General features: G+C 35.1%; 2 long non-coding RNA genes across 2 annotated transcripts; both read left to right on the forward strand.

The window, feature by feature from the left end:
- The first annotated feature begins 18,786 nt into the window (after positions 1 to 18,786).
- LOC131064485 (uncharacterized) lies at positions 18,787 to 19,947 on the forward strand. Its single transcript, XR_009111278.2, has 2 exons — positions 18,787 to 18,900; positions 19,667 to 19,947. It is a non-coding gene; the product is annotated as an uncharacterized LOC131064485 (long non-coding RNA).
- Positions 19,948 to 26,361: 6,414 nt separating this feature from the next.
- LOC131064487 (uncharacterized) lies at positions 26,362 to 28,562 on the forward strand. The gene is made up of 2 exons (XR_009111279.2): positions 26,362 to 26,424; positions 27,909 to 28,562. It is a non-coding gene; the product is annotated as an uncharacterized LOC131064487 (long non-coding RNA).
- Positions 28,563 to 72,089: the final 43,527 nt, after the last annotated feature.

Genomic DNA, 72,089 nt, shown 5'->3' on the forward strand with positions numbered 1-72,089 from the left:
TCGGCGCAGCATGAAGGAAACTCACCAAAAGAAGTGTTCTTATCGAAATAATGATATCGATCAAACAAAAGGAAGCTATATTGATAAAAGATATCGATAAGGATATGAGTTTTGAGGATACTAAAAGGCATGTCTTCGATATGCATTGTTTCACCAATACAACTTTATTGGTGGAAGATGACAAGAGAGGACAAGGAAAGGCTTCGATAAAACAATATACCCATTCATCGAAGGAGTGTAGTGATATCAATAAAAAAGGTGTTTCGATGGAAAGATAAAGGAAGTCACCGAAGCCCAGGGTTTCTTTGACATGAAACCCGATGGACTTTAGCTGTATATTGATGAGGAGGTGGCAATAATGACCGAATGCAGCATTTCGATGAAGGGAGAAAATACCTAGTCGAAGTAATGTTCGAAACAAAAGTGTCATCGATAGAAGCAAAAGGGGTTGATGGACTAAATGGTTGAAAGTCATATTTTCATCGAAATGATTATTGAGTGTCGTGAAAATCAGAGATGAATCCAGGTGAGAGAATTGAAGCCAAGGCTTACTTGAAATCCCATGATGAATTTGTGAATCAATTAAGGAAAGAGTTTCAGATTCTGGATGATGGGAATACCCCTAGGGTGCCCTCTTTTTATAATGATGGTGCGTTGGCATCGTTAGACCAATGGAAACAAGAGTTAGTTGAGGTGAAGAATCAAGCAATGGCAGAGTTGTATCAGGACAAAGACTTATTACATGATGTGAATCACATTCTGTCCGATTATTTCCTGATGGAGAACGACATGAGGATGCTAAAAAGTGATATTGTGATGTATAAAGATGACAAGTACATCGAACACATAGGGGTTTTGAATTTGTTTATCTTCTAGTTTGTTAACAAAAGTGTTAGTTAGCAGTTATATATTGAAAAGCCACAATGCTTGGTGATAATGTATAATCTCATATAAAGGGGGAAACTTTTGTATTATGGAGAGAATTAGAGAAAGAAGTAGGTTATAGCCTCAGGCTTATCACTGTACTATTTTGGCAAATATATAATATAGTCAGTTATTTTTCCTTTGTATATGTGTTGCGGATTACTCCATTTTTCTACAGGCAGTTGCTTATAATATTATCTAAAGGAGATAAGGTTATTTGTGTTCTTCCAGTAAAATTTTATGTTTCATATTGTAGATTTGGATCAAAAAGATTTACTTACAAATTGTAATTGTTCCTTGTATTTCTTCCTTGGATGGTCTCTTAAGGTTAGAGTTAAATTCATTCAAGCGGTTTACAATATAGACATTGAAGTAGAGCTCATAAGAAACAGTAACTGATAGACTCATCGAGAGGGGGTGGGTTTAAAAATTGTCTCATAAGTTTACACAATAAGTCCTAAAGAAATATAAAGACTCTGTAGCCCAAACATAAAAGAAAGGCACTGGTCATCTATAATATACAACTCATCAATTCATACTTTCACATTAAAAGTAATAGGATTAGCTGTGTAGGAATTTTAATAGGTAATTTAGCCAAAGTGTGACATATATACTTTTGTAAGATACATAGATAAATACACACATCTGAAATCAGTCTGTTTAAGAAATTTATGCCATTTTGAGGCTAGGAGATATCAAATTAAGACACTAAATCTTCTATAAAAAGCATTAGTTGAAGCAACAACTAGTGAGTAGGTATAATCACCTAGGTCCTGTAGAGCCTAAAGTGAGAGAGTTAGTAACCAAATAGGTCCCCTCTATAAGTTGACCAAGTCAATTGGAGGGTTTGATCATAGGAGTTGGCATTTTCTTAGAACCTATCCAATCTGTTGATTTGAGACCTAACAGATTGGCGACTCTGCTGGGGAACATTCAAAATAAAAAAGAGCACTCTACTATGGGAAAGAATTCATATACAAAATATATTTTTCCTTTCAAGAAGAAAGGTGGTGACTCTGAAATAAGAAATTTTATGTACAGAAGAAGGTCAATAACACAAGGCCACCCCATAGTCCAATTAAACTTTGATCGGAAGATAAGTGAAAGAAATCCAAAGAAGAAATCAATAGATAGTCCGATGGAACCTAAAAATGACTTTATGAATGGGAATTATAATCAACACTATTCTGAAAACCATTCACATCCAACCTTGAGTAAACAGAATTATACAATCCCCTACATACCCCAAGGATGAGGATTTGGCAGTTGTGGATAGAGCGCAGAAAGGGAAATACCCTCTTGGTTTTGAGAATCACCATCCAAATTGAAGGGAAGGAGCTTCAAGTTCCTCAGGCTCAAGCCAGGTGGATGCATTAGATCATGTGGTAGACTTGATGAGACAAATGATCAAAGCAGCCATTGAAATGAAAGATGAGGGAAGAGTACAAGAATGTATAGAATCATGTGCTAGATTGGGTATAAATATCAATGAAGATGATATTGATCATGACTTAGAGAGATACAAGGTGAGGTATGAATAGGCAGCCCAAGGATCAAATAGAGGGAGAAGAAATACAGATAAAACCAATGCAAAGAACAATACTTACAAGGTGTCTGAAAACCCTCTATACAATCCTAGGCCAAATGACTTTCCATATAATAATATACCTCCTGAGCACCAACACAATCACTTCAACAACTTCCCATACCCCAATCTACCCCCTGAGTATTAGCATAACCAATTCAATGCCTTTACATATCAGAACCACGTTCAGCCACAAAACCAATTTCCTCCTGGTAATAACAATGTGAGACCAAACTATGGAAACTTTTTCCAAGGTGGATACAGGTTGATGAATATAGAACGCATCAGGCAGTTTGACTTTTCAGGGATGATGGTGTATCCTCATCCTATCCCTAATGAAATTAGGATTGCAATAGAAAAGTTCATTGGGAGTAATGCCATCTCAGGGGAAGCACATTGCAAAGCTTTTGACATAGTTATGGAGGACTTTTGTCTCCCATTTGAGGATGTCAAGATGAAGTTGTTCATGCACTCATTGATAGAGGATGCTCGAGATTGGTTCAGAGCACTACCAGATTTTTCAGTAAACAGCCTTACAGAATTCAAAAGACTTTTTCTTGAACAATATGTAGACCACAATAGCCTAGAGTTTACCTTACATGAGATCATAAGCATTAAGAAGGATACAAATGAAGCAGTGGCCGATTTCAATAAGAGATTTAATAGAGTTATGAATAAAATCCCTAATAGAATAAAACCGGTTCTTGAAGTCAGCATCTTGTACTACATGAATGCTTTTGATAGTAAAATGAACTATGAGCTCAGGACAAAGAATCATACAACCCTTCAAGGAGTCATGAAAGTGGCCATAACTATAGAGAATAATAGGAAAGCAGCTGGAACTATAGGAAGAAGGGAGGATTCAAGGTTGTTCAATCCAAAGGCCCCTAAACAAACAAAGGATGATGACAAGTTGGACAAGGTGTTGAATGTTCTCAAAGATTTGTCTATCAGAGTGAATAAAATAGAGAAACAATAGTTTTATCACCATGATAGGCCCAGATTGCATGATATGCCTTATAATACCGCAATGAAAGATGGAAAACCAGTGGACAAAAACTCGAAAGAAGGTAACCAAATACTAGATCCTTTGAGAAAAGTGGTGAACCAGGTTGTTGATGGAGATATGTGGTACTTAGCATGTGATATGCCTCATTCTCCTTACCAGTGTGCGGTGGCAATGAAGTTGCAGGGAAGAGAGGAAGAATATGAAGAATATGTAGATGATCATGCGATAAACTTACTATCCTTCACGGACTATGACTCATCTGAGGGGAGTGAAGGAAATGATGTAAATTCTAGGTGAATTAATCAGCAGTGCTATATGCAACAAGTATTCTCAAATGAGGAAGATGAAGTCAGATTGAGGATCCCTTCTAAAGAAGAACAAGAGAGGATTACTACAGCTATTGTTGAACAAGCCAAAAGGACTTATATGCTAAGAAACAAAACTATAAACCCTGAACAAGGCAAATGATTAGGCATGTCCATGAAGGAGATTAATAAAACTTCTAAACCAATAACTAAGCCGAGTAGAACCCAGGGAGAAAACACAAAGTTAATTAAGGAAAAGGAGTTGCAAGTTTCTAGGATGCAAAAGGGTGATAAGGATGGGACGATGGATACTTCAGTACTACCTACTACAACATCATTTGATATTGCCAACACCTTGACACAGATGAAGGTCTCTGTCGCACTACTTGAGATGATGAAGTTCCCAGAGTATCGAGAAAAAACCTTGAAGGTTATCAATGGTGTATCTAAGGAAGAGACCAAAGAACATAAACAAAATAGCCAAAAAAAAGATAACCATGTTCCAACCATATATTTGGGGTCAACAATAACAAAAAATCCCTCTCAAGTAGACCCATTTTATGTAACCCTGATGATCAATAACAACATGATAAAAATTGCATGATTGACTCAGGAGCTGATATAAATGTTATGCCAGTAGGATTCATGAGAGAACTTGGAATGTCAGTGGACACAAATTTTGGTAAATGCTACGCCATGGATAATCGTTCCATCTCAGTAGTTGGTGTCATGAATGATGTTGAATTCAAATTGGCAGCATGTCCAGAAGCATCTTATAAAACAAACATCATTGTGGTTGATGTCCCTCCTAGCTATGGTATGTTATTGTCAAGACAATGGTCAAATCTGATAGGAGGCCTTCTCCAACTAGACTTATCATATGCTACTATACTAGTAAATGGACAAGAGGTAAGGATTGAGAGAGAACCCCGCTCTGAATACATCATCGAGGAGGCAGAACCTATTGATTCAGTATGTTTCATCGAGTCAGATATGGACAACTTCAAAGTGGAGTTGACAAAAATAGAATTGAGAGGATCAACCCCAATAGAGTCTACAGTCAAGGAGAGTAAAGATCAAGTATGGAAGATGTACTTTGATGGATCATGCAATAAGGAAGGAAGTGGGGCTGGGATCGTATTTATTTCACCAGATGGAGAGACATTCAAATATTCTTTTAAACTGATGTTTGAGTGTACAAATAATATTTCAGAATATGAAGCTTTACTCATTGGACTAAATGTGGCTACCAAGCATGGAATAAAATTGCTCAGTGTCTTTAGAGACTCAGAACTTGTAATATGTCAAATCAAACAAAAATCTGCCTCCAAATATCTCAGGTTGAAACAATACAGGGATGTTGTATGGGATACCATAGAACTATTTGATGCTTTCCAAATAAAATGGATTAACAGATCAAAGAACATCATGGCTCACTTCTTGGCCAATGTTGCTTTGAAGGAGAATGATATAACACTGAATGGAGTCTCAGCAATGGAAATAAAAGTCAGGCCTTCTATTCCGGATAATTTGTACAACTGGGAAGTTTTGCATGATGACAACGATTTGTTAAAGTTTTTGCAATGTGTGGATCACTACCAAGCACAAGCTATCAATTTTAATAACTTTGTAGAGATGACAAATGGGAAGGAGACTTTGTTGGGATAGGAAGTCATAAAGCTAAAGTCTAATAAAATACCCAGAGGACTAGTCGCACTAGAAAGAACTTTCAACATACAAGACAAAGTCAAGATCAAAGGAGCCTCGGTCAAAGAAACTGATGTTGAGCAGATTAATTTTGGAAGCAAAGAATCACCAAGGCATGTTTTTATTGGTAATAAATTGACTCCTAAACTAAAACAATAGTTAGTAATGTTACTCAGAAAATATAAGCATGTGTTTGCATGGTCTTATGATGACCTCAAAGCATACAAGGAAGATCTTTTCCAACATGAGATACCTCTTAAGCTTGATGCTAAACCATTCAGACAAAAGTAGAGGCCTATAAATCCAACTTTACTCCCTAAGATGAAAGAGGAAATAATAAAAATGAAAGATGCAGGGATAATTAAACCTTGTAGGTATTCTACTTGGGTTTCAAATTTGGTACCTGTCAGGAAGAAAAATGGGGACATAAGACAATGCGTAGATTTCAAGAATCTAAACATATCATCATTAAAAGATAATTACCCTTTGCCAAAAATGGATAATATGCTGCAGAAAGTAACCGGATGTGATTTATTATCCATGATGGATGGATTCTCAGGGTATAATCAGGTGAAAGTTAAAGAACCTGAACAATATAAGACAACTTTCACAACACCATGGGGCACATATGTGTATGCAAGAATTCCATTTGGATTAACAAATGCAAGAGCAACATTTTAGAGGGCAATGGATGTAGCATTCAAAGAGCTGATTGATGTAATAATGGTGGTGTATCAGGATGACTTAACAGCATATTCAAAAAGGGCTGAAGACCATTTTGAACACCTCGAGAAAGTATTTAAGAAAGCTTTGGAATATAGAATTTCCCTCAATCCGAAGAAATGTCATTTCGTAGTTGAAGAAGGAAAGCTCCTGGGACATATAGTCTCCAAGGAAGGGGTGAAGATTGATCCTGAAAGAGTAGCTGCAATAAATGAAATACCTATCCCTAAAACTATCAATGTTGTTCAATCATTTTTGGGACAAATCAATTTTGTCAGAAGATTCATCCTTAATTTTGCAAATATCATAAAACCTATAGTAAGGATGCTAAAAAAGGAAGCTAAAATTGATTGGGATGTAGAGGCATTGGATGCATTTATAGATATAAAGAGGGAAATATTTGAGGCACCAGTATTGATATCCCCAGATTTTAATAAACCCTTTTTGATTTTTCCATTTGCATCTTGTCATATGGTAGCAGCAGTGTTGTTACAAAAGAACCGGGATAATTGTGAACAACCTATTGCATATTTCAGTAAGTCACTAAATTCATCTGAAATTAAATATGACCTAAATGAAAAGAAAGCTTATGCCCTAGTAAAAGCAGTAAAATAATTCAGACCATATTTGGTAGGTGCAGAAGTCATAGTATATGTTCCCAATGCAGCAGTAAAAGACATATTCAGGCAAACTAAGGTCATAGGGAAAAGGTGCAAATGGATCAATCAGATTCAAGAATTCAATATTGAGCTCAAAATTTCCCAAGTTATCAAATGCCAGGGACTAGCTAAACTTATGGCAGGAGCAGAGGTTGAAGAATTTTAGGTAAATGAGGTTGGCATGGATGAAGCCAGTTTTAGTATTCAAAATACAGCCTGGTATGCAGATATCATGTATTATCTCAAGCACATGAGATGTCTAGATGATATGACTGATAATCAAAAGAGAACATTAAAACTGAAATCTACGAAATATGTGATCATGAATGGAGACTTGTATTGGAAAAATAGAGATGGGATATTGTTGTTGTGCTTAGATGAACACCAAGCGGAGAAGATTCTTCTTTTCTCCAAAATACTACAGGAGAAATTCAGGAATTGGCAGTACATGGACAGTTCTTTAAAAAATTCTTTTTTTAAAAGGGGTCTTCTTCATGTACAATAGTTTAGGTTTCACTGCCATTGTAAAAACCACATTTCCTTTAAATATTCTTTCCTTATACACAAACGAAAGAGTCTATATTCTTGAAGGCATCCATAGCATACCCCCATCCCCAGTCAAAGCCACTATTGAGCATCAAATCTGAATTAAGTAAAATATCTTGATTTGAGAAATTAAATCTTAGAAGCCATCTATCTTTGGAGGAAATCATAATTTTCATTAATACTGTAAAAACCCATAAGTTATCGAACAAATCTGATAGCATTCTATCGAAATGTCCAAAATCCAAATAATATCGATGAGACCCAGTGATGTCTCATCGATATAAAAAGGGCATCGAAGGAAAGGGAACATCAATGAACTTTGAAAAGGACTCATTGAAAGCAATGATTTTATCGAGAGAAGATATTGAAGAAAGCAGAGACGTTTTCATCGACAAGAGAAAGCTTTCGAGGAAATAATACCATCGGCGTAGCATGAAGGAAACTCACCGAAAGAAGCATTCTTATCGAAAGAATGATATCAATCAAATAGAAGGAAGCTACATCGATAAAAGATATTGATAAGGATATGAGTTTCGAGGAGGCTAAAATGCATGTCTCTGATTTGCATTGTTTCACCGATACAACTTTATTGGTGGAAGACGACAAGAGAGGATAAGGAAAGGCTTCGATAAAACAATATACTCATTCATCAAAGGAATGTAGTGATATTGATAGAAAAGGTGTTTCAATGGAAAGATAATGGAAGTCACCGAAGCCCAAGGTTTCTTCGACATGAAACCCAATGGACGTCAGATGTATATCGATGAGGAGGCGGCAATAATGGCTGAATGCAGCATTTCAATGAAGGGAGAAAATACCTAGTTGAAGTAATTTTTGAAACAAAAGTGTCATCGATAGAAGCAAAAGGGGTCGATGGACTAAATGATCGAGAGACATATTTTCATCGAAATGATTATTGACTGCCATGAAAATCAAAGAAGAATCCAGGTGAGAGAATTGAAGCTAAGGCTTACTTGAAATCCCATGACAAATTTGCGAATCAATTAAGGAAAGAGTTTCAGAGTCTGGATGATGGGAATACCCCTAGGGTGCCCTCTTTTTATAATTATGGTGAGTTGGCATCGTTAGAACAATGGAAACAGGAGTTACTTGAGGTGAAGAATCGAGCAGTGGTAGAGTTGGATTGGGACAAAGACTTATTACATGATGTGAATCACATTTTGTCTGATTATTTCCTAACGAAGAATGACATAAGGATGTTAAATAGTGATATTATGATGTATAAAGATTACAAGTACATCGAACACATAGGGGTGCTGAATTTGTTTATCTTCCTGTTTTTTAACAAAAGTGTTAGTTAGCAGTTATATATCGAAAAGCCACAACGCTTGGTGATAATGTATACTCTCATATAAAGGGGGAAACTTTTGTAATATGGAGAGAATAAGAGAAAGAAGTAGATTACAGCCTCAGATTTACCACTGTACTATTTTGGCAAATATATAATATAGTCACTTGTTTTTCCTTTGCATATGTGTTGCGGATTACTGCATTTTTTTGTAGGTAGTTGCTTATGATATTATCTAAAGGAGATAAGGTTATTTGTGTTCTTCCAATAAAATTTTGTGTTTCATATTGTAGATTTGGATCAAAAAGATTTACTTGCAAATTGTAATTGTTCCTTGTATTTCTTCCTTGGATGGTCTCTTAAGGTTAGAGTTAAATTCATTCAGGTGGTTTACAATATAGACATTGAAGTAGAGCTCATAAGAAACAGTAAATGACAAACTCATCGAGAGGGGGTGGGTTTAACAATTATCTCATAAGTTTATACAATAAGTCCTAAAGAAACATAAAGACTCTGTAGCCCAAATAGCAAAGAAAGGCACTGGTCATCTATAATATACAACTCATCAATTCATACTTTCACATTAAAAGTAATAGGATTAGCTGAGTAGGAATTCTAGTAGGTAATTTAGCCAAAGTGTAACATATATACTTTTGTAAGATATATAGATAAATACACACATCTGAAATCAATCTGTTTAAGAAACTTATGCCATTATGAGGCTAGGAGATATCAGATTACGACACTAATTCTTCTATAAAAAGCATTAGTTGAAGCAACAACTAGTGAGTAGGTATAATCGCCTAGGTCCTACAGAGCCTAAAGTGAGAGAGTTAGTAACCAAATAGGTCCCCTCTATAAGTTGACCAAGTCAATTGGAGGGTTTGATCATAGGAGTTGGCATTTCCTTAGAACCTATCCAATCTATTGATTTGAGACCCAACACATACAACACAAAGTGAATTATTTGAAGCATTCAAACAAGAATTTTTAGATGTAAAGATTTGCCAAATGATGTTTGAGAGATTTCATCCTTGTTTTGTATGCATAAATAAGGTATGTGAAACTTGTTGTTGTCGAAATCATGTTGAATTTTATCTACACTTGCAATCATATAAGAAGTTCATGGCAACAATTAATCCAAATCTAGTCATTCCTACAAGTACAACACAATTTGTGAAGTCTATTTTATGTGATAAATTAGAAGATTTAGATGAGTTCAAAATACAATGTATAAAAGGTGAATTCAATGATTGTGGATTTTTGTGTAAGTTTGTGTTGCAAACTGAGAATATTGATATTCATGCACTAGTTATAAGGAAGAGATTTGAATATGAGATATACCAAAGTAAGTCAGGAACTGAATCCAAAAAAATTATGTTGAAAGAGAGTGAATTGCCCTACATTCAGTTTATAGATAGATTTCGTAATATGATATATCCACATATCCAACATTGTCATGGTGAAAGATGGCATGCTAAACAGTTTCATGATTTAAAGAATTGTTTTCCACCAGTTTGTATTCTTTCAATTGTAGATTTCTTCGAGAACTATACATTTAGTCCTCACACAGAAATTCAAAGTCAATATTATCACTATGATCAAGTTGCAATATTTGTACAAGTTTTCTATAGACATGCACAATTTCATGTGGATGGTATAGAGAGTACTGGAAATAAACGCATTATCATCAAGGAGGTCCATTTCTATATCAGTGATGATATGTGTCATGATAGGAGCTATGTAGCACATTGTTTTGGAATGTTTTTTGAAGATATTAAAGATCATGGGATAGAATGTACACAAAGTTGGACTTGGTCAAATGGATGTGCCGGTAAGTACATTAGATTTTAAATTGATTATTTAAGTTGTTTTTTTTATTATGTATATGATTTGATTGTATATAATAGGTCAAAATTTTTAATATATATAATATATATGTTATTCATGTCAGGGCAATTTAAGTCTACCAAAGCTTTTAACTAGTTATCCCTACAACATGCTTGACATAGCATAAAGTTTTTGTGGAACTTCTTTGAGAGTGGACATGGAATAGGAGAACATGTTGGAGCAGGAGCATGTGTGAAGCATGCACTTCACCAACATGAACTTGTAGTTAAATTATCTTTATATATATATATATATATATATATGCATACATGTGGGTCATCCAATTTTCTACAGAAAGAGCTTCTGTATAGGTAACACCATACATAATTCTAATGATATTATTGAATTGTGCAAAAATCATTTTTTTGGTCATGATACAACTTACAACAAGCGTTATGTTTGGGAAGTTAAAGGTATATATATATATATATATATATATATATATATATATATATATATATATATATATATATATATATATATATATATATATATATATATATATATATATATATATATATATATATATATATATATATATATATATATATATATATATATATATATTTTCTTAAACATTCTTGGTGTTCTTGAATTATTTTAAAAATTTGTGTATATATATATGTGTGTGTGAAATGAACTAAAATTGACTAAATATTTTTTGTATTATCAAATATTGATCGATCAAATCCTTATAATTTTCAATCAATTAATGGTATTAGAAGTTTTCATCAAGTCATGACTATGAAATTTAGCAAGCCTCGTGTTATTCTTGCAAGAGGAAAATCATGCTTTTGTGTTGATTGCATTGCGAACAACAGAGATACTCATTGTCAAAATATTGCTAATGGATATGTTTTGCAATGGGAAATGAAATAATTTTACACAATACCTCCTTACGAAGATAGTGACATTATTGATATTCACGATCCTCTATTTTCAACTGATTATGAACGTGTTTCTGATTTACTTGTTATAGGTGCATGCATGCATATTTTGTAAATTACATATATGTACATGTACAAATTTTTAAATTCTTCATTAATTTAAAAATGTGTAAAGAACTAATATTTCTTGTAATATATATACATGCACAATCTATTTTCACAGGTGATATTTTTGTAGTGATTGTTGATCCTAACAATACTAAAAGTGTAGATTATTATCTATTGAGATGCACACAACCAAAAAGCAAGTTATTGGAATCAGACAGTGATGATGATGGGCAACAATATCCCACTGGTTCAGTTGTTGTTGAAGGTACCTATTACCAACAAATAAATATAGATACAAATGGTGTAACATTCATTGATTATATGCCTGGCCAAAAAGTTCTACACTACAGTCACTTAGTAATAGCCACAAGATTATAGTTGGAGACATTGCCAAAAATAGGACGTGGCAACCAAAAGTGGAGGTTGCCTATTGAAGATCATGAAAAAATATTAGAAATTATAAAAGATAGGAAAGATCCATATTATATGTACCACGAGCTTTAAGTTCACTTGTCATGTTTGAACAAGTAAATTATATTAGATAGGTCTTATTTTGATAAACTCATATATATATTTAGATATTTCTAAACATGTGTAGCAATTTGGATAACTTGTGGAAATTTAGTTTTGTTGATGCATTTATTTTACTTTTTATATGTTGATTTTACATGTTTTATTCATCTATGTATTCATTTAATTTTGATTTACACATGTATAGTTTCATTTAATTATGTTGTATATATAGTTACACGTGTATATATACTTTCACTAAAATGAGCAACTAATTATGTTGTCTTAAGGTGTTTCAAGTGGTCTTAAGGGGATTTAAAGGGATATTTGCATCATTGATTCTTTTATATTTTTACACATGCATGGACTCATTTTATTCATCTATGTACATTAATTTCATTTATATTTACACATATATTGTTTCATTTAATAATGTTGTTTGTATTCATCTAATTATGTTGTCCTAAGGTGTTTTAAGTGATCTTAAGGACATTTAAGGGAATATTTGCATCTTTGATTCTTTTATATTTTTACACATGCATGGATTCTCTTTATTCATCTATGTACATTCATTTCATTTATATTTACACATATATTCTCATTTAATTATGTTATTTGGACTCATCTAATTATGTTGTCTTAAGGTGTTTTAAATGGTCTCAAGGGGATTTAAGGGGATATTTGCCTCATTGATTTTTTTATATTTTTAGACATGCATGTATTCATTTTATTCATCTATGTACATTAATTTAATTTATATTTACACATATATTATCTCACTTAATTATTTTGTTTGGATTCATCTAATTATGTTGTCCTAAGGTGTTTTAAGTTGTCTTAAGGGGATTTAAGGGGACATTTGCATCATTGATTCTTTTATATTTTACACATGCATGGATTCATTTTATTCATTTATGTACATTCATTTCATTTATATTTACACATATATTGTTTCATTTAATTATGTTTCTTGGATTCATCTAATTATGTTGTCCTAATGTGTTTTAAGTGCTCTTAAGGGAATTTAAGGGTATATTTACATCATTGATTCTTTTATATTTTTACACATGGATGGATTTGTTTTATTCATCTATGTACATTCATTTCATTTATATTTACACATATATTGTTTCATTTAATTTTGTTGTTTGGATTCATCTAATTATGTTATCCTAAGGCATTTTAAGCAGTCTTAAGGGGATTTAAGGGGATATTTGCATCATGGATATAAGTTCATTAAATTTTTGAAGTAAGTTGATTAAACATGTACATAAACACTTAACTAAAATTAACAACTAAATTAAATTTTAATGACTAAATTTGTTTAACAATGAACAACTAAAATATACATACACACTTAAATTTCACATACACATGTACAATTAACTAGAAGAATTAACTAAATTCAAATGACTTAGAGATTCTATCATTTAAACACTTAACATTCAAAAACGTAATCTGTCTATATATAAACGTGCAAAGTAGTATGAAGTGTAGATCTATCTAACACATACACATATATGTCTATGAAGTGTATATCTATCTAACACACACACACAAACACACACACATGAAATATGGAAAATAAATGTCTAGTACACATACACATATGAAATGTGTACAATACACATGTATGAAATGTCTAGTACATATGTACAAATATATGAAATGTCTATAAAATGTGCACACACACACACACACACACACACACACACACACACACACACACACACACATATAAATAATGGGTCACTTGGGGCCCTGTCATGAAGCATGTCCCGATCCATGCACTTGCAATAGAGTATGCATGCATAAAATCATACATTAAACATTTAATTTGAATGTACTAGATTAAAAAATTTGAAGTAACATAGATTATGAGCATTTGTACGTAGAAAAACATACCTTTGAAGAGTCTATAACATCACCACCATGTGCATGCAAGATTCTAACACATGCATGACCCCTTAGGACCACATAAGACCCCTTGTGACACCATTTGGTCTTATGTGGTCTTAATAGGTCCTAAGGGGTGCACATGTGTCACAAGGGGCCTTTAGTGGTAATAAGGGGTCACACATTTGTTCTAACACATGCGTGACCCCTTAGGACCACATAAGACCCCTTGTGACACCATTTGGTCTTATGTGGTCCTAATAGGTCCTAAGGGGTGTACATGTGTTCTAAGGGGTCACACATGTGTTCTAACACATGTGTGATCCCTTATGACCACATAAGAATGCTTGCGACACCATTTGGTCTTATGTACTCCTAATAGGTCCTAAAGGGTGCACATGTGTCGCAAAGGGCCTTAAGTGGTCCTAAGGGGCCATATAAAATAATTATATACTCCTTAGGATGTATACATAGACATACATACATACATACATACACCTCAAGACATGCTATTAGGGGTCATGTGTGGTTTTGAGGGGTACGTGTGTGACCCCTCAAGACCACACACGACCCTTGATAGCATGCCCTGAGGTGTATGTATGTCCTAAGGTGTATATAATTATTTTATGTGTATTTATGTATGTATGCATGTATGTATTTATGTATGTGTATGTACATGTATGTGTGTATGTATGTATGTAGGCCTAGGTATGTATGTGTATGTCCTAAGGTGTACATATAATTATTTTATGTATGTGTACGTATGTATGTAGGTTTCTATATATGTATGTGTATGCTTATGTATGTATTTGTATGTATGTGTGTATTTATTTTATAATATTCTAAACTAATATGATAGGATATATACAAAAATATATATTTTTTAAAAGCTCAAAAAAAAAATTCTATAAATTTTTTTATTTTCTATTAAAAACTATTTAAAATAAAAAACAATATAAATTAGTATGTTAAAATAATTACATTTAAAAAAAAAAGGGTACTTACCACCGAAACGCTTCTGGCCAGATCTCTATGATTTTTTTCTCCCTCCTGCTCAATGCAAAATGAGGGGCTTGGGTGGATTTTGGCTTTTATATAGGGCAAGGGTTTTCTGGCCGAAACCGTTCCAGTCAAAATGCTTATGACCGGAACATCCTTTCCACGTGAGCACAACATGGATGCCAAATTGGTCTGACTGGAAGCGTTCTGGCTGGAACCCTTCTGGTCGGAACAAGCATTGTTAGCCTAAAGTGCAACACATATCCGTACGATCACCCTTGCATTAGTCGACATTGACCATAATTTAAAACTTGTTGTGAGCATTATCCCCTTTCATAATTCAAAAAGGTATCAACATTTCAACTAATAAACTCAAGGATATAAAAGAGGAGCATCATATAGAGGTCACCATCATAAGGAACAAGAATGAAGAGAAATACATCAAGGATAAGGGTAATCGAGTTCAATAGTTTCATAAAAAAGGATCAAGTTCTCATAATGCAGAGAGAAAGAAGAAATATTATGAAATGGAGAAAAAAGATTTGTTTAAGTTGGATGATATTCATAATAAACTTTACTAGCAAGAATTAGAAGCTTAGATGAGACTTTGAATAAAATGAACTAGAGTTCCTTTTGTTTTCTCTATTCAGTTTCCTTCTATTTGTAGTTGTTTGGTTATTGGTTTGAGCTTTGTCTTTTCTCTTCGAACCATTTTGTAAATATGATTTTGGATCTCTTCAAAACCTATTTTACCATTTGATTAATAATAATAAAAAAGGCTTCTTTTTCTCCACATTCTTCAAAAAATTTATACCATTTACTGGAATTATTCACATAAGACTATTTAATCATCTATTAGCATCCTTCAGAGATATGAGTGCATGCACTTTTCCATTTTTACTTAGTGTATGATATTTTTAATTCTATAATGTATGTATCTATTGTAAAATTAGCATGGGATACCCATATAAGTATGACCAACATTAATTGGTGTAATCTTACCTAAGACGTCATTTTTATACACTTTTAGAATACGTTGTTCAATAAAAAGAATTTTATGATTCTTTTATAGTCAGGGTATTTGATTAGAATTAGGATATTATGATACTTTAAAATATACTTTAAAACCATTTCAATTGCAACTAAATTATTAATATTGGATGTATATCAATAATTAGTTTGGAATGTATACCTTCACATTTACATAATGCTCTTCTTTTGTGTAGCTATGCCCAAACTTCTAGATGGATTTATTTATACTAGTAATGAATTGGATTTTTGAGTGGATCTATTAGTTTATCATTATAAAAAAATTATAGGTGGTACTCTTGTGGTTACTTTAGATTCTTTATAACACTACCCTTTTATTCAATTACACTAAAAAATAATATGACCTTCAACTTTGAACTTGAAATAAATGATTCCTCTTCATGAATTACCACCACCTCTTCCACATCTACTTCAATCTAATTATAAAATATATTATTGTTACCACTTTATAATATTTCCTTCAATTCATCATCATTTTGAGTTCTACTTGGACTTCTTGGATTTCTAGCTCTACATAATCTACCATATATCTCACTATTATATGTTTGGTCTACAATTTTTAATTTAATAATTTTTATTCTTCAAGTAGAATTGGTATGCTTAGTCTATTATTTAAATAATAAACATGCTCAATTATTATTACATAGACCATGTTAATTCATTTATGTATATAGCCACTTTTTCCTAGTTATTGAATGATGACCTATTCAAATACATAGAATACAATTCTTTGAAATACATAGAATACAATTCTTTGAAATATATGCTTGGTCAATATATCTAGCAAATGAGACATGAATATAATTGTTTTTAGAATTTCTTACTCTTCTAATCCACTTTTGAATTTTAGTCTTACCTTTCCTATTCTCCTCTAATTTATTTTCTTTGGTAGTGCATGATATCATGTTTGTATTTAAAAGTTTAACTCTATCAAGGTCAATTATTTCCTTATATTCAAAATAAACTCTAAGATGATCAATTGAATAAATCAGTTCTTCATGATCTAAATTACTTGTAGAATTTGTTAAATGCATTACATTTTTATGAAAAGCCTAGTGATATATTTCAAATTAAAAAATATAATTTCCAACTTATATTTATTCTTCTTCATTATCCTCCTCACCAGCATCCTCTCTATAAATTTTCATACCATTTATTGTCTCCTATTGAATTGCATATAATAAAGCTTAGAAATTCTTTATGATGGTGATATTTTTTTTCTTTTATTCAACAACAATATTTTGATTTCTACTCATTCTCCTTGGTGGCTTCTTGGAAAAATATATACAATTATCTACACACAACTAATTCTACATGACAATATTCTATCCAACACTCTCTTTCTTGAAGACTAATGAGCATATTTTCTTTCTTTATAAGCCTTAATTTAGTATCATATATCATGAGCCATGAAACCAATTTAAAGTCAATAAATACAAAGCCTAAAATACTACCATCTAATATAATCTACAATAATACCATCTAATATAGATTACAATAAAAGATCCAATTAACAATCATTGAACCTCGCAACTTATGTTATGCTTGTCAAATGTAATTTATTTACTTATTTCTACAACTATCACTTACTACAAGCATAAGATGTTTTTACTAATATAGAATTGTATTAAAAAATCTACAAAATAGATTGAATGATAATTGTTTTGTATGATTTTAATCTCTATATTCTTCACTACTACTTTATATGAGCTTCTATAGGTTAAGATCATTTTTCTTCCTTGAATCTTTCTTAGGATAATAACTTTCTTAAATGTTATATCTAATCATTTTGTTGGCTTTTTGTCTTCTTCCTCTATATTTATTTCATACTTTTTTGGTTCTTAAGTTATCTTGTACTTCATTATATCGATGATATTAACATGAAGTGTGATAGTTATACACATGATATTAGCATGAAGTGTGATTGTTGGTAACATGATGCATGTTATAGAAGATTTTGCTAGGGATTATTGGTCTTAAATTGAAATATATTACTTTTTGGTCAACATTGAAATAAATACATTTGTTATTTGAAGTGTGTTGGTCTACTATTAACATGTAGTATTATCATTTTAATATATCTAATGTAAAAGTTCTCCAATATTCATGCCCTTCAATAAATGACTAATCCATAAGAATACAATACGAACATTAAGTATTACTAAAGGCATTAAATGCTTGCCATCTTAATCAATTTGATTAATGTTATACCATAAATATCTACTATTAACATCAAATTACTTATATAAATTTATTAAACTTGTGATTATTCAATTTACATAAAAATTAAGAGTGAGTACTAAGAAACAACATATTCAATTATGAATACTAAGAAATAATATATCGAATATGCAATTATATTCAATTCAGCTTAGCATCACACAATTTTGATGATATTGATTTATTTAGGGGAACAGGACTGTATTAGGGTAGGGAATCGCTGCAATAAGGACACGAATTAAAATCGTGACTTGGTTCATTGATTTTCTGCAGATATGAAATCGACGTCAGTTATAGAATTGAACATCCAAAAATAAAATACAAATGTGATGATATTAAAGTATTCATTGAATGGTCTGTACTCGAGAATCTTCTCTTAAATAAGGACGGAATGAGAAATGTGAGTTGCTTTTATCGAATATTCTTATCATTACTTGTATACTAATATAACTTCGCCATGAATATATAATTGAACATTTAGATATAACAATTTCACTATGTGTAATAATGATGGAAGGTAGGAGATTTTTAGTGTTACAAAAATTGGTATAGGAGGTATTGGAAAAAGAAAGTGTAAGTCCTCTTTTGTCATGATAGTTAAATGAATATATATTTTGATTTCTTTTATTTTATTTATTTACTTATTTGGTATTTTTATTTTTTCAATTTTTATTAAAATTGTTGTTTGTTTGTATCATTTAGATTATTTTGATTCTTTTAGTTAATTTAGATAAAATAAAGAGATTTTTTAATTTTATGTTTTTAAATATTATTAAATTCATTAATGATTGTAGAGTTGAAGGATTGTACATTTGTATAGATAGGAGAGATTAAATATTTTTTTGTTTTTGAGTTCTTAATTTATTTTTGTCAAGGTTTATAAATTGTACAAATTAGCATATTTTTTTTCTTATTCATAATTTAGATTATGTATTTGTAGTACTTTGATAAACAGCAATTTCATATCTAATTATTATACAATTTCATATTTAATGTTAATTTAGTAATTATAAATTTCAAAAGTATTGTGTACAATAAAAACCATCAGCACGACAGAGAGAATGAGAGGAAAAGAAGTAATATAGAAAATAAATATTATAAACATAAGTGGCAAGTTGATTACATACTGTATTATTGAATTAGTTCTAAAGATTGGGGGTCAATTTACATTGAAAGATTAATGCACTACACATATATGATCATGAAGCTGTGCTGTGGATAATGAATAAATAAAAAGAATAAATTAAATAAGTATAATCAAGCAAGAAGAATATTAAATGTATTTCATATTTCTATGATAGGCACATGATAAGACGGTTTGGATTGGGGTGCTCTACAGGTGGCGTGTCATTCGGGGTGCTCGTATACATTTGCAAGGCAAGCTGAGAAATATATTCATTATTCACCTTACAAAGCTCAGTAAGGCAAGCTGAGAAATATATCCATTATTCACCTTACATAGCTCAGTATGGTGTTAACACCAAAAACTTATATTATATGCATACAGACATAAAATTCATATGTGCAAGAAACTTCTATTTTTGGTGTTTCTATTTCGCTGCTAACAATGTAACTAAATTTATACATATGTGGAAGAAACTTCTATTTTTCGTGTTTCTATTTCCCTGCTAACACTGTCACTAAATTTATACATTTAATTTAAACAGGCAACAAAGGTAATAAAAAACAAAAGGCATATGAAAAAGAGAAAGAAGAAATAGAAAAGCAGAGGAAAATAGTGAAAGAGATGTGGGTGTTCGATGGAGCTGACAAAGATTGTGCAGAGAAGATTATAAAAGAAGGGTTCAAGATAGGTGGTGAAGAAGTGGAGGTGCTGAATGGAAACAACCATGGGAGCCGCATATAAGTCTTAGTTGTTTATTATTAGCACCCATTTTGCATTGATTAAAGTCTTAACTGTGTATGCATTCAATTTTAATTAATTTATTATTATTCAATTCTTTTTTTATCTATTATATCAATAATTGACTCAAATATTTGCCTTTTTAGGAATCCACTTTCTACCATGAGAAAATTTTTTTGCCTTTATTATTGAAACTAGTTAAAATATTGGTAGTTACCATTACAAGATAAAAAATCTTTTACTTTTTAAGTAATTTATAATAATCTAAAAGTTTAACATTATTAATTTAAAATAAGGTTAGGATTGTGATGTAAGAATAGGAAAATGCATCAAAGCATATAAATTACCCAACCACAAAGACTAAAATGCAATGAAAATACTCCTAACACATTCAATAAGGAAAATGAAGCCATGACAACCAAAGATATGCAAACTGCATGCATATGTCTCCTCCAAAGGGATTAAATAATTAAAAAAATATTTATCATGGAAGAATAATTAGCCAAGAATAAAGAATTAAATAATTAGAGAATTATTTAATCAAAGAAGAATAGTTAGGATTAGTTGATTAAGATCAAGATTAATTGATTAGAAAGAGATAATGATGAATGTTAATTAAATAATAAAACCTATTTAATTTATAGTTTAGAAGAACAATAATTAAATAATTAAGAATTATTTAAATATAGGAAATTTAAAGAATATTAGTACGAATTAAAATTATTTAATTAGTTTAGATGAAAGGTTAGTGAAAAGTGTAATCCAAGACTTAGGACAATTTTCATTGTCTACATTTTGCCCCTCTTTGAGACAATGCACATTTGACCGTTGTTTGAAAGAAAAAATTGATACTCTGATTGATTCAAATTGATTACATTCTAAAGCATGATTATAAATATATATATCGATCCAAAGGATCCAATCAGCCCAAAAAGGGATCAAAACTCGAAGAACAAGACCTAACATGTAAAATGAACAAGGTCGGCCTCTACCAAGAGATTCCTTTTGAAAATTCAAAGGAAGAAACATAGAAGGTCAACCACATCCAAAGAAACATCGAGATCAATGCTGAAGGCTCCACAAGTTTCAGAATGGCTTCTGACAGACCATCAAAATAGGTCTCAAGCAAATCATACCAAAGGAACAACCGGTAACAAAAAATTATCATGAAAACCGGTGGCGATATCTTGCCAAAAAGTGATCCAAATGAGATGCGGTTTGGAAGAAAGAAAGATGATCAAGTCTTCAAGTAGAATCCAACTCCAGAGGATCTGGTGAGCCAAAACTAGGACACACAAAAAGGAAAACTGAAGCTGCAAATAGAAAACAAAACAAAAAGGAAATATTTTTGGTTGATGCAAGATTGTTGTGAATCGGCATCAGACATCCGAGCTTAATGAAAAGTGAGCCTCTCATTTTGCTGGGATCAGAGAGAAACCAAGCCATGTACCTCTGCTAGAAACCAAAGTGCAGAGGAGAGTTTTGAGTTGTTGAGCAATCAATTTTGTGATTATCTTGTATACCAAATCACATAAAGCAATAGGCTTGTACTAATCCAAACTATTAGCCCCCTCCTTTTTAGGAATGAGAGTCAATAAGGTACAATTCATAGATTTGAGATTTTTTTTATCCCTATGAGATTCCTAAACCACATCTAGAAGATCATACTTTATAATCTCCCAAAATTCTTGAAAAAACTCAATAGGAAACCCATCTGGGCTAGTAGCCTTAGCTTTTTTCATTTGAAGCACAACCCCGTCAACTTCAGACAACAAAATGGGCTACAAGAGAGAATCATTCATTTTAATGGAGACAAGAGGGGGAATATAGTTCAAGATGGCCCTCTCTTCCACCATAGCTTCAGGATTCTCTTTGGTAAACAAATTAGAAAAATAACTGACAACTTCTCTAGCAATTTCTTCTTTAGATGAAAGATAGACCCCTTCTGAAGATATGAGAGATGTAATAGAGTTACCATACCTCTGAGCCTTAACAAAATTATGAAAAAAGATCTATTTCTATCACCTTCTTGGAGCCAATCCAGATGAGACTTTTGTTTCCAGAAAATCTCCTCATGTAATTCCCACTCTTCTAAGTCCTCAAGAGAAAGGGACTTAGCCATATTGAGCTCCATACTCATCCCTTGATCCCTAATTTGATGTGTAACCTCATCCAACTTGGATTGAGCTCCCATCTTGTGTCTATGCAGATTTCCAAAACATTGTTTATTCCACCTCCTCAACTTGTATTTGACATGTTGTAATCCCTTCCCAAAGGTGTACATATCCTACCCATGGGTAGGAACCCCATCATACCACCAATTAACCATAAGATCCTTCAACGACTGATCACAAAGCCACATCAATTGAAATTTGAAAGAGGTTTTTTTGGAGATTCTAAAAGATGTAATGGAAAATTTAATAGGGCAATGATCAGAACCTTTCCAATCAAGAATTTTTAAACTTGTGGACCACCTATTATGCACCCAATAGAAGGAAACCAAAAATCCATCAAGCCTTTCAGAGATAGTCTCAACACCACTCCTCCCATTATTCCATGTAAAGACACCATTAGTTGGTTTCCAATCAATGAGATTCAAGAGACCAATATTATCCCTAAGTAAATTTGAGGAAGGATCAATCATGAATAACCCACCTCGCTTTTCCTCCAAACTAGTAACACCATTAAAATCTCAAGCCAAAATCTAGTGGAGAAAAGGATCTTGAGCCCGAACAAGATTGATGTGATCCAAAAGATGTGACTTACCCACAAGATCAGTAGGAGCATAAATATTAGGGAAGAGGCATCTTTCTTGGGTTCCAGAAATAAGAAATCCCCCCTGAACTTCCATTAGAGATCACTCCTTGCCAAAGGCCTTGGGGCCAGACATGCAAAGCACAACTGGTGAAACCATCCACTAAAATCTTAGTTTCCTCAATAAAAACAACATCAGGAGACTCACAGTCAATTAGTCTATGAATAATCTTCTATCTAGGGATGTTGTTCAACCCCCTTACATTCCATGAGAGCACAATCATTTATGTGGTTGAGAGAAGTTGGAACCAATGGGCTTCACATACCCTAACTCAACCAAAGTATCACCGATAAGCTTAACCTTTTCCTGATCCATTTCACGTCCACTGCTTAATTGTTTGTCTACAGAACCCTTTTCGAGGATCTTCTGTTGCAAGCCTAAAACAAGCGAGGATTTGTTACTCTTCACAAAATCTAAGGCCACTATAGTGGAAGGAGGAGTAGACGCCATGACCACTGCACCTCTAGGGACTTGTAACCCACTAAGATCTCTATTGTTCTGAACATGAGAAGGCAAATCCATAACCATTTGAACATCCTGTTGATTCTCCAAAGATAGAGCCCGACCCTCTTTCTTCGAATCTCCATCCAACACCTCATATTGAAATTGGGCACCCAAAGACATTTCAACTGGAACTCCTTCCTCTACGATCAATTCATCTAGAACATCAAACCTATTTAGGGTGACATCATTTTTCCTATCCAACCAAGTTCTCTTCTTTCCTTTGCCTTTATACCGAGGTTTGACATGAATGAAGCCTTCTTTATCAACAGGACCATCTGGCATAGGCAATTTCTCCTTATCTTCCCCCATAACAGAGTGAGGATGATCAGAAATGACCAATTTACAATATTTATTTCTGGGACATCTCCACTATAAATGACCATATTCATGACAAATTTTGCATCTAAATGGCAAGGTCTCATAGTCTAGCTATTGGATCCAGGAAGATATCCCCAAATAGATTTCTATAGAATCTGGCAAAGGATTATTTAAATAAACTTCTACACATTTGCAAGCATAGGAAATTACCTTTCTATCTTGAGTTTGTAAAGCCTAACCCATAAGCTTGCGAAGAAGCAGTGAGATTGAGTGAAGAATATCTTCTCTCTAGAATTTCAACAGAAGCCATGACAATCGGATCCATACGGACACATGAGAGGAAATCTCCTCAGCAAAATTAAAGCCAATATGTCAAGGTTTGATAAAGAATCCCATCTGGTTGAAAAAATAAGGGCCACCCTCAAAAGCCTTGTTCCTATTTGCCAGGTTCGAATGAACAACCAAAAAATAATTATTGGTTGCCATAAGTAGCTCCATATCTCCTTCAGGATTCTAGACACAACGTGCCCAAGACTCTAAAACAAGTATAAAGAGGTGAAGACTGATTAATTTGCATATGAGAGCATGATTACACCAATATTCAACATCCTCCAAAATTTTCTTAGGTTGAATAACTAGAACTGGATGATATTGGGATCTCTTGAAACAATCATTCAACTTTTTCATGTGAAAAGGCTCTCTTGAGGAAGAGACACCAACCCCTAATTGGGAATTGCTAATGTGTTCCTTTCCACATGCATGCATCAAATGAGATGGATCTGCCATATCCAGATCTCTAGAGATCATTTGAGAAGAGGATAATCCTCTATTCCCAATGGACCCAGATAAAATACCAAAAAAAAGAAAAATAAGATGGGCCAAAAACCCAACCCCAAAACCCCACACACCCCCAACGACAACCCAAAGCAAATGAGCTAGAAAAGGGTTGCAAAAAACCCTCGGGCAACCTAAAAAAACAAGACCCCGACCAAGAAAAACTTGACCCCCAACAAGCAAGAAACCCTCATGGAATGAAGAAAATAGACCATAGGACACAAGCTAGGGCACGTAAACCCTAGCACGACACCCACACAAATACAAAGGCATCTCCTAATCCCTAATTATTTGGCTATTTGGTTGGAGAGGAATTGCAAGATATTTCAAGATGTTAAATTGATTGTCAAGCATTTGTGCTGAAAAACTCTTCATTCTCTTCATGAACCTGTTTCGGCCAACTGTGACTTAGCGGAATATGTGGATCCAGGAGATGTTTCTCTTTGTGATCATCTCAAAATTCCTCTTCCGAGAGGTCTTTCGAGAGTTCAACAAGTCATGTGAAATAGGTGTTGCCATCCTCTTCGAAAGATAAGCAAAGAGGGGCATTGGTGCCCTCCTCCTCAAGGGGATTTGAAAATCAACACTGATGGTTCGTCTCGTGGTAATCTAGGTCACCCTAGTATTGGTGTTGTTCGGTTTATTTTCTTTGTTTAGAAGGGTTTGCATTCTAATAATTTGATGGAAGCCCTTTCCATTTTATATGTTGTTGAGGACAATTCTGCTCTTTGGTGGCAAAAGATCATTTCTGAGTCTAATTTACACATTATGGTGGCTTTGTTGAACAAGTGGAAGTTAGATGATGTCTGTTGGCAGCTTGCTTCAGTTATTAAACAAATTGTTAATTTGTGTGCTTCTTTGGATTTTGTGACTTTTAATCATGTGCCTAGAGAATGGAATGGTGTTGTGGATCGTTTGGCCAAATGGGCCTCAGGTCCTATGTATAGTTGACATATTGTGTGAATTTGTCCCAAGAGTTGGATTCCTTAGTGTAGAGTGATAAGGTTGGTTAATTTCTATGCATTGTATTCTTTTTGTTTTTGAATAAATTTTTACCCCTTTTAAGTGTTACTCATTAACCTAATTAAAAGCAAACATAAATATATTTAATTAAAATAAATTTAGCAATTGTAATTTTAAATTTTAAATTCAAACAATAAACTCAAAGGTATAATTTATATCATGGTTATCGTCTTCTTTCACCTGTCATTCTAATTTATCTGTTTCTTAATTTTTATATTTAATTTATTCATTGAACGTGAAAAAGATGTACCTTTTAACATATTATAGATTGAATTGCAAGAGATCTTTCTCGGAAATATTTTTGACTAATTGATATAATATTATCCATCGTGCAAGTTTTACCTTGGAAAATGAAATTTAGAATTTAAAAGAGTTTATCCCGTTTCAAATCGTTTTCATCTTGGCTGCGGAGTGAGGTTATTATCATGCTTCCTGCATTTTTTACTTCTGTCCTTCTATTAGACATTTAGCTAAAATTAATTTAAAAGGCAGTTTTAGTAAAACATCACACAAATTTGATGATCTTAAATTATTCATTGAATGGGCTGCACCTGGTAATCTCGTAAGGACGCAAGTGAAAAATGTGAGTTGCTGTTACCAAATACTCCTCTCATTACTTCGATACTAACTATATATTTAAACAACCAAAAAGAACATTTCACTCACTTTCGTAATGCTCCAATGTAAGGGATGCGTAGTGTTCCAAATATTGGTATAGGAAGTATTAGAAAAATAATGTGTAAGTTGGTTGATTTTATTATTAGTTATGTATATTATTTGTAGTATTTTAAGTTTTTAAAATTTAATTAATTAAACATATTTATAGATTTTTTATTTTTTATTTTTTATTTATAAATATTATCAAATTTTTCTATTATTTTAGAGTTTTATTGTAATAGAATTTTTGTAGATTTAAAAATCTGATATTTCTTTATATTTTAAGTTCTTAATTTATTTTTGTTAAGAATATAAATTCTACAAGCTAACAAATTTTTCTTCTAAATTGATAATGTATTTTATGTATTTGTAATATTTTGATATACATGTTTTGGACACTAATTTGATATATAAATTAGTCCACTTTTTCATATTTAATACTAATTTAGTACACATATAGATTTCAATGGCATTTTACAATAAAAAAACCTGCCATATTGCTAACCAAAAGAATATCATTATATAAATAGAAGCAATGGTAATATTGATGTATAATTAATAAATAATTTTTAATATCTATATCCAAAAATTTAAAAATGGTTATAAGTATTATTTGTACCATTTTAAAAAAACAATCTTGAACAAATATTGAATGATAATGATTTTATTAAATGAGATCTACTATTAGTTTATCTTGTTCAATACAAGCTTTATGCAATCTTAATTTCCTTATAAAAACTTATAAATAATTTTTTTTATAGACAGTTAGTAGAGAAGAGGTAAACATTGAATGATATAATTACGAATGTATAAGATTTCAATAAAAAATGTCAAATTATTATTTTGAATAATTTCTTGTACACATCATTAGATTTTTTAAGAATTAATTAAAGAAAAAGAACAAAATAATATATTTTGAAAATTATAAAATTAATCTTAGATATTATTTTATGCATCATTATAAATTAGTGAAAAATATCAATATGATAAATAACAATACTATTAAATATACCTCACTCTAAAAACACATCATAATTAAATTCACATATAAAAATAAAAAACAATTATTATAATATGAAGAAAGAGAATGAAAATAAGACTGTTAATATTTGAAACTTTTTTTAAAAAATATATCTTTGGACGTTTATTACATATTCCATTATTTCTTTAAGTTTCAACCAGTATCATTCAATTTACATGACTTTTTTTCATCTACTTTTCTATATTACAAATCACAATTGCTATATTCAACGTGAGAATATATTTATAAGAAATAATAGAATCCGATAATGTGAAAAACAATGTTCCAACACAGTAAAAATTTGTTCATATTTATGCTCTACACATAGTATCATTTGAAGCTGTTCTACTACTTATTGTTCTCTTTATTAGCCTTAGTTTCTTGTACCCACATAAGTAACCTAAGGTATGGGAATTAACACATGGTGGACAATGACTACATAAAAATAATAAATGGAATGAGTATAATCAATACAACGAGAATGCATTTAATATTAATTGTACTTCACATTTTGGTGAGACATTTTGGATTGAGTTGCTCTACAGGTGGCTTGCTTCAGCGAAGATTGAATGTCATTTACATTTTGGCTCATTAGCAGCCAACCTTCAAGGGCAAGAGTCGAACCGATTGAACATCAGATCATAATGAGAATGATGAATTTCTTGGTGCATTCTTTGTCTCTATATTTGTATCTAAAATTTGCTAGTGAGGATACTTTATCTATTAGAATGGCCTTCGAAGGTCCTCAATTTGGTAGTGATTGTCTGATCCTACTTTAGAGATCGATGAGATTGACATTAGAAATGTGTCGCAAAAGGCAAACCTATAACCTCTATACTTCAATTACATTGTCTCTTTTGAAAGCTATGCATGTCTGATAGAAATCTGATTTCTTTTGCACATCTGAATTTGAAAATAATCTCCAAGCAAGTGCAATGCCTAGAAACAAATTCTAATCCTTTATGCAATTGTATACACTCATACGAGGAATTAAGTCTTTGCTGATGTAGTCCACCGCAAGCCGCACGACACATCCATAGGTTTTAGTTAAATCCATTGCATTTGGAAGGAAGAATGAAGATAGCCGAGATGGAAAAAATAGTCTTGAAGAGCTTGTGTGGAGCAAGTTGTCCCCAATCATATGTCTGATAAAGTTTTATCCACATTGTAACAATCAGTAAGAAAGTTTTTCTTGGGAATGTCGTGTGTATTCTCCCTTTGACACCATAAGTTCTATTCTTTTTCTTAGTGGCTATATTTCCATTTTTTATAGATACAAGTGTGATCTTGCTAAAATGACATAATGTGTCGAGTCAAAAGATCCATGAAAATGTAGAGATTACATCCAAGAAATCGTAAAAGCATGGAACAAGCCTTGATTTTGATGAGGTGTATAAATGGTATCATTTTAACAGAAGCTGAAATAAAATTTCTTAGATGAGTATTTATGGCAGTGCCATGTCTTCAATACCGCTAGTTCATGTAAGAAGATTATATTCGGAAAACAAACTTACAAACCATAATAAATGAGCAAGCACCGAGGATATCTTACAAAAAAATAAAGCCAACAATGCTAGAAAATAGTTACAGAGCCTGGAAGATTAGTTGGTAATTAATTATTAATACTATATTTGTTTGTCCATCACATGCCAGATTTTCCAAGAGCTCAGCCACTCCATATCCTTTTTCATAACAATGATTTATTCGGAAATAATCAAAATTATGTAACGATGACGAAGCCTAAGATAAAATACATTTAATTGACCAACATGGTGTTGTTGTCTTGAATGAGGTGATGCTAATCTAATAGTCTCCTTCTGTGTTAAGTCTCATTAGATCAAATTTTTTTGAAAGATTTAACACATTAAGGACAGATTCAATAGAGACTCTCTGCTCAGTGAAACAATTAGAGTGCAACAAAAAATAATAATCATATCGAATCTGCAAGCATTATTTACAAATGGCCTCTCTCCCCACCCTCTGTTTGGCCACTTTCTCCTCTAACCGATGCCCCTCTCCTCATTTTGTAAATGCTCCACTATCGGATGCTTTTTCCAATCTACAATAGATTGGATGTCTGTGCCACATCCTGTAGCTTTTGGTTTCCACAACCCTTTCACCTTCTATAGTGTTGCCTGAACTCAGCGTTGGCTTCATTTCCTATCCAAACTTACATATGCTATGCACCCAGCAAATATTCTATCCTACACAATAAATTTGTAACCCTTACATTATTTGTATTTTATTCTGCAGACTTTCATCAATTCGCACTTCTCATTAATGTCTTTACCTATTCGAAACTGCCTCTATTTTTTTTCTTAATTCCTTGTTGTTTTCTTGTATGCCTTGCACACAAGTTACATGGATGCTATAAAGTTTATAGAATTTGGCTTTATGCTCGCCAATTAATTTTTTTGCTTGAAAGTGTTGAAGCCTTTTATACAATTCCCTTTTGTGCTTAGCTACGATATTTGCAATTCATTGAGACATTCTGTCAAACAGTTCATGTGCTCGGTCGATTCTTGCATTCATGTCTACAAAGACATTGAAGCTGCGGTTCAAAGGAGATTGCTTAAGATAATCTACATTTGATACTATATAGTTTCTAGTCATAGGATTTTATGAGACCATATGATTCAGAGTATAGTCTATGTTTCCACAGATCCATGAAGCGTCTACAATTCTTATTTGTATTTTAAACTCTACCTTTTACCTTTCACAATCACCTATTCATTGTTATAGTTAGATTGAAAATGGAGAGAGCGAACAATGCAAAGATGATCAAAGAGGTGCTAGTTGAAACCAGAACAAGACAAAGATGAATTAAACAATCCGAGAATGTTTTTTGGATGGTGTTGATAGCTGATTCTCTCTTGTGCTCCTGCACCATCCATCCTTCTATTCCTCTCCCACCACATGTTTTTAGATGAGTATTGTAAGGTCCAAGATCCATAATGAGAGAAGAAAAGATTTTTAATTTAGTGCTAACCATGAAATAAATTGTTGTTTGAGTTTATTATTGAAAAGGGCTCACCAAAGTAGCTTATTATAAAGCCATGTCGAACAATCATAAGGAAAACTGCAATTGAGCAATAAGTTTTCCACATCCTTAGATTCTCCACATAGGATAAACTTAAAAGGGTCATCTATTCTAAGATTTAATACTCTATCATAAGTTAGAATTTTATGATTGAATGGTAGCTAGAAGCGAAAGCTCTTGCCTTTGGGAGGGCAAAATCTTGTTGATTATTTACTTGACTGATCCAAGAATTATATTATCATTCAATTTACTTGACTTTTCTACAATACAAATCACAAGTACTTTATTCTTTATTTAGTGTGAGAATATACTTAGCAAGAGTGCTGACCGGTTGAGAGTTCCACTATAAGAGAACAGAGGTGCAAGATTGATGACATACCGGTTAAGGGTTTATCTGGGAGGGTTAGTAAGTCAGTAGATGAACTCGGTAACGGAGCCAATTGGTGATCCCATCCATACCGACATAGAGGATCCTGCAAAGGAGGATGCCGACACAAAGGCCATGTGGAGGTGAAGTGGCATGCATGTACAGGTTGGCATGTTGAGTCAGTGAAGTATCAGACAGTGAGGTAGATGGTAATAGGTCCACATTTATGTTGATTGCGAGATTCACAAGATGCACAACAGAGGTTTGTGGCTCGAGGTCACGAGGACAATTGAGATCCAGCTTAGATTGACTGAGCAGATCAAAGTAGGTGAGGGAAACTAGGCGATCAGATTGGATGAGATTTGATTGGATTTAGTTTGCCTCAAGGTCGATGAGGAAACCCTAACCGCTCAAAATTTGAATTGGGTCTTGGTGGGAAAAATAGGTTATAAATATGCAAGCCAAAATCAAAGAAGGTTGCCGCTAAATGAGAGAGTGTTGCTACATGTAAGAAGAAATTAGTCAGGTGCTCACCAAGATGAAGAAGAAGAGATTGAGTGTGAGGAAGAATAGGGTTAAAGTGACAATACCGACAGAGAAGAAGTGCAGAAGACTGCACATAAGGAAGGTGTAGAATGGGTAGCATGTAGTACCAGTGGAGAGCAACAGTGTAGCAAAGAGAAGAGGGAACTCGTAAAATGCAGAACTGGTAAAGAGTAGAACTGACAAAGAAGGAGAAGAGATTGAACCAGCAAGAATGCGATAGAGAGTAAGGTTGTAGTAGTGAGAGGGTGAGCAGAGTACCACCAGTGAACAGGATAGAAGATCCAACAGAGAGATTTGTAGAAGTATTACAAAATCCATTTGCAACAAGATTGTTACTTTTATATTTGAATATACTCATTGTAGATTACTGAGTTGTAGCTTGGTGCAAGGGTTTTATCTCCTTGGGTTGGTACCCTAAATCAAGGGTTGTAGCTCCTTGGGTTGGTGCCCTAAATTAGGGGTTGATACTCCTTGGGTTGGTGCCCTAAATCAGGGGTTGGTGCTCCTTGGGTTGGTGCCCGAAACATTGTAATCAGAGATTCCTTGTGAGGGTACATTTTAGCAGTACACTCCAACAACATTTCTCACAGATGTTTTTCCCATATTTTGTTTTCCTCATATATGCTGGTGTTATGTGATTTTCCTTTTTAAGTGTGAGTGCATTTGTGGTAGTCTCCCTTCTAACTGATAAGTATGCATTTAGTTAGATCTATTAATCGGTATACTCACATAGGATAGTTAAAGGGAAAAGTTTGAGAACTACTAATTACCCCCCTCTTAGTGGTACATTGTGTCTAACAATTGGTATCAGAGCACTAAGTTCTTGATTGATAAGCTTTCTCTAGCTTGGGTAGATTCTGGCTTAAGGACACAATGGTCTGTTTACTGTCAATCCCTACTCCGATATTCGATGGCTCAAACTATTCCATTTGGAGTTTTAGAATGGAAGTCTACTTGTCCTTCCTAGGGTTTCATGTGTGGATGTTTGTTGTAAATGGATGCCCTAGTAAAGTCAGTCCTCCCATCGATTCTGATACAAAGAGAAGAAACTAGTGTAATTATGAAGCAATGAAGGCGATACTCTATGGTTTATCAGATGATGTTTCCTCATAGGTGGACAGATACAAATAAAATAAAACTTATGGGACAGAATGAAGAAGCTCTATGGAAATAAGCCTACTACCATAGAACTGGTTTGTGAAGATAGAATGAGAAATGTATCTCATGTATCTGTAGATGATGAACGTAGATCTGCTAGTAGCCACAACAATGATGATGAAGGAAACCGCCTCTTCATGGCTCAAGAATCAGAAGATGAGATGCACACATCTGAGACTGATCATGTAGATCAGTCCCACAAGCAAGATGTGTTTGGCAGTGATCGTGAAGGTGAAGAACAAGAGGTAGTAGAAGTTGATCTTGAAGGTGAGCTTGTAAATTCACTTGAAGAACTCAATAGATTAAGAAATGAATACAAGCTATTAAAGAATATTTCTATTGTGGGCAGAACTGGTTGATCCGATGCCTTGGAGAATATGAGAAATATGTCTTAGAGTTGGAAACTCAACAAGAAAGAACTAAGGAGTGTTGGTGCAATGCTCTAGCATCTGAGCTAGAAGTAAGAGATAAAGAATATCAGTTGTTGGTTGGAGAAATGGATATTCTCCAAAATGACCTTGAGAAATGTCAACATAAGCTCAAGGTGAGTATCTGGTTTGATGACAATAGTGATGCCTTGGACAATATCTTAAAAAAGTAAAATCATACCAAGGACACTGAAGGATTAGGAAGTGGTGTGGGTTAATGCTCCACTAGCAAGAATGTCCCCCACAATGACATTTTGTTTGTCTGCTAAAATCAAGAAAACAAGGGACAAACCTTCACAGTTAGAAATTTTCCTTGGAAGAAGGTTGATCTAACTACAATGAGCGAAGCCTTATAAACAAGAATGAAGACCGGTGCTGCAAGAAGGAGGAACAATGCAGATCCTAAAGAAAAAGGGAAAATGGGAGAAGACAACTTCACCTAAAGAAAGAATAGAAGAAGACCACCTACTGATAGAGGACAAGGAAATGCTACTATCCACAAGTCAAGGCAAGTGTGGAAGAAAAAGAGACTAGATGGAAGAGCTGCAGAGAATAGACAATCAAGGATCCATCCCAAGAGAAGAAGAAATGGAGATTCTAACCCAGTAAAATCTCCCCATGCATGGTAGAATAAGTTTGTAAGTTATAAATCATTCTTCTCTAGTTATTGATTTGCATGTAATTGTCATGGCCATAGGGTGAGAGAATATAGAAATGAATCTAAGAGGAACAATCTAGGATCTCATAAAAATCATGCATATGAGAAAAATGTATCATAGAGTAGATACATGCACATCCCTTTTCCCAGTTAAGCAAATAGTATTTGATATAACAACAATAGATCAGGCAATAGAAGTCATGAATGCAGGAAGGAGGACATGCAATCGTATGGAAGTCGGTATAGCAGCTATGATAAACATAGATATGAATAGAGAGCATATGGAATTTAGAGACTTGCATGGAACCAAAGGAGAAATGTCCTTGTAGGATTAAGGGGCCATTGGTTTCAGTTGCTAGTCACAACAACAAGACTAGAAGAAGATGGTCAACCTAGCATATTATAAGGTTCCACAATTATGAGGTTGAGATGGATGTTGTGTGCTACTATAGCATTTCTTCTGGTTATGATGAAGCATCCGATAGTGCAAGGACCCATCACTAGAAGAAGGTAAGACCTTCTCCCAAGACTGAAAAATGGGAAGAAGAATGCGACCAAGCAGGTATGGAGGAAAAAGAAAGAAGATGCTACCATGGGCTAACACTATACATTCAATGCACATGTGATATCTCCCGAGGATTAAAGGAGATGCAGTACCTTAGGTGGAGTAGTACATTGAACTTATCATTCACCCCCTCAGTGAAGGACATATGGAAGAAAATGAGATGTTAACTGTGTGTAGAGGTTGCCTTGGCTGCAAACCTACAAAAGAAAGATGGATCACTATTGTTATGTCAATGGATGATAAATTAACAATTGGAATTAGATGCAAAGTGACACAAAATGTCAAGAGTTATAGGGAGGCACTTCGGTAGTGACGATGGACCGGTATAGGAAACCGGTATGAATGCTGACAGGTACTTGCAAGTTATGTAAGACAATGAGGCTAGAGATCATTGCATTAGCCCCAATAGCATGGAATGAGAAGGTAATGTCTCAATTGGTAATGGAAAAGACCTAAATGACATGTGGTGGCTTGGCTGCTAATCATGTCGTCATGCATATCTTTGGGCTAACCGGTTTAATTCATGACATGATGATCACATTATATGGCATTGTGTATATCTAGGATCATGTCATAGGCTATGGTGGATATAATGGAGTTGAAAGATCATTAGATGATCACAATTGCACAGATCAAATGGTATATGGAGATGATTGGTGTCACAGTATTAGATCTGACCAACATTGTGGACTTGAGCTGTATGACTCAGGAGGAGTTCAAGTGCTTATGGAGCAGAGCTGACATGCTTGAACTTGTAAGTGTACTGATTGCACATGATGGAAATTTCTGTAGGAATACCAAGGAGAATTTCATGTTTAGGGGTATGTACTTTTCATCTGGTTGGTTGTACTCATAGTACAATCACACTTGATTCTAAAGAAATTTTGGATCAAACAGGGGATGATGTAGAATGATAGGTATGCAGTATTCACTGGCACATACTTCTACTATTGAGTGCTTTAACAATTAGTATTTGTTTAGTATGGTCAATTAGTATCAATTGATGGTCGAGCCCTCCACCTCAAGGGTTGTGACTTGAGAAGATATAACAAAGTATGAAGGTTAAAGGAGGAGATGCATCCGGTAAAGAAAAAGGGACAAATATTTTTGTCAGTGCTTGGTAGATACAAGGAGGAGTGAAACCCTGACAGTGCCCTTTTCCATTTTTGTCAAAGGGGGAGAAAGATTATGTCGTATACTGCATACTACATGTGTGAGAATCCATGGATTATATATAGGGGGATGGATCACTAAAAGGGGAGAGATATTTTGTAGTATGTTGGATACTACATGAGTTGATATCAATGCCAAAGGGGGAGATTCTTGGCATTGTGTTGTCATTGATGTCAACTGGTATAGAATGGATACTGATATAAGTGATGAATGTGCAACACTGTCATGGATGCATACAAGATGAGATATCTTTGATATGATCTTGTGTTGCAGATTACCAGTAAGATAAAGGAGAGAATATCACTCAGTAGAATGGCCTTTGGAGTCACTAGTATACAAGTTAGTATTTGCCTTGTGCTGAAGATATCAACAGGTTATGGTATAGTCTATCATCAGTAAGGAAAGGATGTCAACTGGTAAGTAATGTGTTTACATAGAGTAGTTGCCAACTGGAAAGCTTATGACTAGTGTACAAGCAGGGTGAGAAGGATGTTGAGCTCTTGATTATGATGAAGAGGCAGAATGTTACCTAAATCACATCAAAATTGGAAGAGAAGGATGTAAAGGTCACTAATATGCTATGTGGATGCAAAATAGTAGGATTCCCACCAGATAAAGATGCAGTCACAAGTTGTAGAGATGACTGACAGTGAGTGTGCCCCACACCGGATCACATATGCCTTTTTGAAGATATGATGCACAAATAGGAAAGCCACATGAGTGCAATATAGGATGTTGATGACAAGGATCCACTGCCATCGGTAAGTGGAGCTTACCTCCTATTATGCAAAGTGTGCATCATAGTTCTATGAGATAAGTCAAAAGGGTTAAAGGCAAGTGTTTGAAGGTTCACACCAGATTGACTGGTGAAACATTAAGATGCCTCAAGTGCATGAAATTAGGGATATGCACTGGACTGACTGAGAAGGTATGATGAGCTGTCAGAATAGATGAAGAGTGATGGGTTTGTCACTTTGACAAATCAGTTGAGATGGTGTTTGGTCTGATGATGAAGAAGGCAAGACTGAGAAACTATAGATAGACAAGGTAGATGGCTTGTAGATGTCTTAGATAGAAATAGGTGAAGGTTGATGACATGGTTCCATCAAATGGGTTTACCAGTATGTGAGTCCGCTCATAATGCAACAAAGTGTAGATGCAAAAGAATTCCATTTCATGGAGATGTGCATAAGCTAGGTTAGCCAGTTTGCTGACTAGTTGAGAGTTTCATTAGAAGAGAAGAGAAGTCCAAGGTTGATGACAAATCGGTTAAGTGTTTAATCGGCAGGGTTAGTAAGCTTGTAGATGAACTCGGTAATGGAGTTGGTCGGTGGTCCCATCCATACCAACACAAATGATCCTACAAAGGTGGATGGCAACATAAAGGCCACATGGAGGTAAAGTGGCATGCATGCACAGGTTAGCATGTTGAGTCAATGAAGTATCAGGCGGTGAGGTAGATGACCTGACAAGTTGACATTTATGTTGACTGCGAGATTCACAGGATGCACAACAAAGGTTTGTGGCTTGAGGTTAGGAGGACAAATGAGATCTAGCTCAAACTAATTGAGAAAATAGAAGCAAGTGAGGGAAAGTAGGCATTTAGATAAGATAAGATCTATTTGGATTTGGTTTGCCTTGAGGTGGATGAGGAAACTCTAACCACCCAAAATTTGAATTTTCTTTTAGCAAGAAAATCAGGTCATAAATATGCAAGGTAAAATTAGAGAAGGTTGCCGATGAATGAGAGAGTGTTGCTTCATGTAAGAAGAAATCAGTCAAGTGCTCACCAAGAAGAAGAAGAGACTAAGTGTGAGGAAGAATAGGGTTGAAGTGACCATACTGGAAAAGAAGAAGTGCAGAACACTATAGAGAAGGCAGGCATAGAATCGACAGAGTGTAGTACTGGTGGAGAGCAGCTATATAGCAAAGAGAAGAGAGAACTGGTAAAATACGGAACCGACAGAGAAGGAGAAGAGGCTGAACTCGCAAGAATGCAACAGAGAGTAAGGTTACAACAATGAGAGGTTGAGCAGAGTACTGACAGTAAACTGGATAGCAGATCTAGAAGAGAGATCACTGAGTTGTAGTTCAATGCAGGGGTTGTATCTCCTTAGGTTGGTGCCCTAAATCAAGGGTTGTAGCTCCTTGTGTTGGTGCCCTAAATCAGGGGTTGGCATTCCTTGGGTTGGTGCCCTAAATTAGGGGTTGGTGCTCCTTGGGTTGGTGCCATAAACATTGTAATCAAAGTTTCATTGTGAGCCTGGATTGGAGTAGTAGACTCCAACCAGATTTCTCACCGAGGTTTTTCCTATCCTGGGTTTTCCTCATATATGTTGGTGTTATGTGATGTTCCTTTTTATGTGTGAGTTTATTTGTGGTAGTATCCCTTCTAATCGGTAAGTCTGCATTTAGTTAGATCTGTTAACCAGTATACTCAAACAAGATAGTTAAAGGGAAAAGTTTGAGAACCACTAAGTCACCCCCCTCTCATTGGTACATTGTGTCTAACACCCATAGCTTCTATAGTCGGCAAAAATTGCATGAAAGCTATAAACTGAAACTACCATGAATATAAGATTTCAAGAAATCACTATAATAGCAACACTATTAGAGCTATACATGGACATAGCTAGATTTAAATGTAAGCCGATGAATTAAATTGGACAAGAAATTCATATATAAATAAAAATGAATAAAGAATAAATGAATGGCCTGGTCTAATTTCAGAAACATGCAAGTTAAGTCTTGTGAGAAACAAAATAGTGTGCTCTATGTCCTCCATGGTTTAGAGAAAGTGGACTCATTTGTCCTAAAAATTTTATGTTGAAACAAAAGGATATGTGAGAGTTGCTAATATTGTTGCATATATTCACAACTAGTGTTTTGTTCTGAACTTGACTAGTAAAGTTAAATTCAACCAGATTTTCGTAATGGTGTGCTTGAAAATAGTCTTCACATTCTAATTTATAAAATTGCAATGCCTAAAAATTTCAAGGAAAAACTCTTTTTAGATATAAAATTGTAGGTAATTAAAAAATAAAAGAAACAAATCTTCCCCATTGTGGGTAGAGGATCTCAAACTCAAAATTGTAAAATCTTAGAGTTTGATTGTACTTTATCCCCTCTTCCTACCTAGGGTTCATTTTCTGATATAAGAAATAATATTAAACTATGGAATGACCCTATGGACTTGGACTCTAAATTTAGCATATTGGAAGAGAAATATAAGGGAAACAATTATTTTCAGTTGGTAAGATCCAATTTTTATGATCAATGGCTCAAGCTATGCCAATATATCTTACATCAAGTTGAAAGAATCTTGTACAAGCTATTAAATTAATTGTTATATCTAAATAGATATTTCCAACTTCCGTTTGAGAGATATTTATTTTAGATGGCATCGTGAATGTAATCTAGATTTTTTGATAACTTCCCTCCAAAAGATTAGGGATAATCTGGGTGGTCACCCTCAAAGCTTATAACTAACATGAAAGTCCATCTTGTAGAATACTATTTTTATAAAAAATTACTAAATAAAATTCCCTTTTGAGGTCCAACACATATTGGGTGTACATAACTTACACAGCCTAGATTTGTACTTGGTCTTCTAGTATGAAAAAATAACAAGTCCTTCACCTTCAAGACCACATAAAAACACAAATAGAAGAACAATCTTGTTAAATATTAATAGAGGGTTCCACAAATATTTGGCCTATCCTACTCTTAAATTTTCCCTAATATTTGATTTAACCTTCATTTAAAGTTAATAAAAGTAAACAATCTTTCTCACCATGCAAAACTAACCTGATTGCAAAAAAAGGTTTTTTTTTAGTCTGGTTCTTGCTACGAGAAATCCCTTTTACTAGAGTGTTAAATTATTTCCTTTGTACATATATTATGTAACTTGAAGAGAAGCATGTGCTTCAATGAATATTAATTTTCTCTATCTATGTACTACATAAATTTTGATCTTCTTCAATTGTAGAAACAATCATTTTCTTAAGAATTTCAATTTTACAAAAGTCTGACACCAATTGGATCTTAATTCTTACAGTAATAGGAGTTGAAGACATTCAAGAAAAAATGTCATCACTTAATAGATAAAAAATAATCTATCTACCTTTTTTTTTTTCCTTTAACCCCCTACGAGTTGAAGACATTCAATAAAAAATGGCATCACTTAACAAATAGAGATCCAAAACCATCAACAAAGATATTGATTTAATTCTTTTGGTGGAAAATTCACAAATGTTAGTTGTTCTAGCTTCATAACAAGGAGAATCCATGCTCTATTAATTAATATAGGATGTACTTCTTAAGGAAATAAGGAAGAAAAGAAGAGTTACCTGCAATATCAAGCTACCCAACATGCAAGAGAAAACATCTAAAACAAAGCTTGATTCAAGAAGGTTACGTAATGACTTGAACAATGTGTTGCACTTGTTGCTTCTTGGAATCCTTGATGAGATTATTTGCCCTTTCACCTTGGTTAGCAACTATAAAATTGAGATCAAAGATGGCAAGAAGAGGAACCATGTCTTGCATGTAAGGTTGTAGTAGTTTCGTGAGGTAAATGTCAAGTACCTTCACTCGGGCCATGACATCTGGCAAATTCAGGTTGCTAATGTCCCATGCCCCAAATATAATATCATTAGGGTCCACCAACACAAGTAAACTAATGTTAAAATAGGGATAAGATAAATGGGGCATTCCTTGTAATGTTTGATATCTATCTATAAATAAATCAGGCATGGCAAAGTAGTAGACATCTGCAAAGAATCTTATGTATTTTACAATAGAAAAGATGCAATGCATTTACACTACAGAGAAATACAATTTGGTATTATAATCATCTAAAGCTGATCTATTCAAAGGTTTGATGTCTAAGAATAGTTGTTACCCAATTAAGAAAGACTAAACCCTAGAAAATTATCATCATAAACAAAGTCACAAAAACACTAGACTAGAATCTAGAATTTTACCATGTGAAGGAGGCTCTTGAAAGGGGTGTAAATATATTTTCCATTATAAGAACTGATTCTACAAGTGGAGGCTTGGATGAGAGACACAAAGTAATTTTTTTGTTGTACAAAATCTCTTCTTGAGCTTCTTGCACACAAAATGTTTTAGTAGGGACAATGCACATGAACTACTTTGCAAATGCCACCTAACACTTGTAGCCTTTTTCAATGCACCTTGTTCAGTGTGTAACTATTCTTCTTGACAATATGTCACTATTAGAGATCCTTAGAGGTGTGTGTTCTCTCTAGTTAGGAATTGAGCAGGCCTTTGTAAGTTGCCTACAACCCCGATAGGGAAGTGCCAAAAATATTGGCATCAATATTTGCTATAAAATATATGCACGTTTCACAAGTGTATATAAGATGAAAAAAAAATATTGAATAAAAGGTGATTTGTGATTGACTGATAACATTAAGTTTAATCAGAAGTTGATGTTTGAAGTATCCACTATAGTTCTCAATAGGAACTAACAACCTATGGTTTATATGTCTTTCTATGCAAATAGATCCTAGCCATAACCAATTATTTCAATTCAAAATACTAGACAACACACTATTAACAAAGTAGTAATGAAATTCATTTTATAGTGTTTGATTTCATTCAAACAAGTTTTATTTAAAAAAAAAAATTTCAAGTTTTTCAAAAATTTATCCCATCCTACTTAATCTATAATAAATTTTGTGTAATAATAATTTAATGCCAAGATCAAATCAACTAGTAGAGGAACCCATCAAAGGCCTTCTATTTACAAGCTAGTTCTACAGTTTGAACCCCACCAGTGACATTGGAAGATTGAGCCTACATGACATGCACATGAAATATATACATAGAGTACTATCTCATTCATTACAACTTCACCAAGCTTCAACTAAAACTATTACTTCATAATTTCTTAATCATTTACTCTTTCATTTTACATGCTTCAACTTTATCTCTTTTTTTTTTTTTTGTCTTACCCACTATACCAACCTACTCATAATAATTATAGGTTCAATAACCTTCTCCCTAAGTTTTTTGTTCATACATATATAGTAGTTCATATGTTTTTTAGACATGATTTCCGTTGCTTGAGTTGGGAGATCTACTAACTCCTTAGACATGTTTGTCTAGGATTATCTTTCTATCATTGAAACAATAACATTATGTAGACTATAATACATATGCATGTTTTGAAATTTTTTTCATTGGTATTCTTTCTAATAATGTGTGAAGTTGGTCATAAACTTTCAAGTGTCTAATATCTTTTACTTCTTTTTTTTTTAATGTTTATCCAAACAAAGGTGGGATTAGTGTTATTCATAAGTTTCCTAAGTCAATTTAATTTTAATGATTTTAATTAACTCTTAACTTATTTACATTGGGTGTAATTTCCTTCCTTTTCCATCTATTTATATGGAGCAATGAGATTTGTTTTTGTATCATAGTATTCAACATCTAACTTCTTTATTTTTCCTATATTCTTATTTATACATCATTAATAATCACCAATAAAAGCTTATGAAATACAATTCTCTATTTAATTTTTCTCTTTGTCTGCAAACCTATTTTGTTATTGAAGTCACATTGTAATGCTTTTATTTCTAATTAATATATAAACATGAGATTTCCTTTTACCTTAAAAGAAAAAGAAAAAATCTAATTAATTCATTTTATTTCTATATATCAATACTACTCTCATATTCAAATGAAAACATCAAAAAGCTATAAAATAAATAATTATTAATCTGAATTCATAACATATATAAGGTAAATGAATTGAACAAGTCATCCTAATCTAAAAATTACAAGACATTAGTCTAAACTTCAATAGTAAAAAATTACGGCCTTCATTGAATAATTATTCCAAGATCAAACATTAATTAAAATAATGATTTAATTAGAACATATATTAACACTAATCACTTTTGAAAATACTATTACAATTCATTAAATGTGAATCCCACAAGCCCAGATATCTTCTACAAGAACCCTAAATGGTGGAGTTTACAAGATAGACTGAGAGAAACCATAATAGACTAATTAATACATGAAACACTCAAAAATCTAAACATGGTTTTCTCTTCTTAGTTTGCATTATGCATGAAGATAAATATTAATTATTTTTAATTAATTAATTAACTAACTAATAAATGCCAATAATTAATTACTAACTAAGGCATCGATTATTTAGTGAATTAATGCAATTAAGTGAATAATTAATATATAAATTATTTACTCCAACACCCCTCTTGAATGCACAACTGGGAGATAGACAAAGATATAGGAAAATTAATGCAAAAATGAATGAAAGATTAGTTCTAGCCTAAAGCCTGATGAGGTACCCATGAACAAACATGGAAGTTTCTCTAAAATGGAGAAAAGATGAAAACCATGAATGGGAACAAAAATCCTCTCCAAAAAAGAAACAAAAGATAAGCATGAAGAACCTACAAACAATGACTACTATGATGCTGAAAAAATAACCTCTACAAATAGAAATGTAAGAGTGTTGATATGGTAAGTGTTCTATCTCATGAAATGCATGGGTAAATGTCCGCCCTACATCTCCTAGTACATAGGAACAAGCACTGAATACATAGCTAAATCCAATGCAAAACCAAGGAAGTATTAGTATCAATAGTAGAACCCCCCCATAATACTGAGAAGTAAGAGGTATGATAGGTACATTGAATCTGAATGCTATTCTCTATGATGCTAAAAAAAAGAGATCTAAGACAAGAAAGATGGAGCTCAAATCACACGAGTGAAGAATAGGGCCAGAAAAGCACTAGTTACTTCAAAATAAAAAGACATTTTTATGGTAATATATCTGCAAAAATGGACCTGATATATGGCTAGAGCCCTGAATCATCTTTTCGATGATATCCCGTTTGTAAAAAATGGAGTTCAGATTCACTAGATATGCCCCTGGGAATGCAAATAGTAACTTCTCACTTCAACTAGAAAAATGTCTTGTCAAATGAAAAATTTAGAAAAATATACCTCTATAACTGGATTGGGCTCATTAAGAGATTTCTGACAATATCTCATTTGTCCAATTCCGAGTCTGTATGCTCAAGTTATAGAGAAAACAAAAAAAACATATATTTTAGGGTACAAGAGGGTTCAAAGGGCCATGCATGCTGACTGTACCGCTGATGTCAACATGATGTCATGCTGATGTTAACATGAGATCATGCTGACAACACTAATGCAAGGTATTTTTGCTGCAGAAGGCAAGTACAATCGTATAATTCAAAATTCATCTAAAAAACTTTCTAAAACCAACCGTGAAACCCTTGCAAAATGGATGTCATGTATCCGATTTCAACAAAACAAAAGGCAATCCTGAATTTTTGAACAAAACAAAAGGCGATCCTGACTTTCTCGAGGCTTCTGAAACTTTTTGTGCACTCCAAATTAACCAAATATAAACAATTTGATGTGCACGCAAATAATCTCCAAAAAAAGAACAAGAATCTTTAGATCTAGAGCTCTGATACCATGTTAGAATTCATGAAATGTGAATCCCACAAGCCCAGTTATCTTCTGCAACAATACCTGTCACACACAAAGAGAGAATTGAATAGTAAAATAATTGAAGACAATAAAAATGAAATTGATTGAATTGCTTGTAATGCTTAAGATACATCCTTATAAAAAAATCTAACTCTAAAGATAGAAAAAAATGCACGAATCAGTCATGTATGCACAAAAAACATAATAGACTAATTAATCAACTGTCAAAAATCTAAACATAGTTTGTTTTTCCTAGTTTGCATAAATTAATTAACTAAATAACTAATAAATACCAATAATTAATTACTAACAAAAGTATCGATTATTTAATGAATTAATACAATTAAGAGAATAATTAATATATAAATTATTTACTCCAACAAATACTCCTTTAACTCAAAAAACTAAATCTACCTATTTTTAATCAAGTAATTCCAATTCCACAAGTTTAACTTGCATCACTTAGATTCAAAGCATAAAATCATTTCTATAATTTATTCAAAGCATAAAATCATTGCTATAATGAGTTTTTTGTTTTTCAAGCTAACTAGTTATTAAAAAAGTTACTGTGAACCAATCACAAACAAGTTTTAACTTTTAATTTTTTCAATCATTCTATTTACCAAATCCTAGTTGTACAATTTTTAACATTGTAAATTACAATTTTTTTTTTCTGGATACTTATTGGCTAAATAAATGGATTCAATGGCAACTATATAGCTGGAAATATAGGTAATTTTATTTAATTATTTGTCACTTTTAAAAACAAATATTATAAACAAGAACTAATAAAAAAGTATTTGGAACATAGATTGATTTTAATATTTAATAAGATTTTCTTTAGTCAAAATTATTAATTGTTTATTGTTTATATATTAATAAAACTATTAATTTTTTGATTAAGTGATTTTTTTTTATTGCTATTATTATTATTCTTCATTAAAAGATCTTCTTTTTATTTATATTTGACATTATAAATAACATTAAATTTTTACACTATAATATATTTTGACATATTTTTGAATTTATCTTCAACATGTATATTTAAGAGAAAATTATGAAAAAAAACTTTTTTTTTTATATTATAAATTGAGAGACCAAAAAAGATGTTTATACAGATGAGTTCAGGGGAGGCAAGGCCTCAATAGTGAAACCAAAAAGAACTAGATGAGTGTCATATACAATGCACTAAAAGAAGGCTCCAAAATAAAGTTGCGCTTGCTGCCATAAGGAACTAGAGGAGGATTTCATCCTGGTCTTCTAGCCATGTGGTCCACCCCTGTGGTCCTTCCATCCAGACCACCTTCTTCCTTTCCATGATTTGTATGCACATGTCAACCTTGTTGAAGGGGGGAGCTCTGGTATCATGGAGTTCTTTAATCAGTTTCTTAATTGTACTCTCGAAGGCAGTTTGATTTTCTGCAATCCTTGCCCCTTCATAACCATCTTCCATCTCATATATAAACATGGCGGCTTGGCCTTCTTTGAGGAAATGTAGGAGTTTTTTTCATTCAACATTCATCAAGAAGCAAACCTGTAAAGCAATTTTATAATGTGTGAGTTTTTTAAAAAAACCAGTAAGTTCCCTAGCATTACCTTGGAACTTCTCCTCATTTCTGAGTTTCCAAATAAACCAAAGGATAAAAGAAGACAAAATTTGCCAAATTAAGTTAGCATCCTTTTCAATATTATGGACAAAACTAGTAAGTATATCATAAGTGAAGACATCCTCAGTAATGGATATTCCAAACATTAACCAGATCTCTGTAGCAAAAGGGCAGTCAAGGAAGATGTGCCGAGTGGACTCAGGTTTATTGCAGACAGAACAAAGATCATATGTAGCTAGATTATTCCTAATAGGCAATCTATCCAGTAAGAGTTGCGATCTAAAACACTTGATCTTAGGGGAGATGGGAGATTTCCAAAGGTTCTCAAAGGTTTTATACCAAGTGGTAGGGTTGTGGTGGACATTCCATAGGGTGTTGACATGGTCGATCACAGAGGTGTCTTGGTTAAGCAAGTTGTAGATAACTTTGGATTTAATTTTTGGGAGGGGGGATCCATCCTTCCAAAGGAATGAGAGGTACCTATGGGTGTCAACATGAGTGTTCTTAGGGAGATTGAGGGTGTTACAGGCATTCCTAATCATATTGTAGGTCCTCTTATGCAAAGTAGGGAGATTAAATTTACTACTAAGTTCCTCCCAGGTGATGAGGTTGTCATTTTCTAGGATATCCATAAGATACTTGATCCCCATGTTATGCCAGAATCTAGCAGAACAACCTTGGGTTAAGGCCAGTGGCTTAGAGTTGTGGTGGAGGTTCCACCATATCGACCTTTCACCATGTATAGTGTTGTCACAGTCAATGCTAGAGTTGCAGATAAGTCTACGGACATGCTCCCAGGCTTTCCAGATGGACATAAATACCCAGGTGCCTTGGACAGACACTGAGAAACTTCTAGCAAGTAGATCACTGAGTGGGAGGAGTTTCCATGATTTGGCAGCCTTGGGGAATCCATTTTGAATGTTATTTCTAATAAGAATCATCCAAGGTTCTTGCCAATCTAATGCATGAGATTCCTTGCAGCTTAAGATCCTTAAGGCCCAAACCTCCAAGTTTTTTGCCTAAGTGGCACCGGGCCCATTTTACTGCATGGGCCTTTCTTTTGCCCTTACCATTAGACCAGAGAAAGCGTTTGATAGCCTTTTGAATTTCATAAATTTGATAATTGTTGAACATCCAAACCGAAGAGTAGTAGATACTGTGTGAGGAGAGGATTTTTTGACATACTTGAACCCTACCTGCTAGGGAGAGGATCCTATTATCCCATTTGTTGAGCTTCTTATCAATTTTCCCCTTAACCCAGGTCCACATGTCCTGAAGAGAGGGGGAAATAGAGAAGGGGATATCGAGATACTTGACAATCATGTTGGGTCCTCCCCATGAGTACTTGTCTTACTGTAGCTAGTCTGGAGGTTCATCCTTCCAGCCAAGTAAAATAGATTTGGAGTTGGAGATCCTAGCTCCAAAGGATTTACTAAAGGTGTCAATTTTTAGGTTGAGGGAATCGATGTTTTTCCTAGAGAGCTCCAGGAAAAGAGAGGTATCATCAACAAATTGGATATTCAGCAATTCAGAGTCATCCGGCAGCACGATGCCATGGACTCTAGGAGATGGAGTATCATCTCTAAGGAGATAAAAGAGGGCATCTGAGGCAATAACAAATAGAGCAAGGGCAAGAGGGTAGCCCTGCCTTATGGATCTAGAGAGAGGAATAAGCTAGGACAGGGTTCCATTAACTTCAATCATGGTGGAAGCATCTTTGAGGAGAATTCAGAAATAGTCACAAAACTCATTAGGGAAGCCAAAAGCTTGGAGCATCATGAGGATGAAATCCCACTCGACTCTGTCATAGGCTTTTTCGAAGTCCACAAGGAACATGGTAGCATCCTGGTTAGAGGTTTTGGCCCATTCCATGGATTCCCAACTAGTGACAAGGTTTTCCAATATGTACTTGCCTTTAATGAATCCAATTTGGGTAGAGCAAATGAATTTTGGAAGAATCTTTTCAAGGCGGGTAGCTAAGGCTTTGGCAAGGATTTTATATGAGACGTTGAGGAGGGTGATTGGCCTCTAGTTCTTAATGAGCACTTTGTCTCCTTCTTTAGGGATGAGTTTAACAATACCTTTATTTATGAATTCCCCCAAAGTTCCATTGTCAAGAGCTTCATTGCATATGTCATAGAGGTCATGCGTGACCCATTCAAGATTGGCTTTGTAGAACTCCGCAGGGAGACCATCGGGGCCTGGGGCCTTATTATCCTTGAGGGCTTTGATGGCATTGACAATTTCTTGTATAGAGATCCTGACTTTGAGGAGGAGAGCATCATCTTCAAAGATCCCTTTAGGGATGATGGTACTACATTTGTGTCGAGCCTCTTTTGAGGCCTCATTATCTTCTGAGATAAAGAGAGTTCTATAGAACATTTTGAAGGCCTCTTTGATATCATTGAGATCCAGGAGTTCCTTGTTGTCTACAGTTATTCTATAATTTTTTTCTCTGGTTTGTTTCTTCTTAAGGAGGTTAAAGAAGATTTTGGAGCCTTTATCTCCAAATTGGAGCCAGCGGTTGCGAGCTCTAATGAAGGCTCCCCTGCTTTTGACCTGCTGGTGCTTTCTGAGGATGTCTCTAGCTTTAGAGACATGCTTGGCCAGGGTGGGGGAGGAGGGGTTAGTCTGAATATCCTACTCTAGGGAATGGAGGCGATGGGTGAGAGTTTTTTTTATGGCTCTAGAGTCCTTGGCCCTCTTTTGACCAATGGTTTGGAGTACTTTCTACCAGGAGGAGACATCCCTTGTCCACCTGAGAGTGTAGGATTGGGGGGGCTGAGGCTGAAGGTTGAAGAGCTTGACCACCTTAAGGGCACCTAGAAAATCTTGGTCTTTGAGGAGGGAGGTGTTGAGAATAAATTTCTTGCTACAGGGGCTGCTAATGGGTATAGCGTTTCTAGTGTTAATGATAGCAAGGATAGGGAAATGGTCAGAAAGGGTAATTGGCAAGACAACAACCACACTCCCCAAGTGGTTAGGGGAGAATGAGAAGAAGTCGTTGTTAGCATAAAATCTGTCCAGTCTAGAGTAAATACGATTTGAGCCTTGTTGAAAGTTGCACCAAGTGTACCATAGGTTAGAAGCACTAGTTTTAGTGCCCTTGAGGGGGTCAAATAACTGGATTTTTTGTTTAAGTTTGTCCCAGAGAGGTTTTTCTACTTTTTTCCATTCAAAAGGAAGTCCCCCAGCCTTGTCATCTTGATGCTCAGTCATATTAAAGTCACCAGCCACTATCCAGGGGATACTTGGGAGGGAAGTTAGCCAGATCCAAAGGGACACTCTTTCCTTGTAGTCATTAGGTGCGTAGATAGAGAAAATGCCAAAGCTGGAGCCCCTAATATCTAGGGTAGCCCAGGCTACTCTATTGCAAGGGGAGATCCCTTTATCCCTAGCTATATTGTGTCTAAACTAGGCTTATCCAACTAGAAACTACATAACATCGACAAAAAACTCCTCCATATGTAGAAAGTTTCTTTTTTTTTGCTTGGCTCTTCTTAGGGAGCAGTTTTCTAGCCCATTCCTTAGTGAGGAACTTGAACAGGCCTTTGTAGTCATTGTCCACCTTGCCTTTCCCTTTGGCTGTGCTTTCTTGCAATTGGCACAACGTAGTGGCCGAGCATCTCATAACGTTCAGAGAAAACTTGTACACATCGTGCATCTTGGACTACACCACCTCCAGTCCTCTGGTGATCACCTACACATTGTCAAAGAGGGCCTCTATTTTTTTCTCAAGCTCTGCTAGGTTGGAATCCTCTTCCTTTATGCTACTGCCCTCCTCAATGACCAACATTTTTTCAATCCTGAAGGTTAGGGAGGGGAAATTGGCTAGCTCTAGACTCTTGGAGGACACGGGGCTTTTAGAAATCTAGGTGGAGCTCACAGAATGAGGGGTCAGATTGTGCTAGGCCAGGGACGTTTTAACAGTCGAAATGGAGTTTCCCATATTGTGCAAGGAGGATGGGTCTCTTAGGGATTTATCTGAGGGTTTAGAGGCCAGTCTGCTAGAGGGATAGGGGGTGTTGGCTTCTTCAGTAATATCCAAATCAGAGTCAATCTCTTGGATTTTGACTCTTTTGGGGGTTCTCACTTCCTTAGGGGATTGGTTCTTTGTTTTATTGCTGGAGGAGCCAAATTCTGGGCATCAAGGGCTTGAATCAATAATCCCTAGAGGTTGGGTCAAGGGGTCGACATTCTTCACAAAAATGGAGCGAGGTGGACAGAGGACAAGGTGAAAGTTATATAGGTAGAGAATAAGGCCCTAGTGCAGGATGGGAAAGTCTTTCCCTTTCTTCTTGGCTTTGGCTATATCTTTAACATTAGCATCCATTGAATGTAGTAAAAAGAATGAAATGGATATGAAGTCTTTGTTCCTCAAGTGGTTCAGGAACAAGAGATGGTAGTAGTAAAACATGCCATACTTTCCCTCCAATGTAAAACACTTCATGACGATGTAGCAGACCTCGTCCCATGGGTGAGGGAGCTCCTTCCTATTGAATCCTCCAACCCTCTTGATAAGGTTCTCGCCTTGGTGGAAGAACTAGTTGAGTCTAGTAGAATTTGCAATGCAGCTCTTCTTTTTCCATTTTTTGCCATCCATAGAAAGGCTTGTCGCCTGGGCTATAACCTCTTCATTGATTTCGAAAGAGATTCCCCCCATGGTCACTCTTCTATCCTCCCAGGGAGTCATGAATTGTTTGGAAAGCCTTTCATCATTATCCTTCATACTTTCCATGAATTTGTCAATACCGCCTTCAGTGCACACAAACCAGGCTGTTGGTTTAGCTTTGAATTCATCCACTTTATTGGGTTCCAGTTTGACCCTGTCCCCCCCATTCTTGAATCCTCTAGTTTAATAGATTGAAAATGAATAACAGCCACAATGTAGAGCCAAAGAAAACTTAATAGTTAAGATAGTTATGCCGGACTTGAAATAAATAGTCATAATAATCAAAGTGATTATTATCCCTTAAGAGCTAGTAGATATCAAAAGCCAAAGATCTACTTATAACGTGCGAGCCTTCACTTGGGCCAATGTGAGTTGATAGGTCCTTAATGCCGCCTTTATCATCACTAGTTAGCTCTGTCCAAGTAATAATTAGGGAGTAATCATTCTCGATGTCTGTACTTTCATCATATATCCATCCCATATGGTAGTGGTGACTCAGCCTGCCTTTGATACGTGGTCGTCTAGGGTAGGAATTGGCGAGATCCCTGTGCCAATTTGAAAACTGAAAGAAGGTTACCTTCATCACTGAGTGGATGGGATGGTCCCTTCCTGGGTAAAGGCTTTTTCCTTTTCCAAGATTTCCTTAGTGGTGGCTGGTAGCTGATTGTGGTCCCTGGTCGCGCCCACAAAAGGATATGAAAATCGCAGTAAAACCTTTCCTGGGAATTGGGAATTCCAACAGGTGAGAAATATCTCTCTCTGTAGACGTTCATTTACTTGTCAAACCAGGGGATGTATACTTTAAATGGTGCAACAGAATATATGCACTAGGAACTCATTTTGGTCAAAACTTAGCAAAAATACATACTGGAAAGAAATTCTACCTACGCTACAGGAAGGTAATGCAAAGCTCTTTAACTCAACTATGATCTGATTAGAATAGAAATCATGATAACTACAACTGAAACACAAACTATGACCTGGCCTTATGCTACAGGAATAGGCACAGTGATGGATTCCTTGTGCTGCAGGAGCAATGTAAAGCTGAGTTTGTATAAAAACTTTAAAGATGAAAGAAAACTGAAGCTTTAACAGGAAAGAACAACTAACTAACTAGCTACAGATACCTACTAAGTGGGCCCCATTAGCAAGCATCTCCTGATTACGCAGATGCTAAACTCAAAACTTCATTGAACTTTATTCATAAAAATAGAATGATATACATTGTTTTGTTAATATAGAAACTAACAACAAATTCTGTCTTTTATTATCATATCGATTCTTACATGATAACTACTATTCTGATTCTATCTTACTCTATCTATCATCTCCTCTCTTCTCTCTTGCGCAGGAGAGAGCTTTATTTAAAAACAGGAGAGCAACTAACTAACTCACTCCATCAAAGAAAGACGTGGGAGTAAAATATATCCCCAAGTCAAGGAACAAACTTCATAAATGAATTTATGCGTTCAACCCGATCCAGATGGAAAATCTAGCGCTCCACTCTTTCCCAATTAACTGCCATTAAAATTCTTTCCCATGGTTCGGTCAAAGAGTCCTTGCCGGAGCTCTCTCAAAGTCGTGCAGGAAATGGACTTTACTGCAAGGCCGAGATCAGCTGCACTTGACTCGATCGTTCTTCAACAACCTGCGAAACAAAAGGTAACAGGCAACAGAAAAAGGCGTATGGCACATACACGATATCTTTTCATTAATCACACATTTAAATCTACTTCATCATTCAAAAACTGTATATGATATACCAGTCATTTTATGGAGTCAACGGGGCAATAAATGCAATCAAGTCAACACAATGAGCTGCAGGAATATAGAAGTATCTTGCTACAGGATATCCCAAAAAGGTTTCAACAAAGTCTGAACATTCATGAAATAACAAAAGCAAAGGCATTTAAAAGTTTATTATACATCCAAATTATGAGCATATTTTAAGCTCATCACTGCCCCCTACTTAGTCCAATGCTGGTCCTCCAACATTAACTTTTCTGGTGGTTTCTCTGAAGTCAGTGGCTGCTACATTACTCTGAAATGGATTTTTAAACTTGTAATAAAATCCTCTGAAATCTTGGCATTTTTCATACCTTTGGTCTTCTAATTCATTGTTAAGATTTGTAGCCTAGTGAGGATAAAGTGGCCACATTAGCACAGGGGGTTTGAATGTCAGCGGCAACCATAGTTCAAATCTTGTTTGAAGTCCCAATTGAATATATCTGCTGGTTCGTTTGAGAGCTACTGTGAAATTTAGGGGACCATGTGGTTCTGATTTTCTTAACCCAATAGTTAATCTCTCCCATCTTTTCTCACTTCTGGTGAATGCCAATTTCCAAAATGAATATTGTTGTGCCTGGAATTCATCATATACTTGTTTTCTAATATCAAATATTTTCTCTGTTGCTGAAACATTATTAATACCATATGTCAGATCAAACCAATCTTTCAACATTACATAGGGGTTTGAACTTTGAGAACGTAATGGAATAGGCTCTGTTTTCTCAGCTTCCTCATATATTTCCCACTGCCTACCATAATTCACCTCATTTGCTACCCATGACATAAATGCTCTCAAATGAATATCACCAATATATGGAAGAGGATTCCATTCTATTTCAAATGGTATTAAAAAGCCATGCAAATAGAATTCACACAAGGAATTCCTTAACCAGTTAGGGGCTGCTTGGTGTGCTTCATAGAATTCCTTGGCAGTATGAATTATAGGATCTTGGTTTCTAGAAATTCTCATCAATTGGAACCACAAAAACTGTTCTTTAAGGCATAGAGCATAAACTCTGGGTGGTGGTCTACATTCCATAATCTGACCAATTACTTTTAACATTTCGTCCATTTTTGCTTTCAACTCAACAATTTCCTGCTTCTGACTTTCAATTTTCTTTTTCAATTTCTTCTTTTCTATTCCCCATAGACTTTGTTGCATGTCAGTCTGGGCTATGTATTGGAAAGTCAGGGTTTGCAATGTAACTGTTTCTTAATTAGCTTTAACATATTCCTAAAACTCAATTAAAAATGTTCTCTTATACAGAACAATGGTTTTACAAATTGCAGGGTGGAATACAACTTCACTAGGCACATTCAATTATTCAGTCTGTTCTTGCTCTTTCTGCAAGATAAATTCTTCTTGTTGCTGCGGTGGAGAAGTCTGTGCTTCCTCTGAAAATTGCATAGCAACAGTAGCCAAATCATCAAGATTTGGTAACCCTTGCTCATTATGCCTTGTTTCTTTTGTCTCAACTTGTTCCTCTTCAGGAACAAATGAACTCTGCACAGCATTCTCGGACACATTCTGAGAAACATTAAATTCGGACTCAACAGACCCTTCTGAAATTACAATCACCTCTGGTTGTAGTGAAGCAGGGGAGGTCTTAGATTGTTTCCTTGTAGAAACCCTTCTCGGCACTGATGCAGCTGCAGGAGGTGTTCCGGTAGCTTTCCTCTTCCTTGTTTGTTCAGAGGGCTTTGCCCTACTAGAGGATGACGGTGAACTAGTAATAGCAATAGGTGTTGCTGCAGGAGAAATAGCTGCAGGGGAAGGAGCTGCAGGAGAAGGGCATTGCCTTTTCTGAGAATGAGGGTTAGATTTTGGGGACCCTTCTACCTTTGTTTTTCCCTTCTCTCTCCTAGTGGCAAACCTAATTTGTACCCTAGCAGAGGATTCAGGTGCTATAGCTGCAGGACCAGGGGCTACAGGAGTAGGTGACCCTTGCCCTATTTTACTAGTAGATGTAATTTCTTTCTTCTTTTTCTGAGGTCTTGGGATAAGTACCCTAGGGGGTTGTGGGATTTGCAAACTCTTTTGGGCAACAAATTGTTGCCAGGAGAGAGGTGAGACATCCCTCAAAGAGTGCTCAATGAGTAATTTAATAAGACCATGATGAGCGATAAAATTATCTTTCCCCTGTTGAGTTCCGTGGGCACTTTGTTCTAAAAATTTTAACAAGAAATTTGGAACATTTATAACTAACCCATGCCTCATATGGCTCAATAATTTAAAATGATGAGAATGTAGATAGGAAAAATGGCCTTCACAAGTCAAATACCTGATTATGTAAGTAGCATACTCTGAATAAGGAGGAGGCAATGATATGTGCTTGCATCCCTGCTTGGAAACTTCCAGAGGTCCATCAGTAGGTATTGAAAACTCAGCCCTTGTAGCTGCAGCGTCTGAAGAAAAGTTTTCTCCAACGACTGGAAGCCTAGTTACTTCTATAATTCTATTTTCGGTTGCAACAACCATTAGACCCCATACGATTGCTCTCCCTTCAGAAAGGGTTCTCAAAAATTCTCCAGCAACCTTTTCATCAAAATCATTTAAGCTCAAGAAATAATTTAACCATCCACAGAGGCTGAATGCGTGGACTATTTATGGATTTTGCAATAACATTTCATGAGCTACAGGCTCATGTCGCACCAACTGACCACCCATGTTTGTAGTTTTCTTTTAGCTGAACTCAATTCCTTACTGAAGATTCAAATTCTCTGTTTCTCTTTCTGCTCTGGTTTTTCTTCTTTCGTGCCGTCACATTTCTTTCTTTTTTTCAAAACTAAACTTTTTGAACTAGCAGTCTTAATCATAATTATGCAATAAAGAAGGACATGCGATCATATTTGGAAAGTACCAGAAAAGTATTAAAGAAAGATTATTTTGCAGTTATGGCAGCAGTGAAAAGACAGATTTTAACAGATGGATTACCCTGCCCCCTTCTTAAAGGATGACATGTGTCCTCATATGTCGTAAAGAACAGGTAGAGAGTCGGGTAATAATGACCGGTACATGCATAGAAGTAAATGAAGAGGATGAAACAAATCAAATATGCAATAAGAAAAGATATGGTGTACCTTTGATAATTGCACGTACGTGTGAAGAAAGATGACGACATCTGCATGAATTGATAAGTGGAAAAGATATCTTAATTAAGGTTGATGCGGATGGATGACGTGGATGGGTGAGATGGGTGGATGAAATGAACTAATGGAATGGATGGACGGAAGATAAAGAAGTGAAATGGAGGCAATAATTGAGAATGGAGAAAAAGGGGTTTCCTTTTAAAAAAAAAAAAAGAAAATCTTTATTATGAGTATGCTTGTTTTGAAAATTACGGTAACACTGCAAGAGAAAGGCTAAAGCCTTCGGCTGTAGGAAGAGTAGTGGGAGGAACCTGAATGAACTACTGCATGAATTCTTCCTTGGAGACTGGTTTGTGGTACAACCGGAGTCGGTGGCCATTCACTAGCAATTTGAAGCGGACTGGGTCTATTGTTACTAGTTGTACAGCTCCATTGTCAAACACATTTTCAACTTCATAGGGGCCAAGCCAGCGTGTTGTGAGCTTACCTTGGTTTTCTTGATATCTGGAATCATATAACAGAGCCCAATCTCCAACAAAAAAATTCCTAGTTTTAATGTGCTGATCATGCCATTTCTTCCTTTGCTGTTGAATTGCTTCTATATGCTGCAGGGCGGCTTTTCTCATTTCGTCCAAAGCATTTAGCTGCAAGAGATGATCCTTCTATGCTTCAGATATGTCTATATTGAGTTCAAGAGCTGTCCTCAAAGTTTTGTGTTCAAATTCTATGGGTAACATGGCTGTTTTCCCATAAAGTAGCTCAAAAGGTGTAAACCCAGTTGTTGTTTTTCATGTAGTTCTGTAAGCCCAAACTGCTTCAGAAAGTCTATTGCTCCAATATTTTCTATGGATCTGCACTGTCTTTGTGAGAATCGTCTCAATTTCTCTGTTTGTTATCTCTGCCTCACCATTGGCTTGAGGGTGATAAGGGCTGGACTTCCTATGTTTGATTTTATAGTCATTCATTAGTGCAGTGATCAAATTTGACGTAAACCGAGCTCCTTGATCAGTTACAAGCTCTCTAGGAACTCCAAACCTTATAAAAATTTGTTCATACAGAAACTCAGCAACTTTGTTATCTCGGACATGAGTCATAGCTGCTACCTCGACCCATTTTGTTACATAGTCCATGCAAATTAGAATGTATGACTTTCCATTTGATGGTGGATCAATTGGCCTTACAATATCCATCCCCCATTTATCAAAAGGGGTGACTATTATCTGCGGATATAGTGGCATTTCATCGGACTTAGTTGGTCTTCCCATACGCTGGCATTTGTCACATTTTCTTATATAGGCCACAGCATCCTTATGTAATGTTGGCTAGTAGTACCCTGCTGTAAGAACTTTCATTGATGTTCTTTTTGCTGCAAAATGTCCTCCACATAGTTCATCATGGTAAGCATGCAATATGTCATAAGTTTCATCTTCTCTTACACATCTTCACATTACCTGATCAGGTCCAATATAAAACAAACTATTTGCAATCCAGGAAAAGTTAAAACTTTTCTCTATTAACAATTTCTTTTCTTTTGGAGAAAAATGGTCTTGTATTCTGTTTGCTGCTAGATAATTGACAATGTCTGCATACCAGGGTATATGTGCAGCGATGGAAAATAAGTGTTCATCTAGGAACCTATCATCAATGATCTCATGTTCAACAGGTGCAGCTGATTGAAGTCTTGATAAAAAGTCAGGTACAACATTGGCTCTCCCTGGTTTGTCAATTATGGAAATGTCAAATTCTTGTAACAACAGGAGCCAACGTGCCAACCTACCAGAGATGGCAGGTTTGTTCATCAGATACTTGACTGCTGCATGGTCAGTATGGATGAATATCTGATAACCTGTGACATAATGCCTAAATTTATTGAAAGCATACACTACTGCAAGCAACTCCTTTTCTGTGATAGTATAGTTGAGCTCAGGACCTTGAAGGTTCTTGCTGATAAAGTAAATAGCATGTTCAACTGAATTTTCTTTTTGATTCAGAACTGCTCCTATGCCAAAGTTAGAGGCATCAGCATGTATGTGAAAAGGCAAATTCTATTTTGGACCTTGAAGAATAGGGGCTTTAGTAAGCAAGTCCTTTAGTTGTAGGAAGGATTTTTCACAAGCCTCTGTCAACTCAAATTGGGAATATTTTGTTAACAAAGCATAAAGTGGACTGACAATTTTACTGAAGTCCTTAATAAACCTTCTATAATACCCTGCATGACCAAGAAAACTTCTGACAACTTTCTATTTTGCAAGAGTTTGTAAATTTTGAATTACTTCAATTTTAGCAGGATCGACCTGAATTCCATTTTTTGAAACATGATGACCTAGAACAATACCTTCTTCCATCATTAGAAAACACTTCTCACTGTTTAGAGACAAATTTTGTTCTCTACACCTTTTCAATACTTTTTCTAAATTTACCAGTGCTTCTTCAAATGTGACTCCATAGGCAGTAAAATTATCCATGTAAATCTCCATACATTCATGAGATATATCAGCAAAGATACTAATTACTGCTCTCTAAAATGTTGCTGGCGCATTGCATAGGCCAAAAGGCAAGACCAAATAAGCAAATGTTCCCCATGGACAAGTAAAAGTGGTCTTATCTTGATCTTCAGGGGCAATTTTTATCTGATTGTACCCACTGTAACCATCCAAAAAGGAAAAATATCTTTTGTCAGACAGTGAGTCTAGTACTTGATCTACAAAAGGTAGTGGAAAGTGATCTTTTTTAGTGGCATTGTTCAATTCTCTGTAATCTACACATACTCTCTATTTTTCACCTTTCTTGGGGACAATGACTAATGGAGAAACCCATTGACTGTCAGAGATTGGATAAATAAAACCAGCATCAAGCAACTTTTGAAGCTCACTTTTAACTATTTCTCTAAGTGCTAGATTTACTCTTCTTTGAGGTTGTCTAATTGGTGAACAATCTTCTTTGATATATATCCTATGAGTACAAACTCGAGGATCTATTCCTTGCATGTCCCCATATTCCCATGCAAAAGCTTTATGCTGTTCTTGTACATTTTTAATAGGTCAGCCTGTTGAGACTATGACAGTTTGTTATTGATGTTCAAACAATGACCTTGAGACAATTCTATCTGCTCCGTGAGATTACTCATAGAGTCTACTGGTAATGTTTGTATCTCTTGTGGAAGCAAATTGTGAAAAATTGCTAGAAGTTTAGGCAGTGAATTTTCAGAATCTGGTTGCTGCAGGAAACATTGTAAATGAGTATCATTTGGATCAGATGAACTACCCATATCAAAGTTGTACTATAGAATTTGAAACAGCAAGACATCTTCACTCTGAAGTTGTGAGAATGGGTCATTTTGAATCATCATTAATTAAGCCAAAGAATTGGCTTCTTCAATTTCCTCCCCCACATCTGGCCAAACAGGTTGGGACAAATCTAGCTGAGGTTTAGCAGGTGGATACAGAGCCAATTTCTTTGTGGACTGCCCATCAGAAATGGTCATATCTCCAGAACGGTATCCTATAAAAGCATCAGCAGTTGCTAACCATCGTCTACCAAGAATAACTGGATATCCTCCTAAAGTTGTCTTAACTGATAATATTGTGAAATTAGCAGGATACTCCCAAGTTTCAAGAATGACAATTACATCTTCTACTATGCCATCAGGTTTAACTATGGAGCTGTTTGCAAGCTGCAGAACTGTAGGTGTAGACCTAATGTTTAAAATGTTCAGGGAGTCCATAGTATGCTTTGTCATGACATTAATGGCAGCACCTAAATCAATCAAAATATTTTTTACAACTTGGCCATTTACATTTATGTGCACTGTAGGACTTCCATGGTCAATATATTTTGGAATAACTACATTTCCCAACATTATATCAGCCAATTTTGCTAATACATGAATTGTTTGAGGATCCTTTTTCTTTCATCCAGGCTTCTTCAAATAGGCTTCTTTAATAGTTTTTCCAAAAATAGGAATATCTTTAATAGCCTAAAATAAAGGAATTTGAATCTGCACATTCTTGAGTTGATCCAGAATGTCAAAAGTGGGTTCTTCTATGGGTTTATATGCAGTACTTTGCAACCTCTGAGGAAAAGGTGGTTTGTCTTGATTTTGCAGAATAGGCCCTTTAGAAACTGTATCAGTTATGGGCATGTGCTCAGTAGGAACAACGGATATAGTAGATTCTTCATGGGGAGAATTTGGTATTTCAGTAATTAGAGGTGGTTTTGGAGCAGGTAAAGTAGTTCCAAACCTCAAATGGATGTCATTAACATTTAAAGCATAAGCTTGATATTGGTTGGCTTCAGCAAGATACGCAGGCTGCTGCTGCTGCTGTTGCTTATTATTGGGATTGGGCAACGGTTGGGCAGGCATAGGTGTTTGTCTTGGAGGTCCAGGATTTGTGGCAGTTACTACAGGAGGTGGCATAAGGGCCTGTGGTTGTGGCTGTGGAAGCTGCAGGAATCCAGAGGACTAGTTTTTCCATTGCTAAGGGCCTCGCCATTGGAAATTTTGTTGCCAATTTCCTAAAGGTGGGGTCCATTACCCTTGTGGCTGCTGCCATCCTCCTTGAGGGGATTGCCATTGCTGATTCTGATAATTAGGCCAATTTGGTTGAGGTGGATTCCAGGGTGGTGGTGGTCCATATGCATGTTGCCATTGGTTATTATATCCAGAATAAGAATTACCAAAAGTTAAAGGATCTTGATGCATACCTTGTCTTTGGGCCCATAGTCTCCTTTGTGCAATAAAGAACACCTGATCATCATCTCCTTCTACAGGCTTGAATTCAGTAGGTAGTTGTTTAACTTCCAAATTAGCCACCATCTTGCATCTGCAGTCACGCTTCTTTTGTCTACAGTGTGGACAGAACTCGGTCAAAACTGCTTTAGCCTCCTCATATTTCTTTCGAGCTTGCATAGTATCCAGTTGTGTAGCCATATTATTAATGATGTCCTGCTTGAAGTCAGATAGCAAATTTGTTATCTCCATTCGGGAAACTCCACCAGAAGAAGACTTCCCTATTGTAGCATGATGACCTTGACCTTTCTTAACTATTGCTCCAAAGTAGTTAAGACATATTTTCTTTATATCATCCCAAGGCAGCTGGGTTATATCACCTCCTCCTATCAAGTCTAGGGAATCTATACAGGCATCACTGATTCCTCTTAGAAATAGTAATTTCTGAGAGTCCTCATTGAGAGTAAAATTTGAGTTCCTCTTTAGTGAAAACAAGAATCTGGAAATATAATCTTCCAGATTTTCATCGTCCTTCTGATGAATTCAGAATATGTCATCACTTTTGCTGGCACTCTTATAATATTCCTTATACTTGTCAAGGAATGTTGTCTGCATGACCTCCCAACTATCGATGACGCCTCTTCTTAGACTCATGAACCATCTGAGAGCTTCTTCCTTCAAGGTGGAAGGAAATAACTTTAGTTTATGAACGTCTATGTTGTAGTCATAACTACAACAGAGGACATCAAATTCAAATAGAAAGGTTTCTGGGTCCTCTATGACCAGGCCATAAAACTTTGGAAGCAAAGAAGAGGGAATGTTTTTAAGATTGTCAGTATCTCCCTGGGGAACAATGGGAAACTCAAATGCAAGAGTTGGATTATTTGCCATGTTTGGTTCTTGGAATAATAGAGCGAATGGATTTTCCTCAGGTTCATTGTCAGCTGGGTCAAATGGCAGTTCAATAAATAGATTTTCAGGGAGGAACCTTCCCAGGGCATCTCTTCTTCTTCTATGCATGCAATATGATAAATAGTGGCTTGACGGATCTACAAAATTTTACTAACAAGCTAAACTAATACTAAAAATGACTTCTGATAAACTCCTAGCTAGACGCCATCCTCGACAGCGGCACCAAAAATGGTCGCGCCCACAAAAGGATATGAAAATTGCAGTAAAACCTTTCCTGGATTTGGGCATTCCAATAGGTGACCAATATCTCTCTCTGTAGATGTTCATTTACTTGTCAAACCAGGGGACGTATACTTTAAATGGCGCAGCAAAATATATGCACTAGGAACTCATTTTGGTCAAAACTTAGCAGAAATACATACTGGAAAGAAATTCTACCTACGCTACAGGAAGGTAATGCAAATCTCTTTAACTCAACTATGATCTGATTAGAACAGAAATCATGATAACTACAACTGAAACACAAACTATGAACTGGTTTTATGCTGCAGGAATAGGCACAGTGATGGATTCCTTGTGCTGCAGGAGCAATGTAAAGCTGAGTTTGTATAAAAACTTTAAAGATGAAAGAAAACTGAAGCTTTAACAGGAAAGAACAACTAACTAACTAGCTACAGATACCTACTAAGTGGGCCCCCTTAGCAAGCATTTCTTGATTACGCAGATGCTAAACACAGAACTTCATTGAACTTTATTCATAAAAACAGAATGATATATATTATTTTGTTGATATGGAAACTAACAACAAATTCTGTCTTTTATTATCATATCGATTCTTACATGATAACTACTATTCTGATTCTATCTTACTCTATCTATCATCTCCTCTCTTCTCTCTCGCGCAGGAGAGAGCTTTATTTAAAAGCAGGAGAGCAACTAACTAACTAACTCCATCAAAGAAAGACGTGGGAGTAAAATATATCCCCGAGTCAAGCAACAAACTTCATAAATGAATTTATGCATTCAACCTGATCCTGAGAGAAAATCTAGCACTCCACTCTTTCCTAATTAACTGCCATTAAAATTCTTTCCCATGGTTCGATCAAAGAGTCCTTGCCAGAGCTCCCTCGAAGTCGTGCAGGAAATGGACTTTACTGCAAGGCCGAGATCGGCTGTGCTTGAATCGATCGTTCTTCAACAACCTGTGAAACAAAAGGTAACAGGCAACAGAAAAAGACGTATGGCACATACACAATATCTTTTCATTAATCACACATTTAAATCTACTTCATCATTCAAAAACTGTATACGATATACCAGTCATTTTAGAGAGTCAACGGGGCAATAAATGCAATCAAGTCAACATAATGAGTTACAGGAATATAAAAGTATCTTGCTACAGGATATCCCAAAAAGGTTTCAACAAAGTCTAAACATTCATGAAATAACAAAAGCAAAGCCATTTAAAAGTTTATCATACATCCAAATTATGAGCATATTTTAAGCTCATCAGTCCCTCTAGTATCGTAAGCCATTCTGTAGCCTTTTGTCAACCACCATGGAGTCGACAACTTTGTTTCCTTCTCTGAAGATGTGGCAGATAGTGAAGTCCTCCAACATGACCAGAAGGCACCTAATATCTCTCAGAATGGGTTCCACTCTCCATCTTGTCGTAGTGTTCCCTTTGACAGAGTCAATAATGATTTGAGTCTCCTTCAATTTCCAGATGTTTTATTCCTATGGAGTTAGCCATTTTCAGACCCCAAAGGAGGGTCATTCCTTCAACTTGAGTGACCGAATTATTCCTTAGGTTGCCAACGTAGGCTGCAACCATGTTCTCCAGATGGTCTCGGATGACTCCACCTCCAGCCTGACAATTACTTTGAGCAGAACCATCAAAATTCAGTTTAAACTAGTGAATCCTAGGGGTTGACCATCTAGTCATTTGTCTCTTGTTCTTGGTACTGTTTTTGAAGTGATCAAAGGTAGGGGAGCTTCCAGCAAACAACAATTTTGTTGTCAGCCTCATTGGGAGGATAAGGGGGGATTTTCCATTTTGTAACTTCTAAATTTTCCAAGATCATCTTGAAGCACATGTGAGCCATAGTGTCAGGGGGGGTCTCAGTGTCTCTAAAAATTATGTTGCTTCTTTCTTTCCACAAAGCCCAGCAGATATGTGGCAGTATTTGTGTCCAAAGTTAGATGATGAGGGAATGATGGGTGGGGGGGTCCAATCAATAGCAACATTTTAACATTCATTTGGAAGACCCAACAAAGACCACATTTCTGAAGAGTACTAGACCAACTATGAGCTGCAAAGGGAGAGATGACAAAAAGTTGGTCAATAGATTCCTCATTGGCTTTACATAGACTGCATCTATTGGGGAGATGGAATCCCTTCTTTTTCAAGTTATCAAGCATGAGGGTTTTACCATGCATGAGGGACCACCAGAAGAAATTGATTGTAGGGATTAGCTGAGGGTTCTAGACTTTCTTCCAGCATTTAGTGTCCACAAGGTTCTTAACGAGCTGATTGTAAGCAGTTTTGACTGAGAAATAGCCCAATTGGGTGTCTTTCCAGATGAAGTTGTCTTCATTCAGGGCCAGGGGGATTCTAGTTTTTGACAAAATGAGTTGCAGGTCTTGAGCAAGGGGGACCAGGTTAGGTCTATTGCTAAAGATGAGCACAATGCCCTTCCAACAACCACTTCCAGGATCCAAATAATCCATAGCATAAACCCCTAGAATACTTTTAAGGTGGTTTGTGATTTGATGGAAGTGAGTGTTGACCAAAGGCCTGTCCTCCATCCAAAAGTCTTCCCAAAATCTCACCTTTCTACCATCTCCCAACTGTCACTTCAGCCCTTCTTTAACCATCACTCTGCTCTTCAGGATGTTGTTCCACAACTTGGAACCTTGGGGGAGGTCGGTCGTATTCAAATTATAGTAGAAATGCTCCCGTTCCAGGTACTTAGCTTTGATAATGTTGCACCAGTCCGCCTCACCTTTAGCCAGAGTCCATCCAATCTTGGCAATTAGCGCCTTATTAAGGGTATTAATCTTTTTTATGCCCAAGCCTCCCAAAGATTTGGGTAAACACATGGTATCCCAATTTACCAGAGCAAGGCATTTTTTCTCTTCCAAGCTAGTCCATAAGAAGGTTTTTTGGATTTTCTCAAGTTTTTTCCCCATGGTCCCTGATATTTTAAACATGGAAAGGAAGTACACCGAAATTCCCTGTAGGGAGGTTGCGAGAAGCTGGAGCTTCCCCAAACTACTAAGGAATTTCCCTTTTCATCTCAAAAGTTTTGTCTACATTCTTTCCAAGATCAAGTTCCAGAAGGTGGGGGTGACTTCCTTGACCGTGAGGGGGAGACCTAGGTAGGTCCCCGGGATAGTTGCCACTTTGCATCTGAGGATGGAGATAATTCTGAGTTGGAGGTCATTAGGAGTGTTGAAGAAGTATAAATTACTCTTCTCATAGTTGATGCATTGTCTCAACGCTTTGGCGTAGTCAGCAAGTAGGATTTTCCATCCTTTGGCCTCCATGACAGAAGACCTACCAAATAGGAAGGTGTCATCCATGAACTGTTGAATATTAGAGGGGGGGAGCGTGGAAGCCACTTTGAACCCTTGGAGCCTACCATTGGTAATCAGATGGGTCACATTTCTATTTAAGACTTTGACTATCATGATAAATAGATAAGGGGACAAAGGGTCACCCTGCCGGATACCTTTTCCAACTTTGAAACATCCCCTAGGAGTCCCATTAATCAACACTGAGAATTGGACCATAGTAACACACTCCCGGATCATATTCACCATTTTTTGGTTAAATCCCAGTTTTAGAAGCACTTTGAAAAGAAACTCCCAATTAACCTTATCATAAGCTTTAGATATATCAAGTTTAAAAACCATACCTAGTAATTTTCTCCTATCCATGGAGTGGATTATCTCACGAGTGGCAATGGCAGCATCCAAAATTTGGCGTCTCAAGACGAAGCCTTTCTCAGATGGGCTGATAAATTTTTCCAGGAAGGGTTTAATCCTATTCACAAGGACCTTGGAGAGAATCTTATAAATGGTATTGTAGAGGATTATGGGCTGGTACTCCTTCAAGTAGGTGGGAGTCGTGGTCTTGGGGATGAGGACAGTGAAAATGTTGTTGATCTTTTTTAGCAATCTTCCCATCTTGAAGAAATCTTGAACAACTTTGATGACATCATAGCCAACATTAGCCCAAAAATCCTAGAAGAACACCAAGGGGAAACCATCTAGGCCCGGTGTCTTGTAGGCCCCCATAGAAAATACAACTTGATGAAATTCATCAACAGAGATGGGGGCCATGAGTTGCCAGTTGTCATCCTCATTGATGGCCATCAATAGCTTACTAACCAGGCAGTCCTAGAGCAGATAATCACATCCACCAATATCTGTATACATTCTAGTGAAAAAGTCCATGACATTCTGTCCAAGCAGAATGTCTTTAGAGATCTGCTAACTAGTTTCATCCTTAATACTTTTGATATAGTTCCTCCTCTTGTGGATACAAGCTGATCTGTGGAAGAAAGCAAAATTTTTGTCCCCTTCTTTCAACCACTGGATCCTAGATCTTTGCTTCTAGTATAATTCTTCCTTGGCAATGGTATCTTTCTAGCTCTTACGACAGTCTTCCTCCTTCTTTAGAATGGGGTCCGAGGGTTACCAGTAGCCATAATATTCTAAAGTTGTTTTAGTCTGGACCCCAGGTCCTTCTTTTTTCTGAAGATGTCTCCAAAGGTGGTCGTATTCCAACCTTTGACTTCCTTGCTAATTAGCTTTAGTTTCTTCATAATTTTGAACATTATAGTCCCTTGGATCAGGGTGGTCCACCAGCATCTAACCAACTCCCTGAAGTCCGGATGTGAGGCCCACATGATCTCATAGTGAAAGGGGGGGGACCCTGTTAGGTTTTGTCTTTCTAGTGAAAAAGAAGGGGGTTGTGGTCAGATGCAATCCTTGGGAGGGTTTTCAGATAAGAGCTATGTCTAATGTCCCAATTGGTGGAAATCAGGAATCTGTCCAGTCTGACTTGAATAAGATGTTTACCTTTCCTATTATTCGACCAGGTGAAAGGGGCACCTTGTAGGTCGATATCCGTAAGGCTAGTAGTATTAATAAAGATGGCTAGGTTGCCCATGCTATCAGGGAAATCCTCCAGGCCACCACATTTCTCAGAGGGGTAGAGGGGGAATTGAAATCTCCTACAAGCATAAACTGATCCTTCTAGTTAGTCACAATGATATTATAAATTTCCTCCCAGATGAGCCGTCTCCCCGACCTTGAGTTGGGAGCATAGATATTGAAAATCTGCCAGCATTGTTCTCCATAAAGAAGAGAGACTGCTAGCAAATTTTGGGAGCTAATGAAAAGCTTACCTTTCATTTTAATGGGATCCCAGAGGGTAGAAATACCCACAGAAGCACCCAAAGCATCAACATACAAATAGTCCACTCCAGGCCAAAGTTTACCAGCCATAGCCGCAAAGGTTTGAAATGGCATCTTAACTTCCTGAAGGAGGCAAATGTCAATTTTCATCTCCAGAATGAGTTGTTTTATGGTGAACTTCTTCTGGGGGCTATTCAGACCCCTTATGTTCCAAGAGAGGAACTTCATTTCTTACTTTTGTTAAGTCCATCCAGGGTCAATTGTTTGCCCTTTGCAATGTCCCTTGCCATAACCTTGTGTCTTAGGACTCTTTCTGAGGGTCTGCCAATTTTATTTTCCATTCCCCCCACATCATCTTTCTTGGCCTTAACTTTATTCTTCTGGGTTATCCATTCTTCATTATCCATCTGAGGAGAACCTAGGGAGGACACTTTCAGCAGAGTTGCCAGGGAGTTTCTAGGGTGCACCTCTCTATCCCCTATTGTCGGGGTGAGGGGGGTTGAAGAGGTGGGTAAGATACTTTCAGTCATAAGAGGCTTGACCAAAGCCGGGCTGGGGGCATGAAGGACAGGGGGTGGGAGAAGCAGAAGGGCGGGGGTTGGGGGACAGGTTGAGGGCTATCACCTATGGGATCTCCCCCTCTTCTAGGGGACTACATGAGTTTTTGATTGGGTCCACTGGAGATTTTAGGATATCTAGTATCTTGTTCATGTGCGGGTAATCCTCAGATATTTCATTTACAGTAGTCAGCTCAAGGGGGGCTAAGGATGATGGGTCACCAGGGCTGATGGGTTCGGCCCATATGGCTTTATTTTTGAGCTTGGGTTCCACAACCACGAGAGCTTTACATTCAGTATAGGAATGCCCCTGATTATTGCATTTCTAGCAAAACAAGGTGGCATTTTCATACACAATATCTTGAGACCATTTTTCCCATTTGGATTTTAGGGAGATGAAGTTGGGGAGAGCCTTGTTAGTAGTAACATTAACACAAAAATGAGCATACACCAACCTGGATTTGTTGAGAGTGACTGAGTCCATTGTGAAAAAGCTGCCAAACAAGTTTCCTATCTAGTAGAAGATTTGTTCATCCCAGAACTCCAGAGGGAGTCTAGAATGCCTAACCCAGACTCGAGCCATGTGAATTAGTTTTGCGGAGGGGTCAAAACCAAGCTTCCATACGCCCAAGAACCCGACAAAACATAGATCAGATCCTCTTTAGTGCTGAACTTGAATAGAAAGAGTCCCCCCAGCATAGCTGAAACCTCTAGGCTTCCTTTAAGCTTCCAATGAGATTTTGCCCATCGCCTCACCATGTCAATAGATGGTCAGAAGGAGAAGAAATGACTAACTATGGCCAGGTGAAGGGAAGAGGTGATTTTGTCCATCAAGTTGTCAAAGAGTTTGATCGTTTGGGAGAAAGTGGCCACAGCATCTTCACGGGTCGAGTTTCTTGACCCAAGGAGGGCGTTCGTCTAGTTAGCCTTGGGATTCTCCTTCACAAGATCCACATCCACCTGACTGGCATAAGTTTCTGGTTCGGGTTAAGGTATATTCCTTTATTCCCCTTTCATGCCAGTATCAGTCAGAACTAGTGGAAAGGAAGGGGTGTTTTCTTCCGTATGGTCCACAGACCGTGGGGATTGTGGAGACCCCGTAGCCGGCACAACAACATGCACCCCGACCATAGAATCGGGTGTTGGGTCCAGCAAGGGAGGGGGGACCTCCCCAGAGTGGGCGGTCATCAAGAAACACGGATTCAAACCCGAATAGGCGGGAGAGTTGTAGAGCCTGTTAGTTTTTTAATTATTGTAAAAGTGGAGAAAACAAATAAAAGTCAACTTAAATTAAATTAATATGTTAGATTCTTAATTTTATCAATTTTTAAAATTATTTATCTTTAATCTTACCAATAAAATCATTTTTGTGTCATAAGAAAATCTTTAATATTTATAACCTTAAAAAAATTATTTCACAAATTTATAAATTTTTTTTTTAATATCAACTTTTCGAAAACAACTATTAAAACTCTGCATGCAACGATAAATTTCAGCTGTTTAACTCCTACCAGAAATAGATGATAAATAATAAAATTTGTATTGCCATAATATCGTTTTGTTAATTCGGTGTGTTAGAACCAAAATATTAAGAAAGGTTTTATGAACGGATATTTTAGAAATATGCGCATAATCATGGAATTTGCTATTATATGGATATAAAGTTTAATTTAGCCACTTAATATCCAGTTTTCAATTTGCCATCTGTCCATTCGATGGACAAAATATAAATCATTCCAGCATCTTGCAAAGTTCCTATACTTAATAAACATGCTAGTGTTTCTACTCATTTTCAACGTTTCTAGCATAAATGAAACCATTTTTTTAAATAATTTTTTGAAAATAGAATGACAATTTTATTTATTTTAATATCAATTTATTGCTTGATGTGTTTTAGTTTGGGACTGTATAATGAATTTTATAATGGATAAGAAATTTATGAAATTGAAAAATTTTGTTGAGCAATTTTATTTGTTGTGGCTGTTTTTCAGAGTACAAAACTTTATATGATTGTGTAATATTACTAGCTTATATATATTTGATAATATATATAGAATAAGCAGAGAGATATCCTTCTCAAGGTGCCTTTTTTTTCATTAATTTATCAACATTAAAGTGTAATGGATATCCTTATATTGCACTAGAGTCATCAAATTCAAATACTCAAAGATCTCAACTTCTATTGGCAACATCTTGCACAAAAATGACAAGAGACACAGCGTCTTCAAAACTGATCAATCCAAATAAACACATGACATAAAGAAGATCTAAAATATGGTTTACAAAGGAAATTAAAGTCCAAACAAAAGTAAAACAATGCCACAAGACACTCACAGGAAGATTATTGTAAACAAACAAAATCTATCAACATCCATATGTATGTATGTATGTGTACATGTATGGATACATACATGTGTATGTGTATGTGTGTATGTAGATATGTCTTTATGTGTGTTCAAATATGTGTATGTGTGTGTATGTGCATCTATGTTTTTATGTGTACATGTATGCATGCATCCATGTGTATGTGTGTATGTGTGTGTGTCTGTGTATGTATGTATGTATGTATGTATGTATGTATGTATGTGTGTTTATCTGTGCATGTATGTATGGTGTGTCTATATGTGTCTGTATGTATGTATGTAGGTGTACATGTATGTATATTATATTTCAAACATAATATACTGAAACATAATTATTTTATTATGTGATTAATTTATCTAAAATAACTTTGTATATTATAATAAAAAAATAGTTATTAATAAACAATAAATTAAACTTTTTTTTATAGAATCTATAAATATTTATCAACACATCACTTATATTTTTTTCAAATGCAACACAAACAAATACAAGTGCATTTGAATTAGATATCACTCGATGGATATTTTTCAGATATAAATTTGATGTAATAATGAGATTTATACCTAGATATATTATTTTGATCTAATAATTTAAAGGGAATAATATTTGTGATCCTTAGATCTAATTTAACATTAATCTTAATCATATTTTAACTTTAACCCTAACCATATTGATAATTCAAATTTTACAAAACCTTAACACTAATTAATACCTAATCATAATCTTATTTAAATAGTAACAAATTAATCCTCACCCTTTTAAATTTATTAAATCTATTTTAACCAACATTTCAATATTAATATATAACTAAATTATTTTTATTCCTCATTGGCATAACTTCAACCCAGTTTCAAAATTTATAAAAAAAACTATTATGTTTTTTTATGTCTAAGGCTTCTAAACTAGTATAAAAAACCGTTATATTTTTTATGACACAGATGTTTATCATATGAATCAAATGATAAACATAAAAAAATAATAAACAACTGAATGAAAATTGCAATATATATCTATAAAAATTGGGCAAAACCCTATTATCAAATGCATTATTTCAAAACATTAAATGTCATGTGCAAATAACTTTACTATATCATTTCAACTATGCAACAAATGAACCCTAGAATAAATTGCCAACAAAACTATATACTAGCGCTTGCACCAAATGAAGGTGCAATGGTTTAGCGGATAGTATATATATTGAATTTTTAAAATTATATAATTGTATTTGTAAAAGTTTTATAATATTTTTTTTTACCAAAGCTATTTTTATTAATTAGTATATTTATATATGCATTATATTAAATTGATATAAATTATAATTTAATAAATAGATTTATTTTGTAATACATTATGAATAAACCAGGTAGATGTTAAAATAAAATAAAAAATGATTAAAATTGTAAAAATTAGATAGATGCAAAAAATAGAAGAGCTCACACAACTTTTACATTAAATCTACTAAAATTTAATGATTTAGGATTTTTTTTTTATTAAAAGAATTTTAAAAATTTTTGGTATAAGATATTTAAAATAATAATGTAATATGTACCCTAAAGATTTGCATATGTGTTTATTAGTAAGTCAGACCATCCTATTGCCTAAAATCTGAACATTTTTTATAGTGTGTTTAAGTTGATATGTCAAGGGGGAATTATCAATTTTAACTCAAATTTTTAACTGTATTATATCATTAAAAATTGCTTACATATTCTGATTGAACTTCAATTTTTATTGAATGTGCCCTCCATTTTGTTAATAGATTAAATCAACAGCTGCTTTGGTAGGTTTTCTTAATTTTTTCTGCAAATTTTGTCCATCAATTTGTGCAAAATCATGAAGTAAGTCAATAAAAATTTAAAAATCATGCTGAAAGCACCCCATTTTAAATTTTAAAACCACAAAATTCAGTTCAAGGGCTTGGGTGTAATTGAAAATTAAAATAGACGGTACTGACCGTGATGGGAGCTCGAATGCCCCTCACTGCAGTAAGATTGCCCACTAATGCAGTGAACATGGGGCATTCAATATTAACTTTTGCATATGGAAATTTTTGTTGGAAGAGTTTTTTTAATATTCAATTGAAGAAGAATACAAGAATTTATTAGCAATAACTTAGCATGACTTAAGGGATATAATGGAAATCAATTCCAAATTTTAGGATGTCAGCTACTTAAGCTAGTCCAATAGAAAAGAGGCTGAAACATTCAGACGAAATAGAGGAACAAATAGATTTTCCCATGAGACACGGTAATAATGATAAATGATTTCGGTGCATTGAAATGAATTTTCCAGCTCTAACAAATATATTAATAGCCAATGTTGAAAAAATCTATTATTTCGTAAATTATGTTGTGTGTACTGAAAAAGGCCAGACATAAGGCCACTGAAGGGGCAAAAATGAAGGGGCAAAAATGTATTTAGTATTTTCTCCAAAGAAAACTATCTCTTCAAAGAACAATAGTACACAAAATATTTATGTACTTCCTTCTAAAAAACCAGTAAAACATTTTAAACTTCCTGTCAAATTATAAGTATAATGTAAATGCGCAATAACTTTTTCAAAAAGAGGTAGTTATTGGCTGCAAGTTTGGGTGTGGAAAGTAGCTGGGAACATACAAGCTTGAGTTGCCCAGATTGGCTTCATAGAGACACACAAGTAAGCAACATACGATAATAAATATGGCACATTAAAACAATATCATTTCAAAATATTGTAGATTAAAACAATATCATTTCAGGGTATATCATTGGTTAAAAACATTAGAAAAGAGGGCACAAATGCTTTAAAATTCACACAAAGAAACAGTCGTTGAATTCAATCAAATAGATAAATAAAGTAATAGCAAAAGAAAATTGAATGAACTAGCAACAAAATTTCGGATCCCTATACCTGTTAAATAGGCCTCGCGATTGGAAAGAAAGAATTTCTCCCAAAAATCTGCCCTTCAGGTTTCCAGCTCCCACGCTACGTGGGAGGAGAGAAAATATTTCCGGGGAAATTTAATTGGTTGGCCATCAAGATTGATAAAAGGGGTGAGGATTGGCAAGGGAGGTTGAGACCAACCCAACCTGGGAAATATTTTTCTGGGTACACTCTTCATCCCACACAAATCATATTTGGC

The sequence above is a fragment of the Cryptomeria japonica genome, chromosome 7 (assembly GCF_030272615.1).
Source record: "Cryptomeria japonica chromosome 7, Sugi_1.0, whole genome shotgun sequence".
Lineage (NCBI taxonomy): Eukaryota > Viridiplantae > Streptophyta > Pinopsida > Cupressales > Cupressaceae > Cryptomeria > Cryptomeria japonica.